This window comes from Salvia hispanica, chromosome 1 (assembly GCF_029641045.1).
Source record: "Salvia hispanica isolate PSC_SH4W2 chromosome 1, Shi_PSC_v1, whole genome shotgun sequence".
Lineage (NCBI taxonomy): Eukaryota > Viridiplantae > Streptophyta > Magnoliopsida > Lamiales > Lamiaceae > Salvia > Salvia hispanica.
In genome coordinates this window covers 28,391,337-28,452,779 of record NC_142692.1, presented here as the reverse complement: position 1 = coordinate 28,452,779, position 61,443 = coordinate 28,391,337, and the positions used below count along the sequence as shown (strand labels likewise).

General features: G+C 35.5%; 8 protein-coding genes across 13 annotated transcripts in view; 3 read left to right on the top strand and 5 right to left on the bottom strand.

The window, feature by feature from the left end:
- Positions 1-2,021: 2,021 nt before the first annotated feature.
- LOC125221761 (uncharacterized) lies at positions 2,022-7,566 on the bottom strand. Of its 3 annotated transcripts, none has more exons than XM_048123992.2 (7): positions 6,623-7,566; positions 5,824-6,014; positions 5,659-5,723; positions 3,938-5,579; positions 3,647-3,849; positions 3,309-3,492; positions 2,022-3,217 (listed from the first exon to the last, which is right to left on the bottom strand). In XM_048123992.2, the coding sequence occupies exons 2-7, from the start codon at positions 5,972-5,974 to the stop codon at positions 2,577-2,579; spliced, it is 2,886 nt and encodes a 961-aa protein (XP_047979949.1). In that variant the 5' UTR covers positions 5,975-6,014; positions 6,623-7,566; the 3' UTR covers positions 2,022-2,576. The 3 variants fall into 3 exon arrangements, with proteins under 3 accessions (XP_047979949.1, XP_047979950.1, XP_047979951.1); XM_048123993.2 differs by having other exon boundaries at positions 5,824-6,003; XM_048123994.2 differs by having other exon boundaries at positions 6,758-7,566.
- A 5,781-nt stretch (positions 7,567-13,347) lies between these two features.
- Positions 13,348-17,826, bottom strand: PRD3 (putative recombination initiation defects 3). The gene is made up of 12 exons (XM_089062377.1): positions 17,647-17,826; positions 17,224-17,401; positions 16,873-17,017; positions 16,440-16,574; positions 16,096-16,148; positions 15,793-16,002; positions 15,594-15,677; positions 15,462-15,508; positions 14,804-14,936; positions 14,503-14,578; positions 14,084-14,192; positions 13,348-13,900 (listed from the first exon to the last, which is right to left on the bottom strand). Exons 1-11 carry the CDS (start codon positions 17,709-17,711, stop codon positions 14,086-14,088), a joined length of 1,233 nt encoding a protein of 410 aa, XP_088918503.1. The 5' UTR covers positions 17,712-17,826; the 3' UTR covers positions 13,348-13,900; positions 14,084-14,085.
- A 7,076-nt stretch (positions 17,827-24,902) lies between these two features.
- Positions 24,903-31,013, top strand: LOC125221758 (U-box domain-containing protein 33-like). The gene is made up of 9 exons (XM_048123989.2): positions 24,903-25,369; positions 25,862-25,983; positions 26,929-27,050; positions 27,559-27,663; positions 27,897-28,278; positions 28,524-28,661; positions 29,010-29,540; positions 29,659-30,414; positions 30,554-31,013. Exons 1-9 carry the CDS (start codon positions 25,078-25,080, stop codon positions 30,734-30,736), a joined length of 2,631 nt encoding a protein of 876 aa, XP_047979946.1. The 5' UTR covers positions 24,903-25,077; the 3' UTR covers positions 30,737-31,013.
- A 145-nt stretch (positions 31,014-31,158) lies between these two features.
- LOC125221759 (uncharacterized) lies at positions 31,159-33,880 on the bottom strand. Of its 2 annotated transcripts, none has more exons than XM_048123990.2 (8): positions 33,747-33,880; positions 33,250-33,318; positions 32,899-32,963; positions 32,254-32,297; positions 31,975-32,081; positions 31,775-31,824; positions 31,568-31,650; positions 31,159-31,491 (listed from the first exon to the last, which is right to left on the bottom strand). In XM_048123990.2, exons 2-8 carry the CDS (start codon positions 33,305-33,307, stop codon positions 31,377-31,379), a joined length of 522 nt encoding a protein of 173 aa, XP_047979947.1. In that variant the 5' UTR covers positions 33,308-33,318; positions 33,747-33,880; the 3' UTR covers positions 31,159-31,376. The 2 variants fall into 2 exon arrangements, with proteins under 2 accessions (XP_047979947.1, XP_047979948.1); XM_048123991.2 differs by having other exon boundaries at positions 33,652-33,755.
- A 728-nt stretch (positions 33,881-34,608) lies between these two features.
- LOC125185319 (signal peptide peptidase-like 4) lies at positions 34,609-39,596 on the top strand. The gene is made up of 14 exons (XM_048081841.2): positions 34,609-34,937; positions 35,709-35,867; positions 36,011-36,122; positions 36,439-36,558; positions 36,733-36,884; positions 36,965-37,147; positions 37,479-37,513; positions 37,875-38,037; positions 38,286-38,339; positions 38,596-38,688; positions 38,774-38,916; positions 38,995-39,065; positions 39,153-39,236; positions 39,341-39,596. The coding sequence occupies exons 1-14, from the start codon at positions 34,800-34,802 to the stop codon at positions 39,448-39,450; spliced, it is 1,617 nt and encodes a 538-aa protein (XP_047937798.1). The 5' UTR covers positions 34,609-34,799; the 3' UTR covers positions 39,451-39,596.
- A 111-nt stretch (positions 39,597-39,707) lies between these two features.
- On the bottom strand, positions 39,708-44,875 carry LOC125185320 (SKP1-like protein 21). 3 transcript variants are annotated; one of them, XM_089062616.1, is made up of 10 exons: positions 44,578-44,875; positions 43,494-44,416; positions 43,037-43,257; positions 42,723-42,914; positions 42,502-42,612; positions 42,272-42,341; positions 41,916-42,052; positions 41,603-41,766; positions 40,417-40,550; positions 39,708-40,195 (listed from the first exon to the last, which is right to left on the bottom strand). In XM_089062616.1, the coding sequence occupies exons 3-10, from the start codon at positions 43,190-43,192 to the stop codon at positions 40,173-40,175; spliced, it is 987 nt and encodes a 328-aa protein (XP_088918742.1). In that variant the 5' UTR covers positions 43,193-43,257; positions 43,494-44,416; positions 44,578-44,875; the 3' UTR covers positions 39,708-40,172. The 3 variants fall into 3 exon arrangements, with proteins under 3 accessions (XP_088918742.1, XP_088918741.1, XP_088918743.1); XM_089062615.1 differs by having other exon boundaries at positions 43,494-43,585; XM_089062617.1 differs by lacking the exon at positions 43,494-44,416.
- A 9,520-nt stretch (positions 44,876-54,395) lies between these two features.
- Positions 54,396-59,084, top strand: LOC148933548 (uncharacterized). Its single transcript, XM_089060558.1, has 11 exons — positions 54,396-54,444; positions 55,338-56,116; positions 56,292-57,017; positions 57,101-57,217; positions 57,366-57,473; positions 57,562-57,645; positions 57,797-57,936; positions 58,009-58,189; positions 58,275-58,397; positions 58,480-58,623; positions 58,716-59,084. The coding sequence occupies exons 1-11, from the start codon at positions 54,396-54,398 to the stop codon at positions 59,082-59,084; spliced, it is 2,820 nt and encodes a 939-aa protein (XP_088916684.1).
- Positions 59,085-59,784: 700 nt separating this feature from the next.
- The window catches only part of LOC148933547 (protein FAR1-RELATED SEQUENCE 5-like), a 1,748-nt gene continuing 89 nt past the window's right edge, over positions 59,785-61,443 (bottom strand). The window contains exons 1-2 of the mRNA XM_089060557.1: positions 61,357-61,443; positions 59,785-61,240 (exon numbers count right to left, since the gene is read on the bottom strand). The exon at positions 61,357-61,443 is cut by the window's right edge and continues 89 nt beyond it. Coding sequence (XP_088916683.1) covers positions 59,785-61,240; positions 61,357-61,443 — 1,543 coding nt within the window. The remainder of the gene's footprint in view (positions 61,241-61,356) is intronic.

The window sequence follows — 61,443 nt, the reverse complement described above, 5'->3', positions numbered from 1 at the left end:
CTCGGGCTCCGGCACGGGCACGGGCTCGCACACCCTAATGTCCATGTACCTAGTCGCCACGATGGCGGACCTCTCAAAAATGAATCCTGGCCAAGTTGAAGCCCATATGGCCGGAATTGAGTATATGAGACGTCAACTTGGTATAGTTGTACCGCCGACTTCGGGGGATGATGATTCGCCGGCGGAGTAGTTTTTTTATTTTTTAGGATTTTAAATTATGTATTTTTTTTATTTTTTAGGATTTTAAATTATGTATTTTTTTCTATTTTTTAGGCTTTTTTTAAGTTGTAATATTTATTTTATTTTAATGAAGTGTGTTTTTATTAATTGAATTTGTTGGAATTAAAAATAAAAAATAAAATTGAATGAATAGTTAAGAGATGGTTAAGAGATGGAGGGTTGCAGGTGCTGTCTCTTAGTTAAGAGATGAGCTGAAAAGTACAGTGGGGCCCATGAATAGTTAAGAGATGAGACGGTTAAGAGACGGATAAGAGATAGCGTTGCGGATGGCCTAAGTAAATCTATTCCTGGGTTTGCGCAATGGAGTTAGCATTTCGCCACAACTTGAGTTGCGCTTATGGATGTACGACAATGAAATCAACATTGGATAAAGGACATTAAAAATCTTCCGTCAATCTGAAATTTCGGCGTTGGATGGACATTTACGCATCTATTCCAAAATACACAATGAATTAGAAAAGTCATCTAAAAATTGGCATTTATGGAAATATTCTATAGTTCTAACTAAATTAAAATTTGGATTTAATTACTCCCACCGTCCCGCTTTAGTAGTCCGATTGACTTTTCTGTCTTTTTTTGTAAAAATGATAAAAAATAGTTAAAGAGGAGAAATAGTAAATTAAGAGAGAGAATAATATAGAGAAGAGTATTATCTACGTTGTTGTCTTTCTTACTTTACCATTTATCCACTTTAACTATTTTTTATCATTTTTACAAAAGAGGGCAGAAAAGTCAATGGGACTGCTAAAGCGGGACGGAGGGAGTAGAAGTTAGCTCCATTTTTCTTATATCTGTTTTCTAAATTATTAATACATGTGATCTTTAATTTAATTATCCACATTTACAATAGTTCTTGATATTTGGTACTACTACTTACTTTATTCGTCCTTCACATGACGCACGATAAATATCACTATATGTTTATTGAATTGAAAATTATATATTTTTTTTATTTCCTTCTCTTTTTTGAAAAAATGATCAATGATTATTTATCATTTTTTCTTTAAGGTTACTCGAATCTCCAATCTATTTATTTTAGTGGAAGCATACCGCTAACTATGAATTCATCATTGTCAACTTTATTATATTCTTTTTAAGGTTATACCCTATATCAGTAATACTACCAAAAATTCAGTCAATATAACTCTACGAGTTTAATGTAAAATACGAAGTAAATTTTTTGTTACATAAAGCTGATATATTCATATTTATACATTTGGAATTTTTTGTTACAAATCGACTACATTGTGTTTGATGAAAGTCCACCTGAGATCATGCAGTTTGATGGGTATTTCATCTTGCAAAAGATGTGACATTGTTGTGTTAGTAATATGGTCAAGTAAAAAGATTACTTTAGCTCTATGATATTCGAATTTGTAGCTTGATTTAATATTTTATTGTGCCATGTGAAGTCATCAAATATCATTCAAAAAACAAGTCCCAATGTAGGTGCTGAATTTGGATCGATATCACTACTTCACATTGGTAACCTTATTTTATACAATGAAGAAAACTCCACTGGAAACACAGAGGACTCCATCTGCAGGAATTGGAAATGCTGACCGAGGAAGGAGAGGAATCCGGGAAGCAAAAACCAAAGCTTTCACGAAGAAGGATCTTCGTGTTCCATTTTGCGGGTACGTGCCAAGAGCACTAAAAATTTGTTGTGTAAAAGCGGCCCAAACACTTGACCACAGAAACTGCTAAAAAAATCAACCTGCAGATACTCTCATGTTGCACGAGACGATTCTAAAAAACAACGAGCAGCACAGTGAACACAGTTGATGCAACTGGGGTGATGGCATATAGACAAATACATCTACTGCACAAGTCAAATTACAGGTGTGGATGGAAACATTAGATGAGAACTCAACACAACCATGTTTCTTTACAAATCAAAGCACCTATGTGCAATCAAGAAACAAACAAATACTGCAAACATGCGGAGGATTTTCTGCACACACCAAATATGCAGAAGCCTTGCTGTATTATTTTATGATCATACACCCTGATCTTCTATTATGAGGTTAGACCCCGCTGAACCTGCAATAAAAATGGGCATGGAATCAAACGAAACTAAATGACTTCCTACAAGTACCTACGGACGCCTTTGTGCGGTAAAAGTGTCCATTCTTTTGTGATTCCTAACTCGAAATAACTACACACGACTCTACTATGCTGAGAGATCCAAACCATCTGTGAGCTTTATTGAGATATGCCGAATGTAGATGTTTGAGACCTTCATCATGCCTGGTATGGAGACGCCCCTCGTCTTCCAGCAATCATGTGAAGAGGATATCAGCTTGAAACCGATTTAGCCCATGCTTATCCTCACTCTACAAGTTGGTTGCCTCAATGGCGTTGGATTCAGTTTGGAGCACTGCAAACTCACACTCCAATGCGCCATCGGAAAAGTTCAGTACCGCTTCCTCTACCAGTTCTGTGAAAATGGTCTCCCCCATCTCTGAAACAATACACTCAAAGTCTAATTGGATGTCCATCCATTTTCCAGATCCTGCCAAGTCTGCTTTGACAAGCTTGTCAAGAGAATGTGGCTGTGGAAGCTGAAGCAGATGCCATTCGACAAGTCGCCATATTTCTAGGATCAGATCCATCCCTCTAGGAGCCGGTTGTATATTCATTTTGAAATGTGATATCCCAGAAAAGCATCCAAAGTACTTCGCACACACCTCTTTTAAAGCTTCATTCGCACACTCGAAGAGGAGCTTCTGATCATGCTGGGGTCGGCTAGAGAATAACTTGACTTCATCAAATAACTCCGTGTCAAGGATTTCATACATTGAAATCCATCTCAAGAGAAATTCATCCCAGTTTAAACCTGAGCCCAGCAACACGGCTTCCACATACTCGAATGCAGATTCCTCATCCTCGAGAGAAATTCTTGTACAAATTCCTTGGTCGCTAGCAGAAGATTGTTCTTCAAAATGGATATGACATGGCTGGATTTCTTTTCCAACTAAAAATCACAAAGGATGATATTTCAGTATGAGAGATAAACGAAGAAGTCCTAACATGAGACTGTTTCAGTGCTTTATCAACAATCTAACCTGGTTGCGAAGTGGTGCTTGCAGGACTGATGTCATCATCTGTGAATAATGGCTCAAGAACAGATATCGGACTGGGTCGCTCCAATTTTTCCATTACGAAGTCAGAATCTTCAATTTCAGTGCTTACTGGACCATGTGGAGGAGACTCTGAAGATTGCAGTAATTGATCTTCACCAGAAAATGACTGAAAAAATAAAAGAATGAAAACATGATAAGATAATTCCAATTTAGGAAACGCAAGAGAAGAATAGCACGCATGGATTGAGGACTCGACCTAGTACCGCTCAGGCTTAGAGTTGTCTTCTGAGTTAAAAAAGAATGAAAGAATGGAGACTCACCAATTTATAGCTAGGAGAAGAGTCTACTGATAACTGAGAAGGAACTTGTGTATTGTCTACTTCTCTATCGTCTTCGGTGTCGATATCTCCACCAATCAAATTATTAGATGATTCAGAGAAATTGGTAACTGTTTTTTCCTCTTCCCGAGGTTTTGATTCAGCCATTTCTACAGTATCTGCAACTATTCCAGGCGACCTTCGAGCTGTCGTTTAAAAAGTAGAATATTTTCAGTGTGATCAAATAGTAACACCTTCAAGACTATGTTTCACAAAACAGAAGTATATTATTACCTTCAGGATCTAAAATATCTTCGGTGACAGGTTGAATTTCAATGAAATGTTCTTGATCATCTATGAGTGTGATTTTATCATTAGTAGCCAGAGACTGTATTTTGGCTTCGCAATTGCTACTAGAGATGCCAGGTTGACCCTCCAGATGTTGCTTTCTCGGAATCGGTTGATTGCTGAGATTTTCTTGCAATAGACCACTCAAGTCACTCCTCACTATGCCACGTGGAGACAATTTGATCTGGGTCGTCATAAAGATATCATCACCGTATTTTCTAGGGCTGCAGCAAGGCGTACCATTTTTATACTCAGGAAGAGAGAGGATTCGACCAAGAGACTTTGTCACCTGCCGAGTTACTAACTCCGGGGTTTCACTTCCATTATTTAGCATCTCTGAGAGATGTTTTTTAGCCTCAACATAGATGCTAGAACCCCTTAGTCTTGAATATTGGCTGGTTTCACTCACGGCCACTGTACCCAGATCCTTCAACTGTCCAACCTGTTCTCCCTTCTTCAAACTAGGAGAAGTTGTTAAAAATCTTTCAGTATAGAAATGGTTCCTATTTGGAGAGCTCCAGCAAAGATTTTCTCCAGTACCGCCTTTGTCACCAGTATTGCTATTTTGGTGCTTTTGACTAAATTTTAGATTAAGTCTATCGGGAGAGACGCCATGTCGTTCCTTCCCAATTGCATGCCTGAGCTTCCTTTTTATTTCCGTGAAAGAGAACTGAGATGTATTTTTATCGTTCTGAAACTTATCGTCCATTCCGGGAGACTGCAAACGAAGGCTGCTAACTCTGGTATCGATTTGAGGGCTCTGTGCCCCTGCTTGCCCGGTTTTCAGTATGACGGTTTTCTTATGATTCGGAAAATCTCTATCACCTGCCACAGGGTCGCTCTCCTGCGACTTGGTACGTCTCCGGAAGAAGTTTCTCTGTTTGTGGCTACTGGATTCATCACATTTTAATTTTCCCAGCTTATCCTCAGACAAAGTGGATGCTGGCAGTGAATTGGTTATTGTATCTCTGCCTAACCGAGCATCCTCTAAACTCTGCACGTGTTTAACCAGTTTCGAGTCTGGATCCTTTAGTAGCTTCAACAGCAAGCCCTTATTTAAACTCACTGTTTGCAAAGTATCCATGAACTCTTTTGAGTAACAATTATTCCCGTCATCCCCAAAATGTTTACTGCTGTTCAGCCGCTGCTGTGCAAGCAGTATCAGAGCTGCAACCAACTTTTCTTCAACCACATTAACAGTCTGACCAGAGGGTTCATCAAGACCACCATGAAGATCATTCTCTGAGCCATTCACGTTTTTCTGGTTGATCTGCGCCAACTCCTCCATTATCATTTCCAGATCGAGATTATCTAGAGATCTTTGCTCTTGAACCTGGTTACCATTCTCAGGCCTCAGCTGTTCAGACGTGCCCAGCTCAATGACATCCAGATCACTAGACTTGATGCGGCTTCTGCTTCTTTTCTTTTGACGTTTTTTGAGATGATTTCCATCATTTGAGTTACTATGTTCCGAACCAGTAGCAGAATCTTTGGGGTTTCCAGACTCATTACACATCTCTTCTTCCATGAGTTCCTTCATGCTCGTTTTAGCAGCATCAAGCATAAGCACATTACTTTCTTCAGTGAACTGATACATTAGAGACTATTACTACCATGAAGAAAATAAACAACTAAATTACAAGCCACCATCAGACTGAGCCACATACCTCGATGCTTTCGCATTTTTCAGTCGGATCAAGTAAAACAGTTTGGTTGCCTGAATATTCACCACCTAGAAACCCATTAAAAAGTTATAAACTACCTTAAATCTAAAAATATTGGTCTATGAAACATCAAGCTGGCATGTATTACAATTCTGTGAACAGTCTTACCGACTACTTGCTTGTTTGCAAGACTTCTATCTGAAAGCAAACGTTTGGTGGATCGCCCATGGCGGAAGTGAAATATGTTAATAAAACCCGATATACAACCTGCCTGGCCTCTTTCTTGTCTCAAAAGGTGCTTCTGTGATTTCTTTGCCATAATGATTTACCTCTGGTTCTCACACTCCTCTAATTGCAAGCTTAGCCAATAGGAAGTCAATTTATTAGTTGGGAACAAAAACTAAAAATGCTTAACTGCTAATGAATACTCCATCCGTCCCCAGTTAGGAGTCACATTATTCTCTCTCTTACTTTACCATTTCTCCACTTTAAGTATTTATTATCATTTTTATAAAGCGAGTGCAGAAACGGAAGTGTGACTCCTAATGGGGGACGGAGGGAGTAACACCTAGCATATTCCTGAATACACGATGAGAAGGAAACTAGAATGATTATAACTAAGCCCTCAAAACTGTAAAAATGACTCTTAAATAGTTGAAACGTAATGTTTAAATGAGAAGACTTTTGAATAGTAATTTGGATCCAATGATCCAATTGAATAAAAAATGACCATGCTTCATGAGTGAATCACAGGTTAATTCAGATTTTACCATATAACATAATTTTGAAGAATGAGAGACACATGCAATCTCAGAAAATGCATTTCAAGCATACTGATTCTTTAGATAAGGAGGAACTAGATTCAATATGTTTGGAGGGCAAAAGTAAAACAGGCAAATTAAGGAAAAAATGGGTAGATAACAAATAAAACTGCCAAGTCAAAAAAAATGTTAGGATTTATTATTACCTATAACATTATATAAACATGCAGCCCGATGTTGTTTCGGAAGAATCTATCCAACAACTGTTGTCCGAGTTAACACTAAAACCCCAAATCAATGTTGCCCTCTCTGGTTGGTAAGGAATCAACTTTCTCTCTCACCTTTGTTACCTTCTCTCTCTACCAGCAAGATTGGAAAAGCGGAAGTTGGTTAAGATAATGGCAATGTGGTCTTCCCATTCAAGAAACAATTATTGCCTGAAATGCGGCTGATCCAGAAATAGAAAATGCAAATCCTTTTATTCAGGAATCTTACAGCCTCTTCAAAGATTAGATCAAAGTCATCTAACCTTGCCTTGGAGGTTAGATGAAGACAATATCAGACGACTGCTCACTCAATCAAGCAAAGATTTTGCCGTTATAAACGAAATTGGGAAATATCAATTCGTTGAGGCAATTTATCAAACAGCCTCAGTTCTCAACACCAAAAGCAAGTCTCTCAAAAAAAATATTATTTCACACTAATTCTGGACTAGCCCCAGACGGAAACACCAAATGAGATCCGATTACTCGATTACAAAGGGAACAAAATCAAGAAAACCCCTCCAAAAAGCTTTCTTTTTTTTTTAAACAATCACAAAAGCCCAGAAACAAAATTCCTGTCTTTGACAGGTATTTACAGATATTCAACAAAGAAAAGTTTAAGGGTGAATCGAATTGAAGAAAAACTGAAGGGAGGCTCGCTGGAGTGGAAGAGTATCAAATTCCACACCGACCAAAAAGGGAGAGAGGCAGAGGGAAAAATCACCCACCCACTTATTAAGAAATTGGAACGAAAAACTTATGTGTGGGGCAGCCATTAACGACTGCAAACACGGATATAAAAGAAAGGAAAAGGTTGGAAAGTGTGGGAGAAGAGAGAGACAGCTCTCTCGAGGGAGAGGGCATTTAGTGCAGTGATTATTTAAGAAACAGAGGAAGAGGAAAGAGAAAAGCAGTGATTATTTAAGAAACAGAGGAGATTAATTAAGATACAGGGAGATTATTTAAGAAAGGCATTTAGTGCAGAGATTGCTTAAGAAACAGAAAAATAAGTGTTGTAATTATTCAGCGGTTAACTTTTAATTACCGAGTCTGAATTTTTATTTTTCATCTAAAGGAAGTTAGGTTAAGTTAATTAAGTATTCACACTTCAGTGTAATTCTAAATTAATCGGATCAATCGGATTTATTTTGATTTAATTTACTTTACGATATGAAAAGTATAGTGTAGTTTACAATTTAAAATTTATGATTGATGGTTATGGTTTGTAGCTTAGGTTTGATATCTACAAAAAATTACTACTTAAACCAAACCATAAAACGAAATATATTAAATTATGATTATTAATAGTTTTTTGGATTTTTATCTAATAAAAAATATATTGTTAACTTACGTGTATCGTCTAAAAAAAAGTATATAACCCGGATTTTGATATTAAGAACTAATTTAAACCCAAATTTCCGATTTTTTCAATTTTATTCTTTAATGATATGTTGCTGTGCTTGTACGATCTTAAATTTTCAACTGTTATTATTAATATTTCCTTAAAAAACTGTTATTATTTATATTAATTAATATGCGGAAATTAAAATATACACAAACAAATCAAATCATACCCAATCGAATTATTGCAATTTGGTTTGATTTAGTTTTGATTTGCTAATATTATGAAATCCTAAACATACACGAATGACTGTTGCATGTTTCTTTGTTTTGTTAGATTTTGGAGGATAGTTAGATTTTAGTAATGTATGAGAAATTGAGAGAAGACTGCTTACTCTAACTATCGTTGTCTTCTTGCTTGTGATAACTACTCCATTTTGTCATACTTATATTTTGTAGGACCACAATTTATGATATTATTATTTGTATACGGTTGCATATTAAAACACTTGCTGTGTTACATCATGTATTTGTGTCTTCTTTCGAACATCTTGTAATAATATAGATAGCCCATTGTTTTGTATGCGAACACTAATTTTTATTTTTCCTTTAATTTATTTATTTTAATGATTCATGAAATTATAGATGTTTCGAGTACATTAAATACATATTCTTACTATGCGTTAGTAATAGTCTCAAAGTATTTTTTTTTTAGCATTCAACTTTTTAATGGGATTCCGTATTTCCGTTGGTCGTTTTAAGGATATTAATTTGTATATGTACTAATTATTTAAGAAAATTGAAAGACTTGTTGTGCACTTGATTTAATTTTACTGGTTAAAACTTGAAAATATTCTCATCAATCTAAAAGGCACACATTTTTCTTAGTTTTGAGTTTTAAGTGCTCGTTGATACTCTCCCTATTTCACTGAATGACGTGGATCATGCATTCGTATAGCAATAATATTGAAAATTATCTAAAAATAGTATGTTTTATTATTGTTAGATTTATAGTTTGACTAGTATAAAATTCTCTTATACTTAAAATCTACATATTTTATTATTTTTCTACTTAGTCATGTAAATGTATATTTGTTGTTTTCTACTTAGTCATGCAACTCGAAACAGTTTCGTCGTACGATTACATGCCAGTTTGCAGGAGCGATGTCATCTCACTAGCTAATTAAAGGAGGCTGAGCTAAATAGAATATGTTGCTGATAATTGAAGAATGTAAGCATATTTGTATGATTCATTTGTAGTCTCCTATCGACGATACACTTTCCTTTTTAGTTTGTTCACTTTTAAGATAAACCATTACTAAATATAGAAACCATTTTATCTCTATTTTATTTTTTCTCACTTATTTTATTTTCTCCACCTAACACACAAAATAAAATTGCATAAATCTCGTGTCGCCCAAGGAAAGGTCATCTTTTTTGGAACATAGGGAGTATGATTCAATGACTTAGTGCTTTGGATAGTTCTCAAATAACTACTCCCCCCGTCCCATATTAAGAGTCACATTTCTTTTTTACCATAAATGTCAAGTAGGTTTCACATTCCACTAACTCATTTCACCCATATTTTATTATAAAATCAATATAAAAAAATGGGTCACTTATTCCACTAACTTTTCCAGTCCAATATTTATTTACAATTTCTTAAAACTCGTGTCTACAATAGGAGTAACTCCTATTATAGGATGGAGGGAGAATATCATTTCTGCAAACTTGTCCCTGTTAGTTAATACTTTGAGAGTTTTCATCAATGTATCTTCAAGTATTGTTCTTACCGATAATTTAGTTAGTAAAATATTTACTCTATAACTATGTTAAAGGTTTGAGTCATAATAGTGGGAAAAAAACTTTTTTTTTTCCATTCCATTATAACAAATAAATACTACTCCATATAGTAAAATAAAGAAAGTTGTGATTGTTGTTACTGATCAACTTTCAATTGAGATTTGAATTCAATAAGGTTTGGCTCCACAAGTAAAAAAGATTTAAAAAATACTGTACATAACTAATAATTCAGTGGTCGGCCCTCCCACATCATAATGTGGCTTGGTTTAAATTGTTTAGCGGTTATATTATCTAATTGCAGACATTAAATTTATTATTTTCGCCAATTAATGGAATTTTTGCAAATTATTGTTTAATTTTTTTATATATTGAATTAGTTAACACTATAAATTACGTATCATTTATTCATTAGTACATTGTTATATTTGTTGGACAGTTAAAAGGAGAATAAATAGAGGTCAGCTTCGTTATATTATCGTTTCTTTGTATATAGTATAATAAAATTTGTTCTACACTATAGTACAGTTTTAGCTCGTTGTAACTCTTTATCGAGCTTAAAACATTCAAAATAGATAGAAATAAGACACTCTGAATTTATTAAGCAATGCTAAACATGTAAATGTTGATAATGGTTTACGTGGTTCGGCCATAAAAGCCTACATCCACGAGAGAAGACTATGATACTTTATTCAATACGCAAATTCAGTAAGATCACATACATGAACAACACTCAAGAACTCAATCAACAAACGCACAACTTCGCGTTTACAATTTTGGATGAGTTCCTCGCAAAGATAGTGTATCTCACCGCATGTATATCTCTGTGCTTCTACTTTCTATACAATGAATCAACCCATTATGTGTATATATACGGTTGTATGTATATTAAGCATCCACCAGCTCAACACAACCATATCATAATTTCTCACACACCTTTGAAAATGAAAATAAAAATATAAAAATATTAGTTTTTTTTAATATTTGAAGTAATATTATTTATCGTTACAATTTCAAAATACTCGTGTAGTCATGTAAAAGTGAGTATAATAATCGTAGAAAAATTACTTATATAGATCTATCGTTTAAAGGAAATGTCCAATCAATTAAATCGTAGTTCATCATGTGAAATTATATGGACATCTTTTACCGCTATCTAATTAGAGTGATTTATTCATATTTATTTTAAGTTTTTTATGAAAAAAAGTTAAATTATCATGGAATTTACTGTCTATACACATAAATAGAAATTCTAAATTACTGAGGATTGAACTGAACCTGATAGAACTAGTTAATGGGGTACACAAAATTGTTATTTTCTGAAGAAACTACAGTATACATATGTCCTTATGGTTCATAAATGTCTAATTAATTAGCATCTCATGATCTCTCGCAACTTGGGTGATGAAACTAATGAAGTATTTGGTTCGAGACGACGTCGTTACAAACAGGGGACATGTTCTGTTTAAGATAGCGATAGATTGAGCAAATGATGCAATATTAGGTGTCTCGTGTTGTTTCACTATCTCATGGATCCTCTCACACGAGGGTACACATATTAGTAATATTTTAATGGTCCAGATCATAGTTTTGAGTTTGTACAATATTTAAAGTTTTCATCTGATCACATTATTCCTATTAATATAGAGAGAGAAACCAGAAATGTAATTGTATATATTGATGCTTATGGGGGATAGAAGATAAAATGAAGGAGATGATGATGAAATTCCTTCCTTGAAGCTAAAATCTCTCTCTCTCACCCTTTTTTTTCACTTGCGTATCAAAGAAGAGAAGTAGGAATATTGGAAAAATAAAAAATAAAAAATGAAAGGATAGTAACATATCATATGGTGTGGAGTGGGAGAGAGTGATTAACCTTGCACACAACCAAGCACTAGCACCCATTAATGTCTGAAATTTAAATTATATCCACCACCAACTAATTATTTATCCCCACACACATGCGATCCAATATTGCATGACTTGACATGTTTTCAAATTACTACGCAGTCCCAAAAAGAAGGGGGGAAATGAGAAGAAATTTATAAACATTTTAACTACTTTTGACATGTCGTAATTGGTTGAACAACTTATTTAATAAGCTTACCTGGAGAGAATTTGGTGATTATAATTTATTAGCTTGAGCTTGCAGGAACTCATGGTGGGTGGGGGGCTGTTTGGCGGTATTGATTTTTTTCAACTTTTTTTTTATCGGAAATTTATACTATACAGCTTATTTCTTTAGTGATGAAAATCTGGTAATGATGGCTTTGCAATTGAAATAAGAACGATCCATATATAAATAGTCAAAAACATGACCTTATTCTCAAAATAAGTTGATTAGAGCACAAAGGAATATTTTCGAAACAACAGAGTTCCAAATTAATTAATTTGAGTGTAATTTGGTGAGATTTAATTATCAAATTAGGTCACATCCAATATTAGATCATTTCCTCATGACTCGAGACACTGAAGCACTTCAGAAAATAAGAATACAAGTAATCACGAGTTGAGCCACTAGAAATATTTAATTTATCTAAGCAATTAAAAAATATGTAAGCTGTAATACACAAAAATGCTTATAAAAGTATTGAAAATTTGAAAGTTGACAATTGTAAAGTTAAATTGCAAAGTGAAAAGTAGATGTCTAATTGAGATGTTAATGATCCAAATTTGTCTCCCCGGTGGATCAAAATGATCCACACTTGTTACTTTAACTTAGGAGTTAACCACCAAACCATTTGTCTTTTAACAAAACGTTTTATTCGAAGCCCAAAACTAATAAACAAAAGAAAATAAAGTGTTAATAAGAAGAGTAAAGTTGGGGGTGGTTAATCTATCAGAGAAAGTTAGTATAATTGGACACTATTTGCGTAAGGAATATTATGATCAATTCCTAAGAATGTATAAAAGGTTACACACCTAAATTGAACTAATATATTTACTCAAATTCATTATTTATTTATTATCATTTAAAACAAAGTACCACACATCTGGGGTGTTATCCTACAAAACTATTTTACAAGCTAATAATAATATTAAGTGGAAATCTTCGATAATTAAAACAATATTTTCCTAACAAGAAATAATAGTCATTCACCATTGTATAAGATAATGGATGACAGAGGTGTGTAGTCCCCAACCGTATTTGCGAACGAATCACTCGAGCAATATTAAGACAAAACCGACCTTCTTTTTATCCTCCAAAAGAATGATACGAAAATCGGATTCTAATAGTAATATACATAATCTAGTATAGTCCAAGATGGAATATATAATTATGTATTCAATCTCAAGTGCTTCCTTTTATTTCTCATCGAAAACTAATCCCAAAATAGTGCGCAATAAGCAATATCCATGATTAATTAAGCACATGTGATTTGGAAAGCAAAATAAACCTAGACCGTTGTGTTCTAAAATAACAACAAACTGAGATCCTATAACTATCGGCGTCGAATCTGTCGATATAGCCCATATACTCTATAATTAATTTACCACACTTTCCAGCTAACAATGACCATGCATCAAATTATATGTGATGAACTAAAGTCTACACAAGCCTAACATGAACGTGGCATTTGCAACTTTTTCCCTCATTTGACTTGCATATATTCAAATAGATAAAATTGAATTATGCTTCTCCACGAAAAAAGAAAATTCACAAACGTGTGCGTGTGTTGTTGTCAGACTGTTTCCAAGGGCACATTTGCTTTGTGATCTTAGCAAGGGATGGGATTCTATCCAGCTATGGTAACATTAAAGAATCACTTCTTGAAGAAAACTATACCTTTTACAATGAATCAATTCTTGATGAAAACTATACCTTTACAGCAAAGGAATAAAGATCAAACTAAGGGTCACGATTATACATAAATGACTTCCTCAAGAGTTTCAAACTACTAAAATATTGAACGAGAGATGATGCAGTGGGATACAAGGTATGTCCATCATGGAATATGAGGGGCGAGCATACCTGCTGTTGAGAAATAATCTTTATTTATTTTAAGTGCTCTGACCAAGAACCATTTGCCTTATCATGAGACTCCACCGACATTATTTGAGCTCCTTCAGTATTCTTAACTGAAACAACCACACTAGCACATTAGTCAGATGCAAATTTTGGTTAACGGCTCTACAAAATGAAATGTTGAACTAGATATATTAGAGCTTCTTGTGCAAGTAATAGCTGAATATATTTGTCAAGCAATGGATAATTTTATGAGCTACAAATGAGAGCTGTCTAATAGTAGTAGCAAGGAATACCTTCAGTCTATGATAATGGTGTTGCAATGTTTTCTCTTTCTCCTCCGGGCTTTCCTAAGGATACGCGCAGTTTCATTTTTGACTTCATCTATTGAATATTTAACTATATCTAAAACAAGAAAAAAGAAGTCACAGTTGGAATCGGTATCGCCACTGAAATGGTTAATGCACAATGATGATCAATGAATTTATATTACAACTTCATAAGATCATGTATTTATGATGAATGTTAACAAGACTTTTGTGGCTTTTTTGCAGACTACTCATATAGCACTGACTGTCAAAAAGTCTTCGTTTCGGCTATAAAAGCTACTCTGAAGACTTCAGAATGAGTATATTATAAATGTACTGAGTAGACAAAATTATGCAGCAAACAGAATCTCTTAAACTATAGTTGGATGAATCAACTGAAATATTACCTGTTCCCTTTTCCTTGAACAAGCAGGAAAAACCAGCATCAATTTCCTCATCTGATTCAATAACAATATTGCATTCCTGTTAGCAGATCAGTATTCATTAATTATTGCCCATCAAGTATTTTGCACATGTACATGCAGTCTGCGAATAAGGTGCATCTGAGACTACTGCAGAGCATATAGTCGACTAATACTAGCAACCTATGCCGATTAAGCTTACATATACCTTAAAAGTATAGGTAAATCTTACAAGTGCACGGAAAAGAAAGTAAGTAAAGGCATTAAAAGCTACCAATCTTACAACCTTTTTTTGTTCACTTCTCTTATTATATTTTCCAGCTTGAGGGGATGTAAGTTCTGGCTTTACTGATGTCCAGCCTCCCAATTTGATCTTTGGTGGTAGAGTTGTTTGCTGTGTTTTTAAATGCCCTGTTGTACTGCAACCAAGGAAACTTACAGTCCGTACGAAATATGGAGGCAAGCTTGTAAAAGAATAAGGAAATGAATCAAAGAGAAGATTTAATTCAGGTACTCCATATAATCTAGAAACTAAGGCAGGGATTCAGACTTTGATGTACTCTAGGCCATAAATGCAGATGGGTGCATGTCATACAGGCATGTCAAGACTCAATAAGAAAATATGGCCAGCTTCTACGTACATAATTATTGTTTAAGCATTCTGCCAGACTTTATGTTATCATTGAAATGTTGTTTTTAGCTTTGAATGAGTATAATCACACTTAATTGCTGTAGTCATCGCACCACTTTTACTAGGACACTGTTGGGATGAAAACACAAAATGTATGGTCCAGAAGACTTAATACCACAAAGTATAAACTCTAATCTGTCTGTAAAATCAAAACTCTAGCATTTGGAGAAAATTCAGCAAATATGTATGTGTTATTGAAGAGGAAGATACAAGATTATACACCAGTTCCAATCAAAAGAAGCCTGATACGTACTTGTGTGGAAAAGGAACTTCCTGAGGAGAAGGGCGACAGGGGACAGCCTACGCAAGCATAATAAAAATGTTGAAGTTTTCTAATGGCAATTTAAGATACCTCAAGCACTTAATGAATACTTGAAGGGCTTACAGTTGCAGAGAAAAGTGCTTTTGACCCGTTTGTTGAGGAAGTTACTTGTTTTTGAGTGATCATCTTCATACTGCAAGAAAATGCCTACAAGATACGAACAAAAGACATGATCAAATAAATCTGATATAGAGGGCAGCACCACTTGACCCCCTCTATTTAAAAGTTAACCCCAGTCCTTTAAAGATATACTATAGAGTGCTTTACATGAACATGCCTGTATTTCTTTGCAGAAATCCTTGTGCAGATTGTTTTGTAATTTCACCATTTGACTGTCAATTTTCTCAGATAGATCTGACAGAGATGACTTTGTCAACCCTGAATTGTCTTGGTTCATAAACTGCTTAAGTTGATCATACAGAGATTTTAAGCCCATGTCCAGGCAACTCTTGATGGCTTCTTGCCCTTTGTTCTGGTAATTGTAATTTAACATGCTTAAAATTCAATAGCATGTCCTTTAATGAAAGTACCAAGTTTTTCTGAGAGTCTGCTGAAAACTTCTTACCAGCAGCTGCAGTGAGTCCTCATTGGAGTTCAATTTCTGCCGCATGTCTTTTGCTGAACAAGCATGGCAAACAAGTAATGAATATGAATTACGAGCTGATGGTTAATAAGAAACCTGACTCTTTAAATTCCATAATTTATCCTTTGTCAAATTCTACAAAGTGAAGCTATGACAAATTTTACTCAACTAACAATCAGGTAGCTCTTAGAGACTTAAGACAATCACTTCACATGCAAAATTTCTGGTATTGGGAGAAGGAAGCTTATGGATTTTTCTCTAAATAAAACCTTTAACATGGAAGCATTTAGTTTCTATAACAACAAGAGGAGATCTGGTATACTTACTCTCTAATGCTACTTCTTTTGTGCCCTTGTTTACTTGCATGATGTCACCCTGAACAGAGTCCAAGATCAGTCCAAGCCTGCTCAACGAATTTTCTATCGTTCCAATTCTGTGTTCAAGCTCTTCGTTAATATGACCTGTTTATATAGGAAGTTCAGAAACTAATTCTAACAAGACAAGGACTAAATTTTTTGTTATTGGTTCATCTTTACTAATCTAACTAAGAAATGCTTTAACTTTGTTTCCAGAAAGGCTCCACCTAAAATTCAAAATTAAAGTATTTCAGATTTTCATGGAGTTATTATTACTTTCATTATCTAACTTGTAACTCCAGAACAACTTCTTGTCAAATGTTTTAAACTACTAAAGAATGCTTTAGCCAGCTAAATGATTTCTACCTCCAGGTTCAATTAATAGTCAAGGTGCAAGTCTTACATTTGTATTCTTGACCAGACCACTTGCGCATCAAGTGATTGGAAGTTCTAGATGCAATCATCTGATTCTCATCTCGTGCAGAATCAACTAGAGCCAAGCAGCTTGTCCTCCTCGCTGAACTCTCTCTATCTTGAGATCCTATTTTCTATATTTCAAAACAAAGGAACTTAGCAAGTGAATAAACAGGTGCATTCAAATATATTAGAATACACTGCTTTTAAACTATCTCAGAGAGAGTATCCTCTCTGACATTCTAATCCAAACCACACAACTAAGTGTAAGTATACTATACAAACATGCATATATGTGGCTAAATATTCAACAAATAACAAACATCATATGCATCATCACCTCATTAGTCAGGACTTCATCTTGAGAATTCTGTGAAAACTGAGAAAATAGGCCATGCTGAGAAGAAACTCCCTGTGAAAGTGACAGCTGAGGTTGTTGTGGTCGAAGCTGTGATGCTGTTTGGCTTCTCCCGAAGATAGAAGAAGACTCTAATCCACTGGAAACTCCACTCGATCTCCTAATTGATAGTACAATGTAGGAAAAACACCACGGGATAAAAATCAACATCGAAGCAGTATTTCATTGTAACGTTTTTAGCATTTCCAGCATTTTTTTTCACAAATTATACATTGATCTACTCATCTTTCACATTTCCTCATCACTACGACGTGCATCACATAGATACTCATCCAAATCTAAAAACTAATTCCAAAAATTAGAGTTAAGTACACAAACACAAGCAAACTGAGGAAGAAAACAAACCTAGATTGAGGAGGAAGAACAGAGATGGAGCTGAGGTCGCAAGCTTTGTTGATCTTCATTTTCATTTTTTAGATCGGCAATCCAGCTTCGGCGCGAACTCGCAGATTCAAAGCCGTTGAACTTCGAAAACAGAATTTCGAGATCAAACCGATTTCCAATCAATTAAACTTTTGCGGAGAGTTTCTGCAACACACTGCGTGAGCGTGTGCGTGAGCTGGGGGGAAATGGAGGGAAAAAAGTTCCGTTTGTGGGGTTTATATTGAGAGAAGTTGGCGGGATTTGGGTTGAAACAACTTGGCCCAATATAGATTTGGGCTTTAAGCTGGGCTGGCCCTTTCTGCAATCGCTCGAATACTTCCAAAATGGCTGATTATTTATTTTAACTTTTTGTTTTAACTAATAATGAATGGCTAACTTTTGAAAGCTTAAAATTAAAAATGAAAAAATCTCCAAAGATATATATATATAGGGGTGTGTTAGGGTCCTTACAGCATCTTAGTGTAAAACACAGCACTAATCACAGCCCTTAGATCCTTAGATTGGATGGCTGTGATAAGCTACATTATCATACTAAAAATGTACATTATTCGCCGAGGTACATTATTAGAATGGAAATGTACATTGTAAGACTAAAACTGTACATTATTAAACTAAAATGCTACATTATTATCCGAGCTACATTATTAGTCTAAAATTCTACATCATTAGATGACACGTGGCATTAATCTAACCGTTAGATCATAAGATCCAATGGACTGCAAGTGTTTTGAGTTTTACTTATACTTAGCGTTCTGACCTGAATACATCCCTATATATATATATATACCGCGATTAATCCGATTTTATTTTAAAAGATTGCTAACAAAACTTAAAATATACTCATGAAACCTTCCGATTTGCCAGTGCTAATTTTATGCGAAGTTTTTCACTATAATTCAACAACTTTTTTGGGATTTACTGGATGTCGTTGTAGTATCATAAATGATGTGTTACTGTGGTATTTAAAAGGTAGTACTTTCATAATGCAATTACGTATATATTATATGCACTATATTATATAAAGTATAATAAACAAAGATGTATTGCTCAATATGAAAGTTAATCGTAATCATCTATTTAGTCAGGATTTATGTTCTGCATAGAATCTATCCATACATTTATTGTCTGTAGTTTCTCCACGTTACATATGGTTCCATGATTTTAGAAAAAAAAATAAGGTCGCCCCAAAAATATGAGTCATACGGATCATGTATCTGCAAATGTTGATTTTTTGTGAATGCATTAAATGAACGCGTCTTCGTTGAAAAGTCATTCTTGATATATTCTCGAATCAATTATATGGAGTATACAATATGTAATTATTTAAAACCCAATTTTACTTTTGACTATACCACGATTGTATGACAGGAGTGGCTTTTATTTAAAATTGAATGACAGGACTCGGGAGTATGGAGTATATCAGTTAGTATCTTGCTAAATTTGATATTGCAAATGGACTAGTAATATTTTTGTCTTACGGGTCTTAAATTGATAGGTATGGACATGTTAGGGTGTCACCACTCCTTAAAATAGTATCATACCATTGAAAAACTCGGCCAACAATTTGTTGCTCTTTATACAGCAATTTTTCTTGTCCAGCAATATCCAACACACTATATAGCAATCTATAGATGGTTGTCTAGCGTATTGAATAGTGTTGTGTGGCGTTTATAATATTGTTGTATAAGTGGTGTCATAGTGTCATTTTAAGAGGGGTCATTTTAACACAAACCTTAATAGGTATTCTGTTTTTAAGTTTTTATAATTAAACATTTTAACTTTATTAAGATCTATTTTCAATTTATTTTCCTAGTCGTACAAAAGCTAAACGCGATACGTATCTATGACACAAAACTAGAGATATAATAATTGCTTTGTAAATATTTTATAAAATGATTTTAGGGTATGAAGAAAATTATCCTCAGATTGAAGATAAATTGTGCACTAAACTTTAATCTTTTGCTCTTTTAGATGCATTTATTTGCCCCACTTAATTTTAGTTGAGACAGTAAAAATAATTAATAAATAAGTGGAGTGTATTTTAAAAGTGTAAATTATGTGTTTATAAGTAGTTTTCTTAATTACATAAAAATATGCTTTATCGTTATTTTAATGTAGAAATTATAAAACGTGACAGAGGTGTCAGAGACTCGACATTTGGACATTTGGTAATATGATTGTCTATGCTTATCAAATTAAATATTTTTAAAATTAATTTAAATATTTTAAAAATCAAATTAAATATTTTACCTCCAGAAATGCATATATATTGAAATATCTTCTAATTTGATCAGTTAAATTAGACTTCATTATGACATCATTTAATGGTTGTCGGCAAAAGTAATGAAATGTCTGAACTGAGGCTGGAGGAGTGATATTTGAACCCTACATAATTACTCCATTCTGTATTTTGTTAGTTATATTTGAACAATAATTACACAATTTAATTTACTGTTTTGAGACTTCTATAATTTAAAATCTCACTTTAATTCTTTTTATTATAGACAATTGACTCTATATCCCACTAAATTATTACACTCACGTTATCTAATTGATTGGCTTTTGAATAAAAATAGTATGTGCAAAATTATACTCCTCCTATCTTTGTCTACAGTCATAAATTATTTTTCAGTTGATCGTCTATAAAAATTATTGGCTTTTTAATTAAAATTGTGAGTGCAAAATTCCAGTACCTTCATCCACAACAAGTAATCTACTCTCTATATACTCATTTTTTTCATTTGTTTCATTTTCGTCCGTCCATCTCCTATTTATTGTCTACTTTCATTTTTTACTATAAATGGTAAGTAGATCTCATATTCAACTAACTCATATCATTCAGATTTTATTACATAACTAACGTATAAAAATGAGACTCACGTTCCATTAACTTTTTCAATTCACTTTTTTTTACATTTCTTAAAACTCGTGTCAAACACAAAATAGACTAAGAATGGAGGATGGATGGGGTATTTTATTTTTATTTTTTTTGCCCTATATGTAGAAATGAATCTCTTTCTATTTTTATAATATTGACAACAACAACTTTTTCACTATATCTCCTACTTTTTTTTTTCTGACCCTCTCTCCTATTTATGCCATATAATAATTTTTTTATACTATTTTACTTTTTTTTTTTTATATATTTTACTATTTTTTTATTAAGAATTATATCTATCAAAAGGTCAAAAATTTTTAATAGTAGATGGATATACATTTTTTATATATTAAATAGTTAATAAATAGTACTTCCTTCGTCCCAAAAAAGTTGAGTTGTATTTCTTTTTAGTCCGTCCCAACAAAGTTGAGTCATTTTCTTTTTTAACAAAAGACAAAACATCTAATCACTCTTTTTTTTTTATTCCATCATTTACTTTACTCTCTCTTATCTTTCCTACTTTTTTCATCTCTCTTATTTATTTAATATAAATTCTTAACCTCTGTGCCCAAAGTTTTGTCTTAACTTTTATGGGACGGAGGGAGTAGTATAAAATTTCTTTGAGATAATACATTATTCTTTAGTGATCTAGTGGGAACATGCATTCCCTTCGGCCAGTGCCTCTAGTATTTGATGGAGAGTGACTTAGAGCATATCCAAGGGAAAGGGTAAATGGAAAGGTAAAGAGAAATAACTATCATATTTACCTTTTTTTTCAAAAAAATTCATGATCCAATGAAAAGGGTATATGGGGAGGTATTATACCTTCTTTCATTTTGAGAAGGTATCTTTACCTCTTCTTGGTAGAAAGAGTAAAATGTTAGTTATTTTTATTTGCCTTTTTAATTTACCTTCTTTCCTTGGAGTACAGTACTTTTTAAGAAGGTATAACTACTTTTTTGAGAAGGTAAATGAGAAATATACATTTTCAATTTACCTTTCTCCCTTGGAGATGCTCTTAGAGCATCTCCAAGGGGAGAGGTAAATGAAGGGGTATAGTCATATAACTACCATATTTACCTTTTATTCATGAAAATCATTCTCCAAGGGGAGAGGTATTTGAAAAGGTATTATACCTTTTCTCATTTTGAAGAGGTATCTTTACCTCTCCATCAATGGAGAGGTAAAATCATATAACCACCATATTTACCTTCATTTCATAAAAAATCATTCTCCAAGGGGGTAGGTATTTGAGAAGGTATTACACTTTATGTTTTTTAATGCATCTTGTACTATTATTTTACTTTTTTTAAATGATATACCTTTCTATATACCTTTTATCCTTGGAGTTGATTGCTTTTTAGAAAGATATATTGCATTTTTTGAGAAGGTATAAGCATGATATACCCTTTTCATTTACCTTCTTCCCTTGGAGTTGCTCTTATACAATTATAAATCTCAATATATTCATTGACGACATAATACTTGAGACATTTAATCACAACATATGTTATCTCAAATATATAAATTGCTAGACCTAATAGATTTAAACTCTACATTTTCAGATTAATTATAGTTATAATCCACTCACGATAAATGGAAATCCTAAGAAATTGGCCCCATAGAAAAACTAAGATAAGAAAGTTCGTGTAAAATGCTCATTTTTGTCTATCTTATACAACAATTGAGTGTTGAAAAGTGGTCCAATCGTGAAAATTAAGTTTATGACTTAATGATTTTTAAGAATTTTGAGGAGATGGAGTATGACAATTGACAAGATACCCTAAAAAAAATCAACTGCATAAGTAATAAGCACATAAACTTTTGAATGAATTAGGTTGGGGTTGAATTTATAGTATTATAACATTAAATTTGCAATATTATACGTAAAAAAATAAGTAACATACTTCATTGTCCAATATAAACCCTCAACAAATTATTAGTAGTACTATTAATTTTTTTTAAAAATTCTGTCGTCACATGTAAGTTATTGACCATTAAATTTTGTATTGGTTATGCATTTAAATTTAGTTTGGTAATTACTCTATTCTGGGTAATGTGATTTGAAGAAATTATTGGGTACTCCTACGACTGCACATCTCCACCGACGACGAAGTCTTCCGCTCGTTTGACTTGCAGGAATATTCGTTTAGCATCAAATCAGTTTGCGGCTGTATGTTCTATCAAGAGATAATCTAGAATAATATCCATCGTATTCGAAAGTAGTATCACAACTACTACTGTATAATTAAAATATCTACTGGAATAAAATAACTTTTTTTTTTTGTTATTTCTCACTTAATTATTTGCTTTAAGATTCGCATTAGTTCTCTTGATTCATAACTAATTAAAAAATTATGTATTGCTTCCCGTCCCGATGTAGCATCACACTCGAGATACAAGATTTTAGGAAAATATTGTTTTATATCAAACGGAGGAAGAAAATATAATTTTACATATTAAGCTTTTATGTGATAAATTAAAGGCAAAACACATTCTTAGGTCCTTATACTTTAGTCAAAATGTTCATTAGGACCTTGTACAATTTTTTCGTTTCAATAAGTCCTTATACTTTTCACAATATTTTTATCAAGTCCTCGTACAATTTTTCGTTTTAGTAGGTCCTTATACTTTTATCATTACTTTCATTAGGTCCTTGTACAATCTTTTATTTTAGGGACTTTTTTACATTTATCTTGGATAATAATCTAAATTTAATTAAACTTAATGAACTTTTTAATATTCCATTATTTAACTTAGCATAGTCTATAAAGATAAAAGTAAAAGATATTTTAAAATAAAAAATTGTATAAGGACCTAATAAAAGTTATAATCAAAGTATAAGGACTTACTAAAACGAAAAAATTATACGAGGATGTGATGAAATTTATGAGAAAGGTATAAGGACCTATTAAAACCAAAAAATTGTACGAGGACCTAATGAACATTTTGATTAAAGTATAAGGACCTAAGAATGTGTTTTGCCTAAATTAAAATGAAAAATATAATATCTATGTACCGTGAAACTAAGGGAATTGTTAATTGTTGGCACTGGCAAAATATACGCATTCATGACCAAAAAATTTAATAGAATATGGTCAGGGCAAGTCAAGCCTAAGAGTTTCATGGTAACTATTAGAAATGAGTCCACACTTATATAGAGAAGCTAGGATCATCACCAAGTTAATATGGGACAATAATTTGGAGAATTTAACACGCCCCCTCACGTGTGGGCCGGAATGACACATCGGACTTCCATCACGTGGGTAGGCAAGAGAAGAGATAAAGAGATAAACCATCATCTACTTGGGCCCTGCTCTGATACCATATTAGAAATGAGTCACTCACCCCTTAAAAGGCCTCATAAGGGGAGGGTTATCCACACTTATATAGAGAAGCTAGGATCATCACCAAGCCGATGTGGGACAATGATTTGGAGAATTTAACACGCCCCCCACACTTATATAGTAGAGAAGCTAGGATCATCACCAAGCCGATGTGGGACAATGATTTGGAGAATTTAACACGCCCCCTCACGTGTGGGCCGGAATGACACATCAGACTTCCATCATGTGGGTAGGCAAGAGAAGAGATAAAGAGATAAACCATCATCGACTTGGGCCCTGCTCTGATTCCATATTAGAAATGAGCCACTCACCCCTTAAAAGGCCTCATAAGGGGGAGGGTTATCCACACTTATATAGAGAAGTTAGGATTATCACCAAGCAGATGTGGGACAATAATTTGAAGAATTTAACAGTAACTCAATATTCGATGGCAATACAATAATAGAATTCTAGGAATACTGATTTTCTTTATCTTCTTTTAATTGAGTGTTTTTCATCCTCTTGATTTACTTAATTAATTAGTACTACTATCTTTTATTTTTACAATGATAACAATGAATATCTATAGTTTAATGACTTTAATTAGGAGTAATATGTCATACTGTAACCTAAATCGACTGAAGATACATATACTAAGGCATGACAACTTGATTGCTAAGCGCATTGTGGTAATTGAAAAAAAGTAAAAATTATTTTTTCAAATTAAAAAATCAAACGTGTAATCTTTAAGCTGAAATTGCTAGTAGAAGGTAAAAAAGTAGTAGCAACTTTTACAATTAACATACAAAGAATATAAAATTATTAATTAAACCATATTATGGTAGGAGACTAGGAGGAGTAGTATGTAAGTTGTCAAGATATTATCATGTGTTGCAAGCTTGCAGCAATAATAATAAGTTGAGGTGACTTCTCTCAAGTCTCAGTCAACCCAAGCTTCCTAATTTCCCAACACTTTCAATAACGAAAAATCTAAATTTGTTTTATTCATATTACATCTTCAATTTTTTTTCCATTATTTTTTCGCATATGTCAAATGATTCCAGACAAGTAACCCCTTTATGCAACCGCCATTTCTGCAAGCTAAAATCCAACGTCCATTTTTGTTCAGTCATTTCATCATCAATATAAAATGCACACTTTTTGGATGGATTTACTTGAGCTTTTGTGATGGCTCTGGTGGAAATTCCGGGGGCTGTTAACAGAATCCGCTTCCCGGACATCAATTTGGCGCGTTTTAGTTCGAGGAGCAGAGGAAATATGAGTCGCGAGCGGGAAATTGTGGAGGAATTGGAGCCCAGAACCGCGCCGTCTCCGGCTCACAGGGAGGAGACTATGTACGTGGCTTTGGGGAAAGATGTGAAGGGGAGTGAGGCAACGCTGATTTGGGCTTTGCATAATTCTAGAGGGATGAAGATTTGTGTTCTTCACATTCATCAACCTGCTCAGAAAATACCATTGTGTTAGTATTCAAATTCAATTGTTGATTAATTCCTTTCTCTCTGTGTTTGTGCGTGTGGTTTCTGTTAATCAGCTGTTTGTTGCAGGATAGCTTCAGAGTTTAGTTGTTTTGGAATTATTGATTGGATTGATCAGTATATTATCTTTTGTGAATGCAGTTGGTGAAATTTGTAGTGGTTTGGTGTTAGTGAGAATGGGAATATTGGGGCTGTTCTTATTTTCTCCTGGGGAAATCAGTGTTAATCTCTATGTTGAATTTTTTCTCTTCCTGTTTTTATTATAGTTTTTTCTTCCATGAATAAATTTGTAAGTCCTTAATATGTAGCATTATGATAGTTATGATTCCTTAACGATCAAACAGATCTAATTGTAGTTTGAACTTATCATCCTATTCTACTGCCTTCCTGCCATTGTTTTGGTTTTTGTTTTGTTTGTTTTGGAAAGATATAAAGTATATAATGCCAGACTTATCTTGCTTTCTTAATGGTTGCAGTGGGTACTAAGGTTGCAATTAGTAGGCTGGAAGAAAATCAAGTAAACGCGTATCATGAAAATGAGAGACAAGAGATGCTTAAGATTATTGACAAGTATATCCAGATTTGTGAGCAATCAGGGGTATGAATTGTTCCCTTTGTTTTCTTAACGTTGTTTTTTCCTAAATTCTAATTTAGGTATTCCATTTAGAGCACTCCCAATGGTCCGGCTAAAAACTCCCTTATTTCTCCCTAACTCTTGCCACATCAGTGCCACATCAGCACTAAAATTTATCCCCAGTTTTTAGCCAACTGCTCCAATGGTTTCTCCCTTATTTCTCCCTTATTTCTCCCTAACTCAACATTTCATTTTTACATCATCATTTTTAATATTGTTTAATTTTCCCTACAAATGTTTTTAATAAATAGATTTATAATGAACAATTCATCGTTGTATTAATCATTGGAAAATATAATACAACGAGAAAAAAAAAACTACAAATAAAAACCATAAAAAACAAAAGATTTAAAAAAACAAAGATTTAAAAAAAATACAAATAAAAATCATAAAAAACAAAGATTTAAAAAAAAGATTTAAAAAAAACTATAAATAAAAACCATAAAAACAAAGATTTAAAAAACAAAGATTTAAAAAAAAAAAAAAATTATCGCCGATTTATCGCCGAATCGCGCCCACAGTGGGCGGCGATGATTCGGCGATAAATCGGCGATAATAAGGGAGTTGGCGATAATAAGGGAGTTTTATCGCCGAATTATCGCCGAATTCACTCCAACGCCCGGCGATAATCCGGCGATAATCGGCGATTTTTCGCCGGATTTAACGCCGACCCATTGGGAGTGCTCTTATATGTCTTTGCAACCTGAAAATATAACTAAAAGGACAACTGATGATTTGAGCATGTGATGTTCAACGTTGCACCAAATGTAGCCTATGATAGACACAGACTGTTTTGTGCTCTTACTATATTCATATACTTATTGAAATTTTGTCTTTTGTTTCACATTCATCTGGAGAGAATTCCATCCACATGCTTCTGCTTGGTTCTGATTTCTTTTGCTTATTTAGGTGAAAGCTGAGAAACTATGCAAAGAACTGGACTCTATTGAGAAAGGCATAGTCCAGCTCATACACGAACGTGACATAAAATGGCTTGTCATGGGAGCAGCAGCTGATAAATCTTACTCAAGGTATATTGCGAAATGTTTTTATTTGAAATGGGCCACTCACCACCTTAAAAGGCCTCATTAGGGGTAAGGGTTGTCTACAATTTTATAGATTAGATGGGATCTTCCCCAAGTCGATGTGGGACAAAATTGAGAGATTGTAACAATTTTCACCATACAATACAACAATCAGGAATTTCTTGAACAATGTAGATCATGTACCCATTAAGATTATAATTTACTATCTTGTACATGTCTCTGCATAGTTTATTAGTATATGGCAAATCTTCTAGCCAAATGGAGTTGGGGGTGAAAGCTTTTATGTATCTTCCTAATCATTTTTGCTAGTCAGCTAAGTCTGCATATTCCATTCCTAATCATTTGAATAGTGAATATTTACCATTTGCTAGTCTGCCTCATCATTTGGAAGATTATGGCAGCTAGTGATGTACCTTCCCTTGGCTTCATAATTTCTTAACTTTCTATCATGACTTTATTTTTTGAGTCGTGATTTATTATGTATACTTTTCAGAAAAATGAAGGAGCCAAAGTCTAAGAAAGCAATCCATGTGCGCTTGGAGGCACCTACTTTCTGCCAAATTTGGTTCATATGCAAAGGAAACCGCATTTATACAAGGTATGGATTTAGTGTCGAATTATTTGAGGATCTTGCAATTCCTGCCTCCTAGTATAGAAACCATGTGTTTAACTTTTGAACTAGATAGAGTGCATAAATATGATCATTTGTGGTTGAGAATCAAGTTCATTCTTGTTGTGATTTGTTCTGTAATATTTTTTTTTTAAAACAGTGAATAGTCTCATACAGTTTCCACTCTATGCTGACCAGTTCTATGATTCATTTTTATCAAGGGAAAGTAAATTAGATGGTGTTAACATAGAGGAATACTCTCCACCAGTTCAAGCAAGTCCAAATTCTGAAGTTGTGCAGACCTGGAGATCGCGTTCACTTGCTGAAGGGGAAAGGGGTCGAATGGAGCTTCAAAGATCAGCAATAAGTCATAGGAGGTTCACGTCTGAAAATAATGGCATGCATTTTAGCAGCCCCGGAAGAGGTTCTCCTTGTAGCAGTTTGAATCAAGAAGGTAACTCTGACCGGGACAACCAAACAAGGAGAACTCCTTCAGTAGGTTCACGCTTTTCTTCTGGTTCGTCTGGTGAAATAATTGACAATTCAGCTGCAGACCACGTTTCAAGCTCTCAGAACTATCATTCGTCCTCAGTGGCATCCAGGGTAAGTATATTACTTAAGCATAAAACAGTTGTCTTATATAAGCAGCATTGGCAACTAACTCTACATGCCCAATAATAATCTGAACACAATATACATTGCTATTCCATGAAATCTATAAAATTCCTGAAAATTTTATGCAATAAGTTAATTGTAGATATACGTCAACCAAAATGTGTTGAACTTGCAGACACTTCTCAGCAGAAGCTGTTTAAATGTTTTTCTGACTAGTTGATGATCTTCAACAGGATAGCAGTATGGATGATGAATTTTATACTAGGCTTGAGCAATTTGCAGTGGAAGCACAAAATTCTCGGAAAGAAGCTTATGAGGAATCAGTCAAGCGTAAAAAAGCTGAAAAAGAAGCCATTGATGCTTTTCGCCGAGTAAGTCGTTAGCACGGCTTTCTTATTTTCTTCCTCATACAATAAGGATCAATTTCATACACAGACATGTATTGTGTTACTTATATAGATTTTAAATTGCACTTGTTCTGTCTCATAGCCATAGTATTTTTTAAAAGTTAGTGCTATTTTTGCTTGTTAGTACAAACTTTTCTATCAGTTCGTTGGAGCTGTTAAATTTTTGAAAAGAATTGCATAAAATATTGAAACTAATAATGCTCATGCAGTTCTAGTCTTGGCTCTCTAACTTCTGGTTGCTAATCTTTTAAGCAAAGCCTTCATCAGGAATGACTTGAGAGATAGCTAATACATATTGACTTTACATTATAGGCCAAAGAATCTAACGCAATGCTTGCTGAGGAGCAAAGACACAGAAGAGAAATTGAAGAATTACTTGCAAGTGCCAGAGAAGAAGCTGAGAATATGAAATGGCAACTCGGTAAGGTCACGGAAGCACTCAGAGTGGCTGAGGAACAGAAGCTTTTCCTAGAGCGTCAAATTACTGATTCCGATAAGATGGTGGAGACGCTGGAACAAAAAATGTATGCTGCTGTTGAACTTTTGCAAAAGTACAAAAAAGAAAGAGATGAATTACAGGTTCAGAGAGATGACATCCTCAAGGTGGCAGAGGATCTGAGGAAAAGACAAACCGAGGAAGCGTCAAGTTCATCTGTATCTCAGTTCTTTTCTGAATTCTCTTTCTTCGAAATTGAAGAGGCAACAGCTCGCTTTAGTCAAACCTTGAAGATTGGTGAAGGGGGTTATGGAAGTATATATCGAGGGAACCTTCGACATACTCAAGTGGCTATAAAAATGTTGCATCCAGATAGCTCGCAAGGACCTTTGGAATTTCAACAGGAGGTAAGTTAGTGCGCTGCTCGTTCATACAAGGGTCCCGACATCCCCCTCGCCCCAGTATCTCCTCAACTAATATATGGTGAACGAATATACTATTTTAATTTAACACTTCTTGTTTCAGGTAAATATCCTGAGTACGTTGAGGCATCCAAACATAATCACCTTGGTAGGAGCCTGCCCGGAAGCTTGGGCACTCGTTTATGAGTATCAATCGCATGGAAGCCTTGAAGACCGTCTAGCTTGCAAAAACAATACACCGCCATTGTCGTGGAAAACTAGAATCCGTATAGCGGCAGAGCTCTGCTCTGCGCTAATCTTTTTGCACTCTTTCCACCCTGAGGGAATTGTCCATGGTGATCTGAAGCCTGCTAATGTACTTCTTGATGCCAACTTCGTATCCAAGCTTAGTGATTTTGGAATATGCCGCAATCTCCCTCATGATGAATTATCAGTACATTCGACGCGATGTTGGAAGACTGACCCGAAAGGGACGCTTGGGTACATGGATCCAGAATTCCTCACAACAGGAGAGCTCACTTCAAAGTCCGACGTGTATTCCTTTGGAATTATATTATTGCGGTTGTTAACAGGAAGACCTGCACTGGGTATAACCAGGGAAGTCCGATATGCATTGGATAATGGTAAGTTGAAAGATCTACTCGACCCAACAGCTGGCGACTGGCCATTCGTGCAAGCAAAACAGTTAGCCCATCTCGCTCTCAGTTGCGCCTACAATAACCGTGGCCGTCGACCAGATCTTGCTTCTGAGGTGTGGAGGGTGCTCGAACCGATGAAAAGATTCTGTGGGGCTTCCCTCCGCTTTGGTTCTGAAGAGCAAAGCCACATTCCGGCATACTTCATATGCCCCATCTTCCAGGTCTGTTTACACATGCTTTTACACAGTATCGATCATAGATATTGGCAAGAATCTTGAAATCAACCACATGTCTTTTTCCTACCACAACTGGCTATAAATCTATGCATTATTGTCCTAACTTCACCATCATTGTGTGCAGGAAATAATGCAAGATCCTGTTGTTGCAGCCGATGGGTATACGTATGAATCGGAAGCATTGAAAGGATGGCTGGAGAATGGGCATGATACATCACCTATGACTGACCTAAAGCTTCCACACTCCGATATGGTGCCTAACCACACTCTCCGTTCTGCAATACAAGACTGGCTGCACCGACGGTGAAGCTGCCAAAGCCTTGTCATCTCCTTTAAAATATAAGTAGTACTATGTAAATGTCACTCTATAGGCTTATTACACACATTTTGTTGTAAAACTTGTCTCCTCTTTGTATCGTGTTTTTCCTGCACCGCCATACTTTGACGCAGAAGCAGGCAGTGGAAAAGCTTTTCACTTCGTAGTATAAATGTTTAGCTCTTTAGATAAAGTTTAAAACTCAAATTTTGTTTAAGCTCTTGATTCTTCAAGATCCTATACAATTTTTTATACATATAGATCATTATATGCTGTGTGATCGCAAATTACTCTTGAAATTGCAATCGCAAATCTCGACACCTCGTTTCGATACAGGAACCCCAAAATTTTGGTTAGTACCTAATCTCTCGACTTTTGAGAGCAATAAATAGGTAATTTTAATACTATTACAATGAACTTAAGAACGCAAGCAATGAAGCTGTGCTCTCCTTCAAAAATGAATTATCTCGTTTACTGTGACATAACGCTCATTACACCACTAGTTACTCAGAAGCCTAGCCTTCTCCGGAGATACAACCATAAAGAAAGGCGGCGAAACATCAACCACTCGGAAACAGTTCACCAGCCACCGAAGGGACTTATTTCCATCTTCTATATGCAAGAATATGATCTAATGAGGTTTTGGCTTAAATCCATCAACAGCAAAGTTCCGTGTAGCTGCAGGTATGGCTAAACGCAGTCCGTCAAGTTCGGGTTTGGCAATGATTTGACAACCTAGACGAGATCTGTGGGAAAAATAATTGGATTAAAAATGGATACATGGACCAAATATCACTGATTGATGCCAGTCAAGAGATTTACGTTTCTGACAGGCCAAATGCCAGATCTAACATGTCATTTTCCTCATCGGTTGGCTCAGATAATTTGTTATATTGGTCCACGTCCTGCCAAATCAGAATAATAGAGTTAGAAAATTTTGATTGTTCCATGGGCATCACAATATTTCACCAGGAAGATGAAGTGGACTGGTGATCATAATGAAAGACGAAAGTAGGTTGATAATCTCACCATCACGATTACATGACAGGTGGAACATGCAAGAGATCCTTCACATGCCCCTGTGATGAATTGAATTCACATGATATAGATAGTTCAGTTAATTTAGCTTATGAGAATGCTAAAACAAACGAAGAAGTTAACTCTTTTGGAGTTCTCACTAGTGTCTTTTTAACAATGACTTAGCTGTAAAACAAATATACAAAGGTTACCTTCAAGTTCTATGTCATTCTCGTGTGCAGCTTCTAGCATCGACATCCCAACTGGGACCTTTATATGCGTCTCTTCTCCATCTTTGTCGCAAAATATTACATTTATTCTGTAAACTCAAAATAAAGAGCATGAGGTTACATTAAAATTAACACCCTTCAAACATCACATGGCTGCTCAACTAATAAGACTTTTACATTAGAGAACCACAGAGGGGCTCAGCTTAGCCATTTGAAGGAGATGAAAAAAGCGGTGAATGATATTAGGTTTGTAAGACTTACGTTTCCTTGTCTTGAGGTGCTGTACTGCAAAAAAATTTGTTTCTCTGAAACATAGATAGAAAGAGGGTATGCATTAGAGTTAATAACATGGACAGATCAATAGTAAATCCCAGATAGCAAAATGAAAAGGAAACATGTCATGCTTTCTCAGTTGAAGTCTGTTGTATTTAATTCATTAAAAATTCTTGACAAATTTTGTTCTCTACTTTGATCCTAAATATTCTAGAGTTGAACAATGAGTTTCTGTCTTTTCAGAAAAATTGTTTCATGATATGATCTTAAATGCACAAACCACAAAACTATAGCCACCCCTTCCTTCCATCGCTCAATTTAAATGCAACTCCTTGTCAGTGATTCTAGGCCTGTGGCTGTGGGTTTTAACATAATTTATTGATTTAAGTAAAACCATTAACAGAAAAAAAGAGCAAGGCCTCGTGAAGCTACAAGTTCCTTTCCACTTAAGAGGCTGCATATTTCATCACGACCTTCAGAGTTTACTAATTCAAACTTCAAAGATATGCATAAGTCCATTAACTTGATTGTAGCCGTCACTAATCATATGCATATATAGGCATCTGACTTATAGGTGGCAAAAAGTGGCAAAAAGAGAAGCTCAAGCTTATGGAAAAGGTAAAATGTACGAACCACTGAGCCTAAATACTGATTATGAGCCTTGGGGGCGTATGAAGTCCTCACTGTTAGAGTAGCAGCTGCAAAACAACAAAAAACAATCAACAGAACCTCATCAAAGCAAAAGAGGTTCAAGGTCAAATTTGCAAGCAATGTCATTTTGAGTTTTACTTCTCACTGGACAATCTACAAGACCTTCATATATATAGATATTCACAGCTCCATGCAAACAACTTCAATCAAATTAATGGATGGAGAAAGAGTTTGGAACTGCGAGTCAAGGACATTGAGAAACATGCCTAAGAGGGTACATTGATTTTCAGTACAATGAGAAAATCACATAAACTGAAGGTCAAGAAAGAATACATTTTTCCAAGTTCCCGATAGCATGAACTCCTAGCTTACAAAACCTCGAGAAGAACATAATCCTTCAACCTGCGAAGCGAACGACTAGAATTAATCAGCAAAATCGAAAACAAAGCCACCACCCTTATATACAATTAGTTACTAATACTCAACCCAACATATTCTAAAGCTAGGTACAACTTAATTCAATCAACAATATTACATTAAAATCTCATAAAAATCATTCCACTGAACACATCATCTTCCACATATTGAAGTTGCAGGTGTAGATAAACTTCAATGTGGAAAATAAACTTCAATTGAATGCTAATTAAAGACAAAGCTTAGTTGCAAAAACACCAAAACTCTAAATGAAAATCAAAATATCCAATTCAGCTGATACCATAATTTTAAATATCATACCACTGCAGAAACTAAGAGAATATTCCTTGCACCCATGAAATTCGACAGAGCAAAAAAAAACTAAAATTTCTGAAAAACAAGAGAAGAAAAATAACCCGAGAAAGAGATAAAGAATAGCTGAGGATCGCCGGCGTCGTTTTTACGCAGTATCGAAATTGAATGGGAATTGAAAAGAAGAGAAACACCAGATTCGAAATATAGAATCGACTAGAGTGCTTAATGGGCCTACAAAATATTGGGCCTTCACAATATTGGGAAAAAAGAAAAAATCACGATAATATGTTGAAAGCAACCAATGGCGTCGAAGCAACATATGTGAAAATGCCGCATCGGATCCCAGCTCATCGGTACGGATGTAGATGACCGACCTAGCCGGTTTCAGGTTTCGTATAACGCCTTTTTTTATCCCCAACAAATATTCGTTTACCAATTTTAATGATTTTTAAATGTATTTTACTATTGAAGAATTTAGTTTTGTATTAGATAATTTTAGTTGTTCCAATGCAACTAAATTAAATTATGTTTCTCTATAACAAAGTTTCTCGTATAACAAACATTGTTTCCAATTAAATTTGTTGAAACACATGAATCCATTTTTATTGATAAAATTAATCTCGATTTATGAAATACTTATTTTCATGTTTTGTTTCTTCAAACCAAAGCTCCCAGCCTCCAACTCATAATACTACGAACACATGGATGTTACAATTTTTAGATGATGAGTTAGAATATGAACTTTATTTTATAATTAACTTAATAACATTAACATGAATGTTGATAGGTAGTTAAACATCACACCTCAGTGTCATCACGGTCGAGATAAAAAATTATAAATTGAATAAATTTTAACAATACACTAAAACAATTTTGCACCGACTTGTACTAAAATTCAATGAGCACATGGTTAGGCGGGCCAAGCTCAGTTGAACGGCTAAAACATGGGTTGTTTGTGTAAAAAGTAAAATTAAACGAAAAGGGGAAAGCCAAACAAGTCTCATTTCCTTTCTCTTGCATCCTTCGTCGTACATCTATCTGTGTATCTGATAAGTTTTAATGTTCCCTCAAGTTGAATTGGCAAGGGGGACTTTGATAATTGACCAACCCTTTTTCTTTGATCTTCAATAAATTACTATTTCTTCAAGTTTGTGATGGAGTTGAGGAACGGTGGTCTCTACAGTTCTCTCTTTGCAGCTTTGCTTTGCAGCTCCGTGGTTTGCGCAGGTGATATAGTTCACCATGACGATACTGCCCCGAAGAGGCCCGGTTGTGAAAACAATTTCGTGCTTGTAAAATTCTTATCTTTTTTCTTTATACCTTATTTTCAAGTTAGATATTCTGCTTTCATTCACACTTCTGTAATTTCAGTTTTTCCTATATGTTGAACATAGTTATTTGTGGTTTGCTGTTTATTCACAGGTTGATTTGGGTTGACTGTTTCGTGTTATCTAAGGTTTTTTTGGGGATAGGGTTTTGTTAGAGTTTCCTAGTTTTCTGTATCTAGAAATCCTCTTTTCTAGTGAAGTGTATTTGAAAGGATTATTTTGAAGTCATTACTGTTTTTTGACCTTTAGGGGTATGATCTATTAATTGGCATTACAAGTCAGATATCAATGGATTTTATGCTGTATTGGCTTATCGTTGAATTGGAATAACCGTCTCCTTTTTTGGCTGCTTGAAATATCATTAGGAAAGGGATTTTGGTTTTATTGCACTAATTTTGAGTTCCTGCTTGCTTTACTGTTTCTTTGTAAAATTTTACTTGCATATATTTCTTCTTTTGCTAGCTTCACCATAGAAGCGTAATTATGGAATTTCTAAGCCGATTGTATATGTGCTATAAGTGTGCCTTGGCTGTGCCTGTATCCTGGATTTTTTTCACTCGTTACATTACAAATAATTCATTGATGCTTTGTATCATATCCATCTTGGTGCAGTTCCTTGTTGTGTGGAATCCCCTCTTATGTCAAGCTCCATCCTTCCTCTTTGCGAACTTTTATATCATGCCATGTTTCGGTTTCTATTTCACGTGCATTGAATTCTATCGTTTTCTTTGTTAGGTTAAAGTACCAGTTTGGGTAGATGGCAAAGAAGTGGCTGAGTTTGTGGGTGTTGGAGCGCGATTTGGGAAGTCCTTGGAATCAAAAGAGAAGCGTGCCAACCAGACTAAACTTGCTCTTGCAGACCCTCCTGATTGTTGCAGTACACCTAGGAATAAGGTCTCTTCTCTCTCCCTTCTCATTTCTCACTCTACTTTCACCAAAAATGAGTCTAATGTAAAAGTGTCACAGCTTCTCACTGGATTTTGTGAAGAGTCGACATTCATACTGCTTCTGACCTTTCTTCTTTTTGTGTGCTTTAGCTTGCGGGTGAGGTTATCTTGGTACACCGTGGCCATTGTAGCTTTGTCACCAAAGGAAACGTTGCTGAAGATGCTGGGGCTTCTGCTTTACTTATCATAAACAATGAAAAAGGTAAATGCTCTCTCGTCATCATTAGTCTCACTTCTTTCTAGAAAAGCTTATATTGTAGTATTGCTGTCCAGTAGGCTTCTTTTAACCACATGACTTTCTATCTGGAGTTATTCTCTCTTCTGGTAGCAGTTTTCGTCAGTTATTATTGCAAAACATTTTCAAAAGGAATCACTAGGGTTGGACCTATTGTCCAACTGAAAACAATGCATATGGATGTAATCATTGGCCCTGTTTTTATCATGATACAACAAATTGTTTAGCATGATATCATCACTGGTTTGATATGGCACCCCTCAACGGGCTTTTTGATTTTCAGAACTATTCAAGATGGTCTGTGAAGCAAATGAAACTGATGTACGTGTTGGTATACCTGTTGTCATGCTCCCACAAGATGCTGGACAAAGCTTGAAAGAAAGTATGACTAACAGTTCGCATGGTAAGCTTGTGAGGTGCCTCAAATCAGTTGAAGATCAAACTGGCTTCTTCACCTTTTAGATTTATGCCATTCTGGTGCTAAATTCGCTACATCCTCGTAGTTTAGTCATGCTCCTCATCCTACCTATATGTCATTTCCTTGCATTGTTATTGATGGGCTCGTCCTTATTTCCAGTATCCATTCAGATGTACTCGCCACAAAGACCGGAGGTTGATGTGGCTGAAGTGTTCTTATGGCTAATGGCTGTCGGTACCATTTTATGTGCATCTTATTGGTCTGCGTGGAGTGCCAGAGAAGCAGCTATAGAACACGACAAGCTTGTAAAGGTAACACATATTCATACTCCAGTAAATGAATCTCAGGGGAGATCAGGTCATCTCACATGCATGTAATGGCAACCTAGCAGGACGGTGCTGATGAATTCCTTACTGATGAAACCGGCCACTCAAGTGGTGTTGTGGACATCAACACAACTTCAGCTGTTTTGTTCGTTGTGATCGCCTCATGTTTCTTGATTATGCTCTACAAGTTGATGTCGTCAGCATTCATTGAGGTTCTTGTGGTTGTCTTTTGCATAGGTGGTGTAGAGGTATGATAGCACACCATGCTTTTCTTTCTTTTTTTCTGCTAGCTTTATGTTGATGGAAATGTTCTTTGTATTTATACAAGGCAGTCTAATCCAATTTACGTTTTTGTCTTACGATTTAGTTTCTTTTACCAAATAGCTTGAGTGAGAGTGATTGCATTCTGTTTCTTATGCTTGAATTCATATTGTTTCTGGAGCTTGAATCGTATCATACTTGGCTACTCATCATGTTTTAAGTTGTATTTGTCGCTACTATTATATATGTAAATCAATTGACTAGTTGGATCACTTGAAGATTCTAGACAATGCTGAATTCATTTGTCTTGTACTGCAGGGTTTGCAAACATGTCTGGTGGCTCTACTATCATGGTATTTATCCTATTATTCAAACTACAATATCTCGGTATTTCCTGTTTTTTCATAGAAGAATAGGACGTGGGGTGTTAAGGAAAAATATCCATCAAACTTATCTTCAAATTCAGTTTATTTATGCAAAGTATTGCCTAAAAATGTACTGGGTCTCAAAGAGTTTATGATACATTTGTTCTATTATCATTCATCGTTCTCATTTCTACATTCATTCTTTAGAGTGCCATATGCCACTATAATTTATTTCTCTCTCTCCCCCCCCCCTCTTGCTTTACTTCCATCTAGGTTCATACATCTTTTACTTAACGAGTCCATGGTTATGATTTTCTGTCAAAGCATTAACTTGCCGAATTCTATATAGTTTCAGATGGTTTGAACATGCTGCGGAGACCTTCGTCAAAGTACCTTTTGTGGGGGCTGTGTCATATTTAACTGTTGGTGTTTCTCCATTCTGCGTAGCCTTTGCAATCTTATGGGCTGTATACCGCAAAACCTCCTATGCTTGGATTGGTCAAGATATACTCGTAAGAATCAACTCTTTCTTGTTTCTTTGTGATTATTGACATAATTGCATCATTTCTAACACCACTCTACCACAAATACTGATTTACATTTGCTCTCTTCCGCTATCTGGATTTGGTCACACTGTAGTTACCTATAGATCTCTATTTAGATACTGGTTGGAGTAAAATTGAAAATTTTTACCAGTCTTTGATAATTGTATGGATTCTGGTTGGATGCACGAACACTGACTTTGTTCTCTGTGTGACAGGGTATTGCATTGATAATTACCGTTCTCCAGATAATACGAGTTCCAAATCTGAAGGTAATTGCTAATACTTGTGCTATACTCGATTACTGCTTCATGATAGCTTCAATAAACAGGCATTCAATAGGGGGAAGAAGCTCGCAGTTCACTTAGAATATTTCCTTGTCATGATCTTTTGGCTATACACAATAAGCCTCGATCTAAGCTCGAGCCCCATTGTTTGTTGCTGTAACATTACAGGACACTTGAGTTTGTATTAAATTCTCGAAATGGATATTCTTGACATCACCTGAATGCATCTTCGTCTTTCTAGGTGGGAACGGTTCTCCTCGGTTGTGCCTTCCTGTATGATATATTTTGGGTGTTTGTCTCCAAGTGGTGGTTCCATAAGAGTGTGATGATAGTGGTGAGTACGACACACCCATCCTCGTCCCTAGAGATTGGACAAGTAAATTTTCATATATGAACATGTTGGCTCCCTAATCTTGCAGGTGGCTCGTGGTGATGGAAGTGGGGAAGATGGCATTCCGATGCTTCTCAAAATCCCTCGTATGTTTGATCCTTGGGGTGGATATAGCATAATTGGATTTGGTGATATCATCTTGCCCGGACTACTCGTCACCTTTTCCCTAAGGTTTGAATCTACGCACTAGCAATGCCTATTATCGTGCTGCATGCAGTCGTGCATCGTTATATTCTATCGTATCTGCAGGTATGATTGGCTGTCCAAGAAAAGCCTGAAGGCTGGATATTTCCTCTGGGCAATGCTGGCTTATGGCTTAGGTACGGCTCGATTCCACACGACATCATTGTTTTTCTCATGAACATCTTCCACATGATGGGATTTACATGTTTTCTGATTCATCACAGGGCTTCTGATAACATATGTGGCTCTCAACTTGATGGATGGCCATGGCCAACCTGCACTGCTCTACATTGTGCCGTTCACGCTAGGTAGGCACCTACAAGAACCCTAGACTACAAAAGCATCGACCTTTTTGGTTCTGCATTCGGTCAGGAGCTTAAGCTGGGTGATTGTTTCTGTATTTCTGTTTCAGGCACATTGATCTCATTAGGGAAGAAGAGAGGTGATCTTAAGCATCTGTGGTCCCGGGGTGAGCCTGATAGGCCGTGCTCCCATGTTCGTCTCCGATCAGACGAACAATAATTGAGCTATGCCATGTAACATCTGGCGCCAAGAAGTTCCTCCGAGAATATGTTTATGTAGATACATATTAGAAGCCAAACTGAGAATGAAGTGCTGCAGATTGTATGATTCTGTTTTCTAACTTGAAGAAAGAGCTATTTGCAATTTGACGATGATTCCATGCATTTATTCATCAATATAGAGATAGTCAAGATAGACGAGTCTTTAAGAATCATAATAAATGGAAGTCGGAAAAATTTTGCAAAATTTGACCGAAGAATACAAACTGGATTCAACTTTAAATATAGAAGAAAGCATCAAACTTGTTGATATTTACAACACTTCAACTCTCGTGGCTGTTGACTTTCAGCAATAAGATCTCTAATCCAAATTGGTTGGTACAACAAGTGAGAAAGTTATAACAACCAACAGTCAATACGTCAACTTGAAAGCAAAGGAAAGGGAACAGACGAAGAAAAAAGACGATGAGAGGAGCAAAATTGGCTGGTATCGGCATCTTGAAAGCGTGTTCTTTCCCTTATTGTTTGCTGTGGAGGTCAAGTGTCAAAATTGAATCTCTAACAATGTCAAAAAATTCCCAGTGAAATTGAATGCCAATCTCATTCTGATATGTATGCTCTGGTCGAAGCTTGCATGCCATAACCAACCTGTCAGTCGGGTGCTAACCATTAACTTCTCTGGTCAAATTGTCCAGTTTGAAGTTCATAGGTGTTTCCGGGGTATCATTTGTGGCGCTGATCCGAGCCTGGGGAATGAAACAAATGTGAGTTGTCAATCATGCATCATGCATCATGCACCAAGCAAAGAGTTTCAGCTGATGTTTCTGCATGTAAAGCTCCTATAATTTTGAGTTACATTGTTACAAGGGCGTAATAGCAACATTTCCATATCACTAAAATAAATGACAAAAAAGAAGACCATATTTTGGTTGACGTGGAAGACATTAGTAACACGAAAGAGACCTACTTGTATATCTCCTCAAGGAACCATTCCCATTGACTGTTAACGGTAAAGGTCTTCTCTCCTGACCTCGAGAAAGAATTTCTTGCATTATTTCTGGCCAATCTGAATTTAACCTTCTCGCGAAGTCTTCTACTTCCCTGATCAGTCAGACATTACAAAACAAAAAACAGTTATACGAGCATGGAGAATATACAGCCGTGCTAATTTATATTTCCCAGCTATTTGCCCCACTCATTATTTGCAGCAGTCTACAGAATAAGTGTTTGAAAGAAGCATTTGAATTAGTATCATGAGAAGTACAAAAAGGCTATCAAAACAATTTGATCTACTGTGAAAAAATATATAAACTTCCAAGATTGCACAAGAGTCCAAGACACAAGTAGATTGAGCAAGTTTGATTTACCACACTTGACAATAAAAAGTTAGTTTTCAGTGAATTCCAAATCTTCCGGGAGACAATAAAAATGCAGTCCACTAAGAAGTACTACACATAAAAAATGTGAAGTTGTACCTGTTGTCGAATTTATAGTATTGACATTTTAACAAAAGCTACTAGTTTTCATGAAACAGAGGTCTGTGGCAGCAATATTGAAAACGTTGGTGAATGAATTCAAGATGCGACAGATAAATACTAGTACTTGCCTTTTAAGTTAAAACAATTGATAGAATCAAAGCAGAAACATAAGTTGCCAAGATAATAAACATATAACAAAGGTTAAGTGAATAAGAACACTGGGACAGTAAAGCATGTCTCATAAGGAGTTTAAAGGAGTTTGATAACCTAATGCCCATACATGTGTGCACTCTTTGGTTCAAATAACTCCAAAAAAAAGTACCAATCTTGCATTAGATTATGGGTGGAGTGAATTGGGGCAAGTTCTCTTTCTACTTGATAGAGCCTATAACTAAGTAGTTGGATAAGTTATTTCTTGATTATAAGCATGGGCCAGCTTTGCATGAGATGTTTGTCCGACAATTAAATATATGCAAATTGCAAACAGATAAACAGCCGCATGCAACTGCACCACTCAGATATATTGATTCATGATAGAGACGAGCGACCAAGCATGATGCAAAATACTTTAACACCCGTCATTATATTCTTCCAACTCTTTAACATTGTGACCACATAGCTTTTAGAGTAGAGTTCACTGTGACCAATAAAAAGCACTTAAGACAATAATTGTACCTATCAAGTTTTTCTTTTAGTGCAGGATCAATCCCATCAAACTCATCTTCAGCTGCTAATCCGTCATCTTCAAGGTCGAGCAACTTAGTTGCATTACAAACATCATTAAGAAGCTTGTTATGTAATGAAGGATTACCAGACTCAGAGTGAAGCTCATTTGTTTCCTGCACATAACAAAGTCAGCTGAGACAAGTTAGAAAAATGAGGTATTGATACCTACAGCCGTTTCCCTCAGTCACGGCTGAAAGAGTCACATAAGCAGCATGAATCCATGTACCATATGCAAAGCTATGCAAATTAAAAGGGCTCCCACCTTCTTGTTCACATCTACATCATGATTTGAAGAAGAGGTATTGTTTGAAGTACTTGTGCAGTTTGAATAAGCAGTCTTGAGATCTTTCCTTTTACGGCTCTTCTTTTTACTCTTAGAAGTTCTAGTCCCCTTAGAATCTGCAAAAAGATACATATTAAATGCCCACCCTAGAATGATAAAAGGGATGGGAGCTCATTTGATTTCATCATAACTTGAGGCGCAACAAGCAAACAAAAATGCTAGGAACAATATTTAGTATTTACATCACACCCTAATTACCTTCACATTATACACTAGAATAGAGGTCTAAATATATTATTTTTTCTCAATGATTCATGTATGATTATCTTCACCACCTCCATTAATAAATGATAATAAGTCATCAACTGAACGCTCGTCCCCGCGATCCTCTTCAGTCTCAACATTCTAAAGAACACATTAAAGAATGTCTCAGTCTCAAGTATCGAATACTGAATAACCACTTTCAAGCAGTATATAGACGCTGAACATCTCTATTCACTGTGGTATAGAAACCTAAAGTAATATAGGTGGAATTATGACACTGTAAGAACAATAACGTGATCACCTTCAATCTCTCTCTTTCTTTTAATTCTTTCCTCTTCCTAGCATACAATCTATTCAAAAGCCGAATCCTAGGATCATCCATGGTGTTTTTGATAGGTTCCAACTTTTCCTCCTGTATCAATAGGAATGGAACATATAAGAAAAGGAAGATAAGAATAATAGGATTCTCCCCAAGAATGAAAAAGAAATTAAGCATGTACACTGCTGGCAACGATAGAACACCTCTGTAAGATCATCAGGGAGATGAAATATCTCTCGGATCTCTTGTGGAGTCTTTCCTTCAATTACCCGTGCAAGAGCCCTACTAGTGAGATCAACCAATGGCTTCAGCTGCAGGCTGTCAACAGCAGATGTCAGTTCACAAAGCCTTTTAGTATCCATTCGAACAAACTTCTCATCAAATGACTTCCTCTCCTGCATTCAAGTATAACAAAAACCAAGAACTTATTTTTCCATATCATCAGATGACGTGTGTTCTTCACTAAAAAGTTATCAGGTCACATGAAAAAGCAAAGTTCGCCGATCACCAATACAACCTTGTTGGAACGTCCTAGTACTTGATGGAATCGGCAGTAATCAAGTATCAAGCTCAGCATGGAAGGATTGACACGTGAAGGAAGAGAGATGATGGGATAATTCTTGGAAGATCCCATGCCAGCATGTATTTCTTGACATATAAATGGGCAATACATGGCAACTTCTTGCTCTACTTGTTGGATAGAACAGAAGTTTGAAGCCAAACATATGCCTTTAGCATCTGTAATGCACACACCGTGCAAGTAATATAAATCAGCATCAATTAGAGAGCCAACATAAATCGATAACTATGACCATGAACAGGCACTGTCATTAAGTTGTATGAATATGCAGAACTATTACAAAGCATATAGCACATGATATGGAAAGAGTGTGGGGTAAAATATGTTAAGGTATAAGATTAAATGCACACATAAGATAACTGAGATGTCTTGGGCGCAAAAATAACAAGCATACCTCCGGTTTTATAATTTCACTATCAACTTATGTCATTGCACTCAAAATTGCAACTACAGGAAGTCAAGATAATAAGTTTCAGAGCTATAAACCTGCGGGAAAGGTTGGAAAGAGTTATGACAATGTCCTTACAACAACCACAAAGAATGATAATATCACTCCTGTATCGATTTTGGAAGCCAAACCAGTGCTTTGGAAAAATACATTGTCGCATACTAAAATTATTGGTGTAAGTTGAAATAATATGCAGGATTGAAATTGTTATTCACTCGTGCAAACTCGTTATATAAGCCAAATTAGCCAATTAAACATATCTAAAGTGAGAATCTGAGGTATGCAATATGTAAGCAGTTTATGATAAGTGGGTATCTCAAACAATGTGATCTCCCAAGTGATAGGTTTAAAGTTGGTGAGTTCTCATTGTTGGCATCCACGGAATGAATGTGGAATATTTTTCCTTGAATTACTACACGTACATATATACCAAAATCCCAAGTACTGAGATCACCAACCAAACTTGGATTAAAAATTACTACTACAATTCTGATTTTCGGAAACTCAAATATGCAAACTTGGATACGGAGCATTCCTCACAGAGCGAAAACGATGATACAGTCAATGATTACGCTGAAGTACACTTCATATTATCTAATATCTCAATTTCAAAAGCCCCCAAAAAAACTTACAAAATTTAACAAAACCCTGGGAGCATAACTGCCCTACCAAGACTACATATTTATCAAACTGCACAGCTTAAAACGAAATTCTAGGCTCACCAAACAATTTAAACTCCCAAAACATTAAGAGATAACATAGAGCCTATCATGAAGAGATAAATGCTGGTCCGCGAAAGCCCTAATTCCCAATCCCATCCCATTCAAATTCCTAACCCCCAGCAATTTTCCGTCCCTTAATCAGTAACACTGAAACGACAACAATAACAAACAATCAATTCCATGACCCGTAACAAAGAATTGATGTTTGAAAAAGATAACTACAAAAATAACAGCCGCTGCCCCCAATCAAATTCGAACGTGCAAAATGTAAATAGGAGAAAATGAAAGAAAGCAAGAAGAGAACTTGCCTCGTTATTCACGCAGACACGGAGGGGATAATTTATGCCCGCACCTGAAAATTGTGAAGCGGTGAAAAAAAGAAACAACAGTTGGTGCTAACCGAAGCTTTGAATTGTGGAAATGGCGGTGGGCAAGAGATTGATCAATAATTACATACAAAACGTAGATGTACATAGAGTTATAGATGTAAACGGGACAATGTTTTGGCTGATGTTTACTTGTTTCAGAGTGAATGAAATCTATGGATATTAGCCGCTAAGAGATGGTATATCTGTCGCTCTGCGTGTGTGTGTGATTAGATGTGTGTTAAGGTGAAAATTGAAATGCAGGACATGCTTAGGTCATATTGCTGATATATGCCGTCATAACTTCGTTATTAGTACTTACTTTCTCCCTCGGAGTCCAATTTTTCCATTTTAGTTCGACCGCGAATACAAGTTTGAGTTCATTTATACTATATATGGTACTCCGTCCCTATAATTTGTCATCATTTGACTCAGCACGGGTTTTAAGAAATATAATAGAAAGTGAGTTGAAAAAGTTAGTGGTATGCGAGTCCTACTTATATACTACCTCCGTTTCCCAAATTTTGACACGGTTTGACCCGGCACGGATTTTAAGAAATGTAATAAAAACTGTGTTGAAAAAATTGGTGGGATGTGGGTCCTACTTTTAAAGTATTAGTTTTATAATAAATGTGAGTAGGAATGAGTTAGTGGAATATGGGGTCCACTATCAAAAATGGTAAAAAGTGAAATGTGTCAAACTTTCAGGGACGGACCGAAATGGTAAACTGTGTCAAAATTTAGGGGACGGAGGTAGTATATTAGTTTTAATAATAAAAATGTGAGTGATAATGAGTTAGTGGAATATGGAGTCCACTGAGTCCACTACCAAAAATGGTAAAAGTGAAATGTGACAAAGTTTTAGGGACAAACGGAAATGAAAATAAGTGACAAATTTTCAGAGACGGAGGGAGTAATAGGCTATACATTCCATTAACTCATTTTACTCACATTTCATATAAAATTAATAAATACAAGTGAGAATCATATACTGCTTACTATTTTCACCAATTTTTCTTAACTTTTTTACATTCCGTGTTGAAAAGAAATTGAACTCTTGTCGCGGACAAAGTGAGTACTTTATTACGGTGTTTTAGTTAGTATTAGTAGTATTATAGTGCTGTTTTCATTCCTCGGTAGCTAATTAAAGTGAGGTTTCGTTAGTATCATGGAATTGGATCTACTGCAAAATATTTGGATTTGAAATTGAAGTACATGTCAAAAGTAGATAATTTAAATTTCAAATAATTATAAAATTAGTCTTATATGGGTCGAGCATTGCCGGACCATAACATAAACAATTGTTGGAGAACTGATACTGTATGCTCCATTTGTTCCGTGGTAGTGAAGACATTTCTTTTCGGTACGTGATTTAAGAAAATAATTGTGTTAAGTGAGTTGAGTAAAGGAAGAATAAAGTAGAAAACGAAAAAGGTAGAGAGTAAGGAAAATGACTCTGCTGCCATACAACTATCAAAATGGCAAAATGACTCCACTATTATAGAACGGAGGTAGTATATTATATGTTGGGCTATTGTCAAACCACATGAGGCCGAACGAGTTGTGCGACAGTTTGGAAGCGTTTCGTTCATACCATCGAGGGAAAAAGCACAAGGATTGAGTTGTTGGGTACGTGATATATATTCAACCATGGGAGAGAAGGTTGGACTTTGTGACTGATCATTACTTGAAACATCTCTACTAGTTGGAGCATGGCCAGAATTTTGGCCTATATGGAGCGGTATAACAAAATAACAATTACATACATCACTCCGTCGGGGCAGACGTGCAAAAGTGGGAATGAACACTATTGCATCCTTAACAACGATGGTTGTAAGTATAATTTTGTACTTGTTAAGTGATTCATATTTCTTCTTGGGACATCTAAGCTAAGTGAGTCATTTTTTGCATTTTCTCTCTTACTTTTTCCCCTCTACTTTTTTATCTATCTTACTTTATTTTCTCCACTTAACTAACAAAACCTCATTTTATTTTCTTAAATTCTGTGTTGAAAAGAAATGTCTTACCTAGTGAGGGACGAAGAGAGTAATTGTTTTTTCGTTGCCTCTATTTATCTCATTATTTACCTAGTGAGGGACGAAGAGAGTAATTGTTTTTTCGTTGCCTCTATTTATCTCATTATTTACTTATGTTCTTTGCTATGGTTTGAGAAGTTGTGGCATCTATATCACATGACGGGCGAAAGTGATGAGAGAGAGAGCTGACTGAGATTGTGATATTTAGAAAGCTTGTTGGTGATTTTCTTTTTAATTGCGGTGATGGTGAACATACAATCTTACCTTCTCAACATCATACTGAAGTCGATATGTGTTATGGTTTCACCGAGAGTGCTCGATATATTGGTTAGAAAAGTGTCTGAACCGGTGGACATGATTATTCCTGTTATTACAGGATGTCCTAGATATGTGCATTCAAAGTATTTTGATGCATTGAAGTCATGAAATGTAAATGTAATATTGCATTTTATGTGCACATCATATATGTACATGATCAAACATGTTGTACGCCTGAAGCTCTTGAGGAATTAAAGAGACGTAAGGTGTTAATGGCTTCATCTATTGCTGCCATAAGGCCCAGAAGTGGTGAGATTGTAGTTAGAGACTTTTATTAAAAATGCGAATGCTAAATTGTTTATTCAAGGACTTTGAAACCAAAGTACAAGTGAGCCACTAACATCAAGCTTTTTTCAAAACTTTTTACATCTTATTAAATTGACACTTTTTATCTTACTATTAACATTTTTTATTTCAATTGTAGGAAGCAATGAAAAATGTGTACAACAGTACACTGATATCTGTCTACAAACCTCAAACTTCATTTTTCAGATTTAATTATATATTCCTTGTCAAAGAATATTTGTGGATTAAGACCAACCTCATCAACCAAACACCTGTGTGGTAAAAATAATTAGAAATTGTTACTGATATTGCACCAAAATCAATAAGTTTCTCAAGTGCGCACCGATAACTTAACGAAACCACTAATTGCACATCTGAAAAAGAGAAATGAAGAAATGATAAAAAGAAGAGAAAATATTAAGAAAAATGACAATGTAACAAAACCACTAATAGTTAGACCTCAATCCTTTCACATCTTTGTCCATATCAGCAAGTATATTAAGGGCATGATTGGTAGGGGGTAAAAACCCATAAAAGATAAGAAAATGCACTGTGCGACTTCCTTCTCCAACGTTTGGTAGCTCTTGAATTTTTCAGACGACCCGATACAAAAGTGGCGGATCTCTTAGGAATTGAGATTAGTTTCAGAGGTTGAGGCATTTCACTATCAGGGAAAATTTGTGGTATAAGTTTTTCACTGTTTCTCTGAAAATTTGAAAGCAAGTTTTATACCTAATTTGCCCTCTTTCCTTCTCCAACTACAAGCACAGATCGACATCCCTTCGACCTAAAAACACACAATTGCTGGTGGCGATTTCAACCTTCCGATACAGGTAAGTCGGTAGTCTTAACGGTGAAATTATCCCCCAAATTTCCATAACCTGAATTTTTGTGTTATCAACTGGTACCCCTGATTCTCTTCTCATCTCTTGATTCGAAGAGTTTAGTGAGCTGGAGCGCCTTGATTTTGGCTTATGCTCGGATGGGCTTGTGTGACGACACATTCTCTGTGTTTCTAAGGTTGGAGAGCTCGAACATGGTGAAGCCTAGTGTAGTGAGTTGGACTGCAGTGATAGGCGGATTTGCTTTTAGTGAGGGGCGAGAGGAGGCGGCTTTGGAGCTCTTTCGACATATGCAGAGTGCTCGAGTTCAGCCTCACCCTTTGATAGTTGCTAGTGTGCTCTCATCTTGTGGTGAATTATCAACTCTTTCTCTTGGTAGAGAGATTCATAGCCACACGATTAGATTGTGTATGGCTGAAGATTCATAGCCATTCTAAATAACATAAGCAATAAACTTTCCATTAAGTCAAAAGATAATCAAATCCATATTTCAGCGCATTACTCTAAATAACATAATATCTTGTACCTGCGGAGATAACCAAAATAGGTGACATATTCAACCGATGCTTCCACTCATTAAAACTCTTTTGGTATGCTTCACTCCATATAAAAGAAGAATTCTGTCGTACTAACTTCATTATCTATTGAATAATAGTCGAGAAATATTTCCAGTTGAAAACCAGTTCAATCTTTTGTAGATCCACTTCTATTCCAAGACCTGACACCACTTGTCCCAACAATACCACATGTTCTAGCAAAAACTCACATTTACTCAATTTAGCATAGAGTTGTTCATCTCGCCGAACTTGAAATACATGCTCATCTGTAATTCATGAATATACAAGCAAGTCGCTAATAAAACGAACTACTAACCATTCCAGTAATGGTTGAGAGACTCTTTAAACTGATAAAAAAAAGTCTTCGATTCTCGATAATGAATATTTATTCTTCACTGTCATTTGATTCAACATTCAATAGAGTATATAAAGTCGCAATGTGCAGTCTTTCTTCTTCAAATATGATATTGGTGCACTCCAAGATGAAACACTGGGTCATATAAATCTCCTACTAGACAACTCTTGTAACTGATTCTTAAATTCTTGAAACTCTAATGAAGACGGTTGGTAAGTAGATATAAAAATAAATGCAGTGCTCAATAGAGAAATATGTCTCCTGATAAGGTGAAAATCCAAATAAATCTGCACTTCCAATAAATCATAAAGTCGATCTAGATAATATAAGAAAACTTGGAACAATATATTGATTACCGTAAAATATCACTCGATGCCGTCTCGATGATTATATTACCATTTCTTTTACTTGACAAGCTACCTTGGTTCAATGAAGTGAAAATCAATCTATACCCATAATAATATCAAAACTTGTGTATGAACAAGAGAATCAATATCCGCTGGCAGCTCAATTGAATTAACTCGCAACACATTCTCTAGAAAACCGTGTATATTGAAATAATGTCAGCTCATAATCAACAAACATAGTTCTTTGATTAAAGACAAAACCTTCTCTTCTTCTTATCATACACTTCTTCGTATATATTTAGCATTGAGTTCTGTAGACAAATCATCTGAACTGAATACCAGATGTTGTATCATAGCTTGTGGGACTGTTTCCCCACCAAGAGTAAGTATTGCTTCAAAGAAGAGATACCCTACCTTCTTCTGCCACACAACTCATCTGATTGAACACCGATTCTATCATTTTTAACTATATCCCAGCCTCAGTCAGATTAGTCACATAAAATCAACAACTTCTACTCTTCCGAACTCTTTAAATTTTCTACCTCTTTACCTCATCATTGATCCATGTACTCTTTGTTCTAAAAGTCTGAGTAATCCCCATATGATGCAACATGTATACGAAATGCACTCTATAATTAATAGACAATGTAGGGCGGCTAACCCTTCTCTCCTTGGTGACAAATGTTCATGATAATTCAAATGCATGTGCGACTTATAACTAATATGTATCGTATGATATTTATGAGTGTCATGTCCCAGCGGGATTCTATCCCCGCTCTGATACCACCTAAACTGTCACACCTCAACCCTTATGACTTATACACTTACTATAAATAAATTCAAAATTTAATTTGAATAATCCACACGTCAAGTAAATAAAACACACATTATATAATTTCAATACCAACATTTATCAAGTACATATTTCAAACATTCTAAACTATAGTGGGACCCTCTCACCACTCTATATACAATACACTTATTTACATGCATAAATGATTAGGAGGAGAAGGTTGCCAAAACGCGTCAGCCGCCGACCCTGATAACATGTGCAATTCCTACGACTCATCTCAACCAAATACTTCACTCATATCTTATTCCTGAAAAAATATTAGTGGTTTATATGAGCCACAACTCAGTGTATATAAACCTTACCTTTAATTCCACAGCTCAAAAATCAAACATATTCTTTAACCAATATATATAACAATTAACAACAAATATTACAAATAATTCCATACACATATGCACATGCCACATTGTTCGGTTCATTATGCTGTGATAGTTCAAGCCTGGTATGTGCCCGAGATTTCCAATATGCCAATATGATTTGACCCGAAGGTCCCACTATGATTGATCCAAAGGTCCCAATATGTCCACTATGATTTCAGATCCAAGACATGACTATCACAGATCCTCTTTAATCAAATGATTCAGTTAATTCCAATACCATATGCAAAACATATCTAATCACATATCCATATCATATTCCACTACATAATTCCAATATAATATACTATTAATATATTTATTGCACCAAGCATTTATCTCCATCATCACCACTAAACACATATCATATCAATATAACATCGTATAATTCAATTATTCAATTTAACTCAATACATAGCAATTAACCACATAAAACATGTAAAATTAAAAATGTGATTTATACACACCTTTACGATAATTAATCTAGTCAGGAACTTGTTCCCGCTTCTCGCTCCACAACATGTGATGCTATTTTCCGAAAGCTTTCTTCCCCTTCCCGTTCTTTTTATTTTTCTTCCACTGAAGTCTCCTAAAAATCTCTTTCTTTTTCTTTATATATATATATAGAGTTGTGATCAATGTCGAAACCTTCTTAAAGACCGAACTAGAGACCAAATTTGAGCCACTCATTTTACTTTATCTTATGGTTATGATTAATTTAGAATTAATTTAATATTTTATTAAATAAAAACATTTTTAATTTATTTATTTTTTAATTTTTTTCATTTTTTTTAAAAATTTTTAAAAAAATTTTAAAAATTAAATTTTTTTTTTTTAGTATTTTTTTTTTAAATTTTTTTTTATTCGATAAAAACTTGCTGGAGTAAATAATGAACTATATTCACTACATAATGAACTAAATGAATGTATGTTATGAAGTAATTTTTCGCATTCATTATATACTGAATTTGCTTCAACTGAAAGATAATTATGTCATAACATATTATGAAGTAATAAACTAATGAAATGAAGTAGTAAACTAATGAAATGAAGTAGTAAACTAATGAAATGAAGTAATAACATAACTGAATGAAGTAATAAACTAACGGAATGAAGTAATAGCATGACTGAATGAAGTAATAAACTAACGGAATGTAGTACTAAACTAATAGAATGAAGTAATAACATGATTGAATGAAGTGATAAACTAACGGAATGAAGTAATAACCCTAAACCCAACTGAAAGATAATTATGTCATAACACATTATGAAGTAATAAACTAATGGAATGAAGTAATAACATGATTGAATGAAGTAATAAACTAACGGAATGAAGTAATAAACTAACGGAATGAAGTAATAGCATGAATAAATGAAGTAATAAACTAACGGAATGAAGTAATAGCACGACTGAATGAAGTAATAAGCTTATAACAATAACATGACTGAATGAAGTAATAAACTAACGAAATGAAGTAATAACATGACTGAATGAAGTAATAACCCTAAACCCAACTGAAAGATAATTATGTCATAACACATTATGAAGTAATAAACTAATGGAATGAAGTAATAGCATGACTGAATGAAATAATAAACTAATAGAATGAAGTAATAGCATGAATAAATGAAGTAATAAACTAACAGAATGAAGTAATAGCACGACTGAATTAAGAAATAAGTTCATAACATACATTCATTTAGTTCATTATGTAGTGAATATAGATCATTATTTACTCCAGCAAGTTTTTATTAAATAAAAAAAAATAAAAAAATAAAAATAGAAAAGTAAAAAAAAAATTAAAAATTTAAAAAAATTAAAAAAATCTATAAAAAAAACGTTTTTATTTAATAAAATATTAAATTAATTGTAAATTAATCATAACCATAATATTAAGAAAAATGAGTGGCCCTAATTTGGTCTCTAGTTCGGTCTTTAAGAATGGAGTTGTGGTTAATAGGACTCTCTTTATATATATATATATATATAGTGATGTGGATTATTCAAGAATCGAAGTCGATTTGCTTTATAAAAAGAAGATATCAATGAACTTCTATGGAATGGTTTCACGGGATTCAGCCAATTGTCTTGATTGTGGAATATCATTGAGAAATAGGAATCCGCGTTATCAAAGGATTTCCTGCGATTATTTCTAGTATGGAATGAGTCAATCATCCACTTTGGTATCTTATTGAACAAAAAGGGCGTTCCTCCATTGATCAAGAATTTCCATTTTCGGGAAGTATCATGATCATCCAATAAGAAGGGTTTCCATTTTTTCAAATGAACAATTTGAAGACCTATTGATTCTAACAACTGATTGCAGAGTTGATCATTCGGACCTTTCAATTCATAGATGTAGATCTCGGACCCATGAATGGGGATATTCCCGAAACTCACACAGAAAAAAGGAAGTGAGTTCGACAAAAAGAAAAGCAACTTGGACAAAAAAAGAAGTGACTTGGACACTCATTCTTATATATATATATATATATATATATATATAAAGAGAGTCCTATTAACCACAAATCCATTCTTAAAGACCGAACTAGAGACCAAATTAGGGCCACTCATTTTTCTTAATATTATGGTTATGATTAATTTACAATTAATTTAATATTTTATTAAATAAAAACGTTTTTTTTATAGATTTTTTTAATTTTTTTAAATTTTTATAATATGATTAATAATTTATAAACATTCACGTCGGTCAATAGCTGACTCATGCATGTAAATTTTGATAATTTAACTCCAAATGACATATTCTTAGCTAAGTACTTAGTGCTACGTGTCACTTATATATTTAGTGGTGAGGTAATGATTACTGAAAAAAAAACATTTCATATATTAAGTATAAATATATAACCATAGCTTAATAGTTAGGACACTAGTCACGTCCACTTTTGTACTTTTATATAACAACATGTACATATACTCACTAAATTTCCATGCACATTTTGACGTGTAATACAATATTTCCATACACAAATTCACATTATTACACATACACACGCTTATACTTTTCAATAGTTATGTAATATACGTATATACCCTCTCTCTCTCTCTCTCTATATATATATATATATGGGAGCATTAAACTACTTTTACCCCTTAGAGTACTATTTCCTTTTTAATCACATCCATTAGATTATAGTAGTGGACGGTCAAGATTAGATTTCTGAAATTAATCCCGTGTTGCATTATGATTAGCATTCTGTGCATTATAAGGTTATAATAGTAAAAATATAATGCCTGGAGCACGTTTCAAAACGGCAGTTCCGATAATTAAGCGGGATTTTGATACACCTTCCAACTTCTTACTCTCTCTCTCTCTCATTCTATCAAATCAAACACGATCAACAACAATTCTCTCATTTTTCCAAACAAGCCGAACCCTAGCCGCCGCCGTTGAAATCGCTTTGAACCGGCCGCGACTTCGAAGCAGGGTTTGACAGTGAAAAGCGACGTGGGTCGACGATTCCGAGTCTCAAAGTTCAGTTTTAAGAGCGCGAGCGACGTCGGTCAAGTATACATCTCCGTTCTTCGTGTATGGTATGAGTATTAAGTCTCGTTTTTTAGTAAATTTTCTTTGAAAAATGTGAAATAGTGAGCATTAGATGATGGGTTATCAATATTTGGATGTTTATTGTTGGTTTCTGAGTAGAATTTGGTTTGATTTTAGGGTTTTCGGTTGTATTCATCCTCAATTTGACGATTATTGTCGACTTTGCTTTAAATGTTCGAATTTTGTGGTTCTGGTGTATTTTTTAACGCGCTTTCTGTTGTTGTTGTTGTGTGTGTTAGTTTTGCGATGTCGAAAAGAGGCCGCCCCTACAAGAGCCAGCCCACGCAGACCGAAGGTGAGAATGCTGCGCCATTATAAGAAACCGATTTTGTGTTTTTTCATTGATTTGTTCATTATTTAACGTTCGTTGTGCATTTTATGGTTATTTGTTTGCATTACAACTCTTTCACATAGCTGGGTAGTTGTTCTTCCAAGTGGTTTCAAATTTTTAAACATTATTCCTTCAATTTTCTGAATTATTTGTTTGGGTTTCATCATTATTGTTCTGCAGTGCGGCTAGAGAGAAGTTTCATACATTATTCAAAAAATTTTGTGCATTTTGTTCCTGTTTTTTGACATTAAAACTGTATTCCATATCTGATATAATGTTGCTAGAAGTGTTTTACCTTTTGTTTAAATTATGCAGTTATTTTTCTGCATTATTCGGTTGGATATCAACATTATTGAAGTTGGTTGCAAATTTTAAACATTATTCATTAAATTTTCTGAATTATTTGTTTAGTTTGCATCATTATTATTCTACAATGTGGGTAGAGAAAAATTTCATGCATGATTTAACATTTTTGGTGCATTTTGTTCCTGTTTTTTTGAATTACAACTGTATTCCATCTCTGCTTTAATGTTGCTAGAAGTGGTTTACCTTTTTTTTTACATTATCCAGTTCTTTTTCTACATTCTTTGTGTTTGTGTTAGTTTTGTTGATGAAGGTGTGAAGTTGCAGTGCTTATTTGGTGCAGTCAAGATTTCAACATTATTTAACATTTTTTGTGCATTTTGGTCATGTTTTTTTGCATTACAACTATATTCCATAGCTGATTTAATGTTGCTAATCGTTGTAAACGTGGTTGCTACATTATTAAGTACATTTTCTGCATTATTATACGGTTCATTAACATTATCCAGTTATTATTATGCATTAATTGTAATTGTGCACTTTCCTTTTTGCAGCTTCCAAACACCCAAGATTGGATATAGATCAGGCTGTGGATGATGTACTGCCTTTATCAGTAGCACAAAAGTTTAGAGATAGAATTAAGGAACAGCAGAGGGCAGAGGCTAGTACCTCAACTGAAGATGCGGACAAGAGGAAGACTCGAGGGAAAAAGGTTGACCATTTATACACCAGGAGCACCACAAAATTTGTGAATTGTTTGAAAGAGCTGACCCCACGGCAAAAGGAAGCAGTGGAAGAACTTGGATTCGGGGCCATGCTACACTACAACATCAGCGAGATCCCCGGGTACATCGCCTACTGGGTTCTCAACTCATTGAATCTTGCACGCTGCCAGATACCGTTGTGTGGGGGTGGAGGCTTGACGATCGATGAGGACGATGTCCATCTGACGTTAGGTTTTCCAAAGGGGCCAACACCAATCACAAGGCCAGTTGATAAGCAAACCGAATTCCAGTTCAACGACTACGTTGCAGAACGTTGTGGAAAGAGTCGTTACAAAATGACAACGGGTGATGTTGCGAAAGTGATTAAGCAGGAGGTGAACGGTGGTCCTGATTTCAAACGGATGTTCATCTTCATGCTAGAAAATGCAGTAATTAAGACGCCGGCGGACGGTAACTTGAAGCCGAAGATTCTACATTTCATCGACGATGTTGATGAGATTAGGAGTCTCAACTGGTGCCGCTACGTCTTATCAGTATTGGAGGCCACCTATCCTACATGGAAGAAAGGTGACACTGTATATTTCACCGGGCCTATGCACTTTTTATTGGTAAGTGAAACCCTTTCTGCATTAAAAGTGAATTTTGGTCATATTGAAGCATATTTCATATTCTGTTTTACTTATGCATTACTGTCCGTCATTTCTTGCATTAAAAATAATGTATTCATGCATTAAGCATACCAGAAAATGGATTATTGACCTTCAGTTCCTCTGTGTTTACCAGTTGGCGTATGTGGACCGCGTGGTTCACATCCGGAGGCGAGTCAGCCGGGCCTGGCCAACAGTAAAAGGCTGGACGATGGAAAACTTAAAACAAAGAGAGGAGGCTGAGCGCGACCAATTCAGTACTGGGAGATTGGTGGAAGAAGAAGCAAGGAGACTGGAAGATGTGAACAGAGGAGGCGGGGCAGGACCCAGCCAGAACAGAGCTAAGCGTATAAGAGATAAGTTTATCAAGTCAAGCACTCTCTTGGGCTACGCGATTTCGACGTGGGTAGATGATTTCAAAATGATTCCTATTGAAATGATGGAGGATGACTGCGTACGAGTAGGTAGTCAAATTGGGAAGAAGTTGTTGGGGTTGGAGGAGGAACATGTGGTTGAGCAAGAAGAGATTGTTACACGTTTGACTCAAGCGAGGGAGGATGAAGAGGAGTACAGTCAAGAGTGGATTGATGAGATGGAAAAAATGATGGCGGCATACGACAAGAAGAAGACGATTGCAAGAGGCTTCGATAGGCCATCTTTTGTGCTGGACGGATTTGAATGTCCTGACCCGTTTGCTACACAACAAACCCAGACGACAGACGGGGCTGGTGGTTCAGGGACTAAAACCACTGATGATACAACACAAGATGAACCGGGTGGCGCTGCTGACCAGGGTGGGGACACAGCAGCAAAAGATGGTGGTGGCCGGCATGAGAAAACTTCCAGTTTAGCAGCGACTGAGGTATATTGTAAGATACTAAATTATTAAGTGTTATTAATTAGTAACAATATTACAACTTTTCTTTTTTGGTCGTTTGTTTCTAGGTGCCTAGAAGCAGTGGTGACAATGAAGTGAAGGATAGGGTGGATGCAGCGGCAAATAGTAAAGCCGAGAAAAATAAAGACAAAACAAAGAGTGCAGCCGTAGGGGACACCGTCAAGGTAAAAAAATCTCAATCACAACTTGCATTGTGTAATAATATAATCTCAAGTATAACTTGCATTATTTTCAGAACTTCTGTACATTATATGTATATATGTATGCATTATTCAGTGCACTTAAATTATTTAATTTTTGAAAAAAAAACAGACAACTAAAGGGAAACGCGTTGAGGTTCCGACAGCGAAGAGAAAACAGCCAGCTAGGGATGGACCTTCAAAGGCAGCAATGGACAAACAGATGGACATTCGGCAGGAGGTTGAGTATCTAAAGGAAGCCTTCATTTTCTGCATTATTAGTTTGTAGCCATGCATTATTGAAATGTTATTTTATTTATTGTTTAAAGGTACAGGCTGCTGCACCCCGTAAGGGCGTAGTGATTGGTGTTGTGCGAACAAGTGAGCCACCGCAACTTGTAGATCCAAAACATGTAGGTGGAAAGGCTGGTGATCAAAAAAGGCAAGAGGGAAACAGATCGCACAGGAGTCGGATGCGGATGAGGTATCGAATAGTGTAGTTAATACAAGGACTAAAGTAATAGATCTACTGAACGATTGTTATGTGTCTTTATTATTTTGCAGAAAGCAACCAGACGAATGAAGAAGCCAAGTCTGGCTACCCGGTCTCCATTCCACGAGAGAGCTGTTAGACTGACCGCCAAGCCACACACAGTGGACAAGCAACTGTACTACTGGGTTCTTAGCACGGCGGAAAAGAACAGGTAAAATTTATACTTTAGATATTCTTACTTTTGGGGCATATGAAATTGTTTTAACTGGTTAAACATGTACAGGGATCAAGTTGTCTACCACGACAACTGGAAGAGTACTGTGCAGATCGAGATGCAGTCATTAGCGCCATTCAAGCCTGTGAGCCCCGATGTTATCGACACATGGAGCTCTTACCTGAATACAATGGAAAAGAACAAGGCGCCGGAGACAGTTTCCAGACTTTTCTTCTCAACAAGACCATGCGTGAGTGAACACCATTCTCTCCATGTTTATGTCTCGTTACTATAATTATCTAAAGTTTGTAACGGCTAACACAAACAAACTACAGATTCAGTCAATGGTGGACGCACAACCCGAATGGACAGAAGAATTCCAGTTCGATACATTCTGGACCAGGGTGTTGGAGGAAATAATTGGAACGGGAAGCTATCAGTGGGACAAGTATGAAATGGTGAGTTGTAGTTAAATAATGTAGTCGTTTCTTATATGTACTGGAGAGAATTGTGTTTGCTAATGCTACTTCCATTGTGCAGTTTTTCTTCCCAGTTTGGGGGGCGTCCCATCAGTATGTGATCTGTTTTGATCTTGGTGATTCCAAGATGAACATCATTGATCACACATTGGCTGAGACACACGGGACATTTGGAGAGAAATATGGGGACACGCCCTCTGTTATGGTAATATACATTACACATTATATTTTGTGCATTATACATCACAAATTGTACATTATGTCAATTGTTCAAATTTGTTTGGTTTTGGCGTGTAGAAAAAATTCTTTGCAACAGCACTTACGAAGTCCAAGGTTTCAAAAATGGCGGCTCAAGTAAAAAAATGTAGTGCGCATGTCGTGACAATGCCGTGGAGGAACAACAGTGGCACCGTGGACACGGGGGTGTATGTGATGAGGCATATGGAGACGTACTTCGGAGAGAAGGAGAAGGATTGGGACTGCGGTCTAACTGCAAAAGGAACGAAGAGCCTGGAATTGTTGCGCATGAAGTTTGCGACGGTGCTGCTAACTTCTCCACACAACTCGAAGACTGGGACCAACCAAACACAAGCCACGAAGCATTGGATGGATAGGCCGCCTAAATTCAGCTTTGAAAAGTGGGTCGAGAATTATGGGCTCGAGTGAACTAGATGGTTTTTTATTTGGATATGAACTAGATGTTTTTTTAGGATGGGAAGGGTGAACATCGAATTTGTGGGTTCGAATGCTTTGGATATCTTGAAATGTTTTCGATTTTTTGGAACTAAATGTTTTGGATACTCCTGAACTAGGTGATTTCGAATGTTTTGGATATGTAGGTACAAAATGTTTGCTCCACAAAACTGGTAATTGCTTCAGATAACTTAATAATTACAAAATATTGCCTAATAATGAACAATATACAGGGAATAATGTATAACAAAGCTATCGAACATATTAATGTTATACATTATGCAAACTACAATGCATATAACTATACAAATAATGTAAATAAATTGATTTATAATGCAATTTTCCGTGATGTTAATGAAGTGACATACCAGTGCATATAACGAATAATGTAACACTTATACATGCATAATGTATGTAAATATGCCTGTAATGCAAGGTTATTCAAATTACAGAAAATACTGTTTCTCCAAACGACCGGTTCCTGTAATACTTCTGAAAACGAAACAAGTAGTCAATTCAATTAATGTAACAAATAGATAACAATAATGCACAATAAAACTTTTATAATGAATATTCATTTACACAATCTAGTTCAAAGTGAGAATAAATAGACTAAAACACTGAGCATAAAACGCAAAACAAAGAACAATAATGCTGTTATAATGAAAATTAATCAACATTTCCTCTTTCCCTTATGCAGCTCATTCTCCGTTTCAAGCTCTTTAAGCATAGGACAATTTCTAGAGTCGTGATGGCACAACTCATCGCACGCCTTACACCGTCTAAGGGGCCTAGTAGCATCCTTGATAGCCTTTTCTCTCTTCGAAATCAGACGACTAGCGGAGCTGCTCGCGTGCCCCTTCGTCTTTACCACATCCGGAGGGTGGACCTCGACGACTTCCGGCCTTTCCATTCCATAAAACTGTTCAATCATTCGCCTCTTCTCGGCAGCGGATGGCAAAGGAGTTCCAGCATGAAGTGACTTACCAAGTTCCTCCAATCCACCTACGAATGCACGAAGCACATCAATGTCCGTCTCAAATCGACGAAGAAATCCATAGAACAGTGAGATCCCTTGCTTTGAAACGTTTTGCCTTTCATCAAAAACGGACTGTGTAGGTAAAGTCTCATCAACATGTCCATGGACAGCCTTAACCAGCGGAGTCTTCATCCATCTACTTGCACAGTAGTTATCAGGAATCTTCTTTACTTCATTGTTACGGAACAAAAAGAAGACATGGCTGCACAGATAGCCCTGCCTACTGAATAGTTTGCAATCACATGAATATGAGTCGTCAGTCCTATCATGTCTCACAAAGTAGGAATGGCGAAGGCTGTCTCCAAGTTTGTAGGTGTCAACACTGTCTGCAGATGAGAACCACAAAACGCGACATCTGTCATTTCCCTCAACGATCTCCTCTTGTATTTTCTTGAACATACTATCTGTGTACAGAGTAGAAGCATGTTTCTCGAAAGGCAGAGTAGTGGCCAATATAGGCAGGGCAGTCGCGTCTTGGTAGTCCAGCTTTGTTCTACTATTCCGCTGAAAATCCACAGCTTGGTTGAAATTCAAGTAGAATTCGGCAATGTTGTTGCGTGGCTTGAGAAATTTTTTATAGAAGTTGTTCTCTGACTCAGAAATAGAGGTGGTCCTAATCATCGAGCCCATCGGGAAATCTCTGAAGTGTGCAGGTATCCATAATTGCCTGTAGTCGTACAATGTCTTCAACCAACCATGGTCTTCCAGGTAGTAACGTTCAAGTACTCCATTCCACTCTTCTTCAAACTCGTCGGGTTCAAGCAGATCTGACCAGACGCAGGCATTGAACTCTTTTTTGAAATCTTCGTCCCGCAACAACCGACCAGGAACTTTATTGGCCAACTTATGCATGATATGCCACATACACCATCTGTAGCGAGTCCCGACAAGAATCTCTTCAATAGCCGATCTCATCCCCAAATCTTGATCTGTAACAATCATCTTCGGAGCAAACCCCATACATTGGACAAAATGTCTAAACAGCCATGCAAAAGCGCCTGTCTTCTCGTTGCTTACCAAACCAGCAGCAAAAGTCACTGGTCGTCCTTGATTGTCCTTTCCTGTGAATGGCGCGAAGATCATACAATACCTGCGTAACATAAGCCAACATAATTCAAGAAAATTGCATATGTAATGCATGCAAAATACATTGTAATGCATACAATAATGTACATATTGAAATGTTATAATGCACGACAGGTATACCTATTGGTGTTGTAGGTGGTGTCAAAAGCCGCAATATCACCGAACATGTAGTAATTCCTCTTCATCAAACCATCACACCAGAACAAA

Excerpts from the sequence above, each read along its gene's own strand:
- LOC125221761 (XM_048123992.2), bottom strand. The coding sequence starts at position 5,974 with ATGGCAAAGAAATCACAGAAGCACCTTTTGAGACAAGAAAGAGGCCAG. Across the intron at positions 3,850-3,937 it reads AGATATTTTAGATCCTGAAG|CTCGAAGGTCGCCTGGAATA; the intron begins GTAATAATATAC and ends TTTAAACGACAG. Across the intron at positions 3,493-3,646 it reads CTTCTCCTAGCTATAAATTG|TCATTTTCTGGTGAAGATCA; the intron begins GTGAGTCTCCAT and ends TTATTTTTTCAG.
- PRD3 (XM_089062377.1), bottom strand. The coding sequence starts at position 17,711 with ATGAAAATGAAGATCAACAAAGCTTGCGACCTCAGCTCCATCTCTGTT. Across the intron at positions 14,937-15,461 it reads GAAGTTCCTTTTCCACACAA|TACAACAGGGCATTTAAAAA; the intron begins GTACGTATCAGG and ends CCTTGGTTGCAG. Across the intron at positions 14,579-14,803 it reads AGAGAAGTGAACAAAAAAAG|GAATGCAATATTGTTATTGA; the intron begins GTTGTAAGATTG and ends ATCTGCTAACAG.
- LOC125221758 (XM_048123989.2), top strand. The coding sequence starts at position 25,078 with ATGGCTCTGGTGGAAATTCCGGGGGCTGTTAACAGAATCCGCTTCCCG. Across the intron at positions 28,279-28,523 it reads CGTCCTCAGTGGCATCCAGG|GATAGCAGTATGGATGATGA; the intron begins GTAAGTATATTA and ends GATCTTCAACAG. Across the intron at positions 28,662-29,009 it reads CCATTGATGCTTTTCGCCGA|GCCAAAGAATCTAACGCAAT; the intron begins GTAAGTCGTTAG and ends TTTACATTATAG.
- LOC125221759 (XM_048123990.2), bottom strand. The coding sequence starts at position 33,307 with ATGTTCTTCTCGAGGTTTTGTAAGCTAGGAGTTCATGCTATCGGGAAC. Across the intron at positions 32,964-33,249 it reads TATCGGGAACTTGGAAAAAT|CTGCTACTCTAACAGTGAGG; the intron begins GTATTCTTTCTT and ends GTTGTTTTGCAG. Across the intron at positions 31,825-31,974 it reads GAATGACATAGAACTTGAAG|GGGCATGTGAAGGATCTCTT; the intron begins GTAACCTTTGTA and ends AATTCATCACAG.
- LOC125185319 (XM_048081841.2), top strand. The coding sequence starts at position 34,800 with ATGGAGTTGAGGAACGGTGGTCTCTACAGTTCTCTCTTTGCAGCTTTG. Across the intron at positions 36,123-36,438 it reads TATCATAAACAATGAAAAAG|AACTATTCAAGATGGTCTGT; the intron begins GTAAATGCTCTC and ends TTTGATTTTCAG. Across the intron at positions 38,340-38,595 it reads TACGAGTTCCAAATCTGAAG|GTGGGAACGGTTCTCCTCGG; the intron begins GTAATTGCTAAT and ends TCGTCTTTCTAG.
- LOC125185320 (XM_089062616.1), bottom strand. The coding sequence starts at position 43,192 with ATGTATTGCCCATTTATATGTCAAGAAATACATGCTGGCATGGGATCT. Across the intron at positions 42,342-42,501 it reads AAGAAAGAGAGAGATTGAAG|AATGTTGAGACTGAAGAGGA; the intron begins GTGATCACGTTA and ends TGTGTTCTTTAG. Across the intron at positions 41,767-41,915 it reads ATGTAGATGTGAACAAGAAG|GAAACAAATGAGCTTCACTC; the intron begins GTGGGAGCCCTT and ends TGTTATGTGCAG.
- LOC148933548 (XM_089060558.1), top strand. The coding sequence starts at position 54,396 with ATGTCGAAAAGAGGCCGCCCCTACAAGAGCCAGCCCACGCAGACCGAA. Across the intron at positions 57,018-57,100 it reads CCAGTTTAGCAGCGACTGAG|GTGCCTAGAAGCAGTGGTGA; the intron begins GTATATTGTAAG and ends GTTTGTTTCTAG. Across the intron at positions 58,624-58,715 it reads GGGACACGCCCTCTGTTATG|AAAAAATTCTTTGCAACAGC; the intron begins GTAATATACATT and ends TTTGGCGTGTAG.